General features: G+C 37.7%; 3 protein-coding genes and 2 long non-coding RNA genes across 5 annotated transcripts; 1 reads left to right on the top strand and 4 right to left on the bottom strand.

Moving 5' to 3' along the window:
- Nucleotides 1-14,791: 14,791 nt before the first annotated feature.
- On the bottom strand, nt 14,792-19,040 carry hoxb13a (homeobox B13a). Its single transcript, XM_088008018.1, has 2 exons — nt 16,562-19,040; nt 14,792-15,437 (listed from the first exon to the last, which is right to left on the bottom strand). Exons 1-2 carry the CDS (start codon nt 17,295-17,297, stop codon nt 15,193-15,195), a joined length of 981 nt encoding a protein of 326 aa, XP_087864144.1. The 5' UTR covers nt 17,298-19,040; the 3' UTR covers nt 14,792-15,192.
- Nucleotides 19,041-25,924: 6,884 nt separating this feature from the next.
- eve1 (even-skipped-like1) lies at nt 25,925-30,373 on the bottom strand. The gene is made up of 3 exons (XM_088007954.1): nt 30,364-30,373; nt 29,896-30,113; nt 25,925-26,967 (listed from the first exon to the last, which is right to left on the bottom strand). Exons 1-3 carry the CDS (start codon nt 30,371-30,373, stop codon nt 26,491-26,493), a joined length of 705 nt encoding a protein of 234 aa, XP_087864080.1. The 3' UTR covers nt 25,925-26,490.
- Nucleotides 30,374-45,128: 14,755 nt separating this feature from the next.
- On the bottom strand, nt 45,129-45,936 carry LOC106913630 (uncharacterized). Its single transcript, XR_001417361.2, has 3 exons — nt 45,766-45,936; nt 45,608-45,694; nt 45,129-45,541 (listed from the first exon to the last, which is right to left on the bottom strand). It is a non-coding gene; the product is annotated as an uncharacterized LOC106913630 (long non-coding RNA).
- Nucleotides 45,937-48,551: 2,615 nt separating this feature from the next.
- On the bottom strand, nt 48,552-50,024 carry LOC148157882 (uncharacterized). Its single transcript, XR_015764053.1, has 2 exons — nt 49,775-50,024; nt 48,552-48,732 (listed from the first exon to the last, which is right to left on the bottom strand). It is a non-coding gene; the product is annotated as an uncharacterized LOC148157882 (long non-coding RNA).
- A 239-nt stretch (nt 50,025-50,263) lies between these two features.
- On the top strand, nt 50,264-64,502 carry ube2z (ubiquitin-conjugating enzyme E2Z). Its single transcript, XM_014974745.2, has 7 exons — nt 50,264-51,114; nt 52,986-53,058; nt 54,191-54,378; nt 54,943-55,054; nt 55,621-55,733; nt 55,824-55,914; nt 63,132-64,502. The coding sequence occupies exons 1-7, from the start codon at nt 50,657-50,659 to the stop codon at nt 63,312-63,314; spliced, it is 1,218 nt and encodes a 405-aa protein (XP_014830231.1). The 5' UTR covers nt 50,264-50,656; the 3' UTR covers nt 63,315-64,502.
- Nucleotides 64,503-72,089: the final 7,587 nt, after the last annotated feature.

Raw genomic sequence — 72,089 nt, 5'->3', positions numbered from 1 at the left:
CAACTCACACTTTAAGTCCTAAACCCAAACCCTATATTCCTAAAATAGCACTTTTTCTTTTGGGTCTTCACAACGTATTTACTGGAAAAATTGGCCTTACAAGGTGAGAAATACCAAAAAAACACACATACACATTATCATCTACAAAGTGTTTGCTGGTACTGAGACAAGAAATCTTCGCAAACACTTTTTGTCCTCCAGGTGGCACTGTGGCATCATGAAGAGACTGAACAAAACACTCCACCCTAAAACAACTGGGCCCCACCCCCTGACTTTTAGTGACACGTCTTCCTCTTGAAGCTCCAAATCGTGAGGCTCTTACATACATGGTCAAACGAACAGCGGCCTTTTCCCCTTTTAGGTGCAACACTGAAATTTGAAGGTATCTAGAATTTAAGACTCATTTGTTTTTACGAAATATCCTCTCCCACCGGCATTATTACAACTTTTGGTTTGTAAAATCATCGCTGGTGTAAACATAAAAAATGTTATATTTAAAGTTTCTCAAAAGAATATGCACCAACGCACTCAGACATTAGTGGCTATGTCTTGCACCTTAATGGCCGTGTATTTCCACAGTGAGAGACAGCTGGGACAATAAAGGCGATACAACATTAGAGCTAAAGGAAAATGTAAATTTTCATGACATCAGCACATATAATATAAACACACTCTCTCATATGATCACATTATATCACTTTAGAAATTTTCACTAACATGATATTCTAAACATATAAACTAAGGAAATAAAATTATGCACCTAAAAGCCTGTATTCTACCAAGTCTGTTATATTTCCCGCATTCAATCAACCTGCTTCCGCTCTTACTTTGATCGGAGTCACTTTAATAGAATAGAATAGAATAGAATAGAATAGAATAGAATAGAATTTATTAAAAAATTGTGACTCAAATAAAATAAATTAAAATAAAGAAAACTGAAAAGGTGCAAGCTGCTATGCTACTATAATGGAATTATGTTAATGCATAAACAGACGCGTCTTTTGCATAGAAATGTAAAATAGCAACTTTCGTTTAGCACATGTTTAACATATTTGTTTTAATTGTTTTAAATAAACTTATATTCTTCTTTATGACGTTAAGTTTGGGATGCTGTACACTTTTATGAAGAGAGCATACTTTCAATGTAATCACTTAAAAAAAGCAGGGTGGAGGACCACAATGAGACGTCGGTGATCTTAGTAACTCCTTTCTTTTCCGTGTTTGTCCTGAATTCCTGCTGCTGGAATTAATCTTTGACGGTGGAATAAAATCTTTTCGAGGACAAATTGGGAAAAATATATCTTTGTTCGAGGAAACTATGGAATAATACAAAAGACTGTGGCTGAAGCGCACAGTCTTCCATGGTATTTTCCTCTTTCAGCGACCGACTCACCAGTAGTGATAGCTATGCTGCACCCTCCCATCTGGAAGCGCACAGTCCACCCAACCTGCCGTCCCAGAACCCGTGGAGTTTTAGCGCTTCCTCGTGTGTATATAACTTTCACGCCACGTTCATTTTTATACATCCCGACTTGTGTGTAAAATATGGCGCCGTGTGCGTACGAGCTGTTTATGCACGAGGCCCCGGTTTAGTAATTCTGCCTTTAATGTTCAATAATATCAGTAGTCTCGCTTAGGCAGGCTTGGACAGCTGAGCAACACTTTAGTTTGAACTTTTCTTGTGAACACCTCCTTAAAGTCTCTCTTTTATTCCTACCTAGCAGGCTTTCTTCCAGCTGTAATACATTTTGCACTCCCAAGTAAAGGACTGTGAAGAGAAGATTATTTAAAACATGAGCTTATATTGTCTGTCTTTCTCTTCCAAAAATACAGCCACATATTGCCACAATTTGTGCATTTCCCTCCCTTGTGCTTTTCTGCTGCTGTAAAGCTCATATAACTGGTCACCATGACAACCAGGTCCCACGTTTCAATAAATGCTATAATGTTTTATAGATGAGCAACAACCCATACCTCTCTCTCTGTGTGTGTGTGTGTGTGTGTGTGTGTGTGTGCGTCGTGTGTGTGTCTGTGCATTATTATTATTATTATTATTATTATTATTATTATTATTATTATTATTATTATTATTATTATTATTATTATTAAATATACAATAAAAATATATATTATTTAATTTAATGTATTTAAAAACCAGGCGCTGGTTTTTACGAGGTTAGGCCGCTGGTCTTTTCATTAAACTTTCACCAGTTCTCCCCTCCATGTTTCTGCTCAACATGCTCAGCGCTCATGTATGCAGTAATAACAATTAACTGGCGTTTGGTCTGCTAATTCTTCATCAAGAAATCATCCTGCAGATCTGCATCCTTTCTTTTTTCATTCCTCACGTGTGTAGGTTATTTCATTAGCTACTATGTTATTATTATTATTATTGTTGTTGTTGTTGTTGTTGTTGTTGTTGTTGTTGGTGGTGGTGGTGGTGGTGGTGTTGTTAGTTGCTGGTTTTCATCTATCAGCTTCACGTCCACTCTCAGCAATTAGCCGTCATCAACGTCATCATCTGGGGCCTCATGCATAAAGGAGTGCGCAGTTTTAACACTTAAACTTGGCGTACGGAAAACTTTAGAAAAGTGCGGCGCACAAAAATGCATAAAGCCGTGCTCACGCATGTGGCCGCGCATCTTTCCTTTATAAATTCTAATTTGAGGGAAATATAGCGCAGCTGCTGGCCCGCCCTGTCGCCACCTACAAATACATATGTAAATTAATATAAATGCCCGGAAGGTTGCCACCACTTGAAGCAATAGCCAAGGCCACGTCCTTGTTTGTAGCAGTATAATAATAATAATAATAATAATAATAATAATAATAATAATAATAATAATAATAATAATAATAATATATTTTGTTTAAACGATGTTTTGAGAGCACATAATGTCACCTCACAAAAATAAGAATACATTTTAAAGAAAAAAATTAAGATCGCGCAAATACCTATTTGAACAGTAGCGGGTTCAGTCGGGATTTAAAGACAGACAGCGTGTCAGAGAGTCCTTTGAGTGGGGGATGGGGATGTTTATTCTAAATAGTAGAATCCTATGCATGAGTTGTACATTTACAAAATCAAGATGCTTTATGTCAATAAGGCGCATTCACCAAACGGGCATGGATTGAACGAAGGGTGACTGCAGCTGGACCGGTATCGGTACCGCACAGCTCCTTCTTTAAGTTTTGGTCAGAGATCCAGGATGATCAGTCTGGGTTAATCTAAGTGCTCATAAACCATTTTCAACATATCCCAGCAGATCAATATGATCTCTGACCAATCCCTCCCTCTGAGTCCATTAGCGATGTTCTCCATCAGAGCCAAAACGCTCCACAATTACGCGGCTCTCCTTTGCGTGTGATTGCACACATACCTTGATCACCTTGAAAATAATCAAACCTGTTGATTATTTTTAATCAGGAGGTTTGAGTTAATCTTCTGATCCAACCATGTTTTCTTCTTTTAGTGAGAATGAACTTACCCCGTAGGTGCGTTACATGCGCTTCGGCACACGGACCATTCGGCACACGGCATTACATTTTTATGAGACAAAAACTGAGGAAAAGTACTATTTAGATTTGAGCGAGGTTTTCACATACTTTTATTTTTATTTTCTTAATTTTGTGTGCGTGTTAGCTTATTGTCTGAAGATAAATGCGGTTCAGTTTCAACGTTTACGTTCAAACAATAAAATATTAAAATCATGAAAAACATCGGGTTTAGAGCTTCTTAGTCTAAATAACATTGAATGTAGTCAGACTTCAGTGTATTTAGGTGAGTTTTGACGCTTTGTAGTTTGATATTATCCAAAGAAAAAGTTTGCGTGGCGGCCGTACATTTTCACGCCAGCGAAAAAGTGTGCATATATTTACGCAAACTTTGACGCAAAGTTAATTTCTTTACGTGACGACTTGTGCGTAAAATATGGCGCCGCACATTTTTTGTGCGCACGCATGCTTTATACATGAGGCCCCTGGACTGCAGCCAGTCCACACAGTTTTACCTTGGCTTGTGTTTAAATTACAGATTTCTCTTGCCTCGTCCGTCCTGACCTGTCCTCTCCTAAGTGAAATTAAAGCTGCAGTATATAACTTTGATTGAGTTTTTTCACAGATTATCTGCGACAGATAACCATTATAACATGGTCACCATGTTATGACAGTGATCATGTTATGTCACTGTCATGACATGGTGACAGCTTTAACAAATATGGAGAAAACATTTTTTTTTCATTGAAGTAATATACTGCAGCTAGAATAAAATGCAAATACATAGCATTTTTTGAGACGTCTGGATGGTTTTATGTATAGTTTGAAAGTTGGCTGTGACTGTTGCAAATGGAGAAAGACATTTCAATGAGATAAAACTAATAATAATAAAAAATTCAAGCAACCTTTTTGCTGTATTGAATTCACGAGCTGTAAATACTGTGCTAGTATCAGTATTGGACCAAAGAAACCAAGTTGCAAGCCTTTAAAATTCTGGCACTTCATATAGGTCAGATAGACTCAAGAAACTGTAATAGTAGGTGCGCAGGGGAGGCCAAATATCATTTTTTGTCATGGGTCCCAAGACAGTGGCGCAACTACACATTATTCAGGTGGATGCGAAAACATAAATCGCCCCCCCGCCCCCGGGAAGGAACGTCAGGGTGAAGGAGCGATGCTCACCACTGGAAGATACTTTCAGAAAAGAATGATAAAGAAATCCTTAAAATTTGCTTGGCAACTTCTCTATCAACTATAAGTTTGATAGAGAATGAATATTCAACATTCATTAGCATAGTTAATTTTGACTGACATGACTTAAGCAAATGAAAATTTTATTTTAAAAACACTGAGAATTGTATGGAAGCAACTGATGCACATCCAAAAGGATTTGCAATGTGTTTATAGGGAATGAGCAGTTGTTACTATGATGTGCACAAATGACTACAAATACTGTGTAGGTTGATGTAACAGTTATGTGATCAGAGAAAAGGGCCAAAACAATTGAAAATAAAAAGCAAAAGTAAAAAGCTCTAGTGGAAAACAGTGCTCTTTAAATGGCCAGATGCATCCAGCAGATGGTACCCTGGCATCACTGAAAGATGCCAGCAGTGACGTCTTAAACAGATAAGATGTCGTTGTTGTTTATGTTGTTCTGACACTTTTAACACATTATTCAGAACTTTCATGTGAAACTTCCAATTTTGAATTTGTTTTATTCTGATTGTTATTCATATTTATGTAAAGTATCTAAACTGTATATTTTTCAGAAAAATATAATTGATATATGTTTAAAATTGTTGTCATCATAATCATGTATTGTTACAAAAAAAAGTGAAATCAACTGATTTCATGAAAAGTCACTGAAAATTTACATGTGTATGGCTCTTTGTGAGTCATCAAACTCAGAGGTTTACTTCACTTCATTCTCCCAGGATGCACTGTGTTCCAGCCTGCAGTTCTTTTACGGTTCTTTATATCACAGTCTGTTTTATTGGCACCATCAGACATTACAGTCTGCTGAACACACACTTGCTGCCCATCAGCAGTCTACATCACCATAAAAGGTGACTCCTCATGAAAATTGAGTGACCATACCATCGTAGTGAGGGAGAGCCAAAGCAGATAGAGAAGCCATAACAGTCACAATTTTATTCTGAGCTCCATAAAACTGGGTACACCACCATATCCCACCCAATCTCATTTGACCTTGAGACTAAGCCAAAATGGAGCTCCCTTTCTTTGCTTTTACTTTGTGTTGCCATAAATACATGATACTCCAGGCTTTCTTCTAAACAGAAAAGACTTGATTATGTAGATACTATTAGATATAATCTTGTGACTATACACAATAAAAATAGCTTCTTGTTTGAATCATTTGGGTCAACTGACACTGAGCAAAACAGCACCTTTTTCATTGCAGGAATACATATTTTAGTGAGTGGTGACTAGATCAGCTGGAGGACTCAAACACAGGAGCAGAGAAGCAGGCAGGCTGGGTGCACAATATAAAAATATTAATAAAAAGTTAAACTTCCAAAACCAAAACTATCAAAGCTACAAACAAATATCACAAATTGAGGAGATGCAGGCAAAACCCAGGACCACATGCAAACTGGAAAAGTCTTTGAGGAAATCAGAAAAACTCATTAATGTGATTTCAAACTTAAGTACTCAGTATTTACAGATACAGATGTCTGAGGTGTATTATTGCTGAATAATTATATTCTGACTTCTATGTAGTATAATATAAAGGTATTTTGTGAGCAACCATGAGACTATAACGCATACAGTGTAAATTCTGTGCTGGAGCCACCTTGGCCTACTGAAATGCAGTTTGATATAATGAACACTAGATGGAGAAGAAGGGCAAATCAAGAAATGCTTCCTTCTAACCCATCATAATTTGGAGTTCACAGCCTAAAGACTGAACATACTGTATGGTGCCTTGTTTTACAGCAGTCTTCAGTATCACTCAGATTTATGACAGAGTAGTCCATCTGGTTTTTCATTTAATTACATTAAATCTAATGATGGAGCTCTACAGAGGTTGATTTTGAACTGGGGCAAATATAAAAGACCCCTTCCACCCTCACCACAGTTTGTTCTCCCTGCTGCCTTCTGGGAAAAGTTTCAGCAGCTTCAAATGCAGAACCACCAGATTCCTCAACAGCTTCATCCCTCATGCCATAAGGCTACAAAACTCCCATTATTTTTATTTTATTGTATATACAGATCCTTCTCAAAGAATTAGCATATTGTGATAAAGTTCATTATTTTCCATAATGTAATGATAAAAATTAAACTGTCATATATTTTAGATTCATTGCACACCAACTGAAATATTTCTGGTCATTTATTGTTTTAATACTGATGATTTTGGCATACAGCTCATGAAAACCCAAAATGCCCGTCTCAAAAAATTAGCATATTTCATCTGACCAATAAAAGAAATGTATTTTAATACCAAAAAAGTTAACCTTCAAATAATTATGTTAAGTTATGCATTTAATACTTGGTCAGGAATCCTTTTGGAGCCTTCAATGCGGCATGGCATGGAGGCAATCAGCCTGTGGCACTGCTGAAGTGTTATGGAGGCCCAGGATGCTCTGATAGCGGCTTTAAGCTTATCCAGAGTGTTGGGTCTTGCATCTCTCAACTTTCTCTTCACAATACCCCACAGATTCTCTATGGGGTTCAGGTCAAGAGAGTTGGCAGGCCAATTGAGCACAGTAATACCATGGTCAGTAATACCAGTGGTTTTGGCACTGTGAGCAGGTTCCAGGTTGTGCTGAAAAATGAAATCTTCATCTCCATAAAGTTTTTCAGCAGATGGAAGCATGAAGTGCTCCAAAATCTCCTGATAGCTGCTGCATTGACCCTGCCCTTGATAAAACACAGTGGACCAACACCAGCAGCTGACATGGCTCCCCAGACCATCACTGACTGTGGGTACTTGACACTGGACTTCTGGCATTTTGGCATTTCCTTCTCCCCAGTCTTCCTCCAGACTCTGGTACCTTGATTTCCGAATGACATGCAAAATTTTTCTTTCATCCAAAAAAAGTACTTTGGACCACTGAGCAACAGTCCAGTGCTGCTTCTCTGTAGCCCAGGTCAGGCGCTTCTGCCGCTGTTTCTGGTTCAAAAGTGGCTTGACCTGGGGAATGAGGGACCTGTAGCCCCTTTCCTACACATACCTGTGCACAGTGGCTATGGATGTTTCTACTCCAGACTCAGTCCACTGCTTCCGCAGGTCCCCCAAGGTCTGGAATCGGCCTTTCTCCACAATCTTCCTCAGGGTCCGGTCACCTCTTCTCGTTGTGCAATGTTTTCTGCCACACTTTTTCCTTCCCACAGACTTCCCACTGAGGTGCCTTGATACAGCACTCTGGGAACAGCTTATTCGTTCAGAAATTTCTGTCTGTGTCTTACCCTCTTGCTTGAGGGTGTCAATGATGGCCTTCTGGACAGCAGTCAGGTCAGCAGTCTTACCCATGATTGCAGTTTTGAGTAATGAACCAGGCTGGGAGTTTTTAAAAGCCTCAGGAATCTTTTTCAGGTGTTTAGAGTTACTTTGTTGATTCAGATGATGAGGTTAATTGCTCATTCAGAGAACCTTTTCATGATATGCTAATTTTTTGAGACAGGGATTTTGGGTTTTCATGAGCAAATTTGAACATTTTTAAATGTATGGTTGAATGACAATAAACTCTGTCTATGTCTATCTTTGAGTTTTTGTCTAATGCTATTAGACAAAAACAGTATTTACTTATTTGAGACAAATAAGTAAATCAAAGTGGGCTTAGAAGTTTTCCTATCATTTTATGACATGTTGTGTTTCATTGTGTTTTTTAATAAACCCTTTGGGAGTACTTCTTTTGCTTGGTTGTGTGTTGGGTTCTGTCTCTATCATAAATGTTAGTTTCTCTTGGTACTGCTGGGGCATTCGTCCTTTAATCTTTGAAATGTTCTTGATTTGATAGAGGTTGACTTTGTAAGTGTCTTTATCTCTGAAGGTTCAGGTCTGGGTCCATCTCTACAGACAGGTTTCAGGCCTGATCAGTAGTTTCCATCAGAACTGAAGCCATGTGTCTCTTGATAACTCCCATTTAGGACCAAAGATAATTTTAGTTTTGTTTCTGTTTACCTGAAGAAAGTTATTCCACATCCACACTGATTTATTACAAGAATTTGTTCAGTGCATGTATACTCTCATAGTCACCTAGTAACATTGCAATGTAAAGCTCTGTATCATCTGAATACATATGCTAAACTTGTTAGTAGCTATATTTTGTGTTATGTAAAAATCAAGATTGGTTCCAGGAATTAACATTGGGGTGCACTGTATCTGTCTGCTCTGGTGAGAAATGACCTTGACACAAAGTCCCCCTTCTTTAGGTTAAGACTGTAAAAGTATTGTAGTTTGAGTCAGCTCTCCAGTCGCTTTAATCTTATGGTCAACATTGTCAAATGCTGCACTGAGGCTCAACAGTACCAGCACTATTGTAATGATTCAAACTATATAGAGAAGCAGATACAAGCTAACTGTTGCCACAGATTCCATTATTATTTTATTTAATTCTATTATGCAGAACTGTGATGTAACACACGTTCTCAGGTGTTCTCAGGTGTGTTTTTCCAATTCAGTGCCTCCAGAGCAGGGGCCAAACAGCCAGCTATCCACAAACCCCAGCTTGGAGAATATTTGCTGTGTTATATAGTTTTCAGTTTTAGGTATCAAACCATAAATATGGTTGTAGAATTTAGTCATTCAGTCCTTTTTCAGAAACTGTTACATCTAAAAAACACTCAGTTTGGTGTTTTGTTGGGTCCTGTCTGATGCTGTTATATTATGAACTGTGAGTGACAGGTTACTGTCCCTTTAAGGGTTACAGTTGTGTTCTACAGAAGCTCTGATAAATGTGCCATTGATGGAAGCTTAGTCAAGGTTATTTCAATAAAGCTACACAGTATGGTTTCCGAGTCCTTCACAAACACTACACTAACCTTTTGAGGTTTGGACTTGCTGTGCAGTTTGCTGGGTTATTTTGTCTTTTAAAACTATGCTCTCAGTTCATTTTATTTCAGATTCATGAACAAATTCAAATTTTATTTTGTTCATTCAGTTCCTGAAGGTTTAATTTATTTGAAACCTGCAATGTTTTCTTTCAGTTTTACTTTTTTTGTTATATTTTACAGGATCTGGTTTGTACTCTGGTCATACAAAAGAGACTGAAATAGAAAAAGAATTGTTCCCCCTCAAAGGAGAGGTGACTTTTCTGGTCACAGGCTAAGATTAAATTTCAGAAAGCCTCCTACAAAGATAATGTTTTATTCTGAAATCATCAGAATAAAAGATTTTCTCAGTTTCATTTAATTTAATGCTTATTTTAAGCTCCCTAACATGAGAGTCTATGAGCCATTTGTGCAGATGCTTGAATGTTGTTCTTAAATAATGAATGTGAAGTGTTTTTTTTTTTCTAGTTTAGTACAAGCGATGCAAAACTTTAAATTGAATAAGACAATGTGTGTGAAATTTGGAGGCCGTCTTCCTATTATCTTCCTATTTTATCAAAGAATAGCAGACCTATCTTGAATTATCTTATAAATATTTGAGACATTACCCTTCATCTCTGATATTAGTCTAAAATGGTACTTAAAATGTTTCCCTTTGGTGTATTAGTAAAGGAGTCATTTGTTTTGGCAAAACCAGTTGGAGGTATCGCAAAACAAAATAGTCCTGGTGAATTTCTTTTTCTGCTGGAGATTTCAAATGATGTGAAGGTGTCATCTATGAATAGATTATTTAAAAGACCAAGACACAATTATGCCACACCTGAAATGCTGCATCGATTTAGGAGGGACAAAAGACATGATTGTGTGGCATATTAATGTGTTTTTATATTTATTCACAAATACAAACCCAATTTCATCTTCTTATGTTTTCATCATTAGTGGTATCATTTTTTGTTTTATTTCGAAAGTTCCCATCATTTTTTCCAAAACATTTTTAAATACTTTATATGGGAATGCAATGCACTCATGCCAGTGTGCATCCAGTGAATCAGAATGCTTCTTTCCTAAGGCCTTTTGCACCTCTCAAGTCCTTGTAGAGCAGACAGAGGCCAGACTGCTAAATATTTACAAGCTGTCTGTCAAAAAAAGCAGACCAGAAAGCAGACAGAGGAGGAGTGGGATGGGTGGAGAAAGAGGTAGTAAAACCTGGAGGGGAAGTGTGTGTGTAGGTGTTTATATGCGTGTGTGTGCGTATAAGTAAAGGAGAGAGGTCTTTGGACATGAACTTGAGACAGAAAATGAGACCATGACCTGCATTCCTTCTCCTAAACGTAAACTGCGCCATGGGTAGATGTGCATGTGTGTATGTGTGTCATGGGTTCTCAAGTGCACTCCTGCTATTACACCAAATGTCATAGAATAGAATAGAATAGAATAGAATAGAATAGAATAGAATAGAATAGAATAGAATAGAATAGAAATATTTTTTGCTCTTAGAACAAAAATTGTATTTTTTGTTAAAAATATATTAGTTTTTTCTAAATATTTTTCTAACAAATTCTTTCTATGTTTTTGGAGTAGCAAAGGTGGATAAGAAAGAATATTTTTCTATTTCAGATATTTTAGAAATGTGACAAATAAATCAAAAACGGATTTTTTTTTACAGGTGGCCCAAAATTATTAGTCACATATTATTTATCTTTATTTTCATGCCCAGTATTTGAAGAAATTATCTTTCATTATGTTTTTTCTTTAATTAAATATGAAAATTTCCCTGAATCAGTTTGCAGAATTTGAATTCTTTATTGTGACTGATAACATTCATACTTTTTTTTAACACTGGCATGAATATGAATCATCAAAATGATGCAGTAGAAGGTGATTGAAATACAAACTTTCCAATAAAACATTTACTTCAGTTAGAAAACCCTGCATGCTGCAACCTTTAATGCATCATCAGAGCAGGTTTCTTGAAGAAAGAGGAAGTTTCCAGCCTGCAGTGAATAAAAATAGTTCAGATTGCTCATTTCAAGGCATTAAAGGTTTAAAGAATAAAATCTAAACATTTTGAGTAATTGGATAAAACCCAGAGTAAAATACTTAAATTAATAATGATAACTTATGATTAAACCAATAATTAATATTGGTTTAACCAGTGGTTGATGTTGGTTTGATTATAAGAATATTTACACTTACTCTTAAACTTATGGAAGTACTTACAGGTGAAACAAGTAACTGTAACATGGTATCAAATAATTAGAATAATGGATTATTCTTGGTTTCTTTTCAGAAATGTCTGTAATAACTCACATTATGATTATAAGAGTAACTAACACGTAATGGTTATTATAAAATTACAAAGGAATGCTAAATCAGAGAAACTAAAAGGTTATAAATGTGATTTTGACATTGAACTTGAAATGGTATAAAATGTGTAACTGTAACTAAAGGTCACTGATGTTGTGTTGGAGGTAGATGGTAGGTGATAGGTCAGGTGAAAAGAGGAACCGAAAGGAGAGCAGAGGTGACCAAGACATTAGGTCATCAGAACAGACATCATGTCTCCAAGATGGTGATGGATATGAGATCATCTGTCCAAGCAGAAACAGGAAGTGAGATTTTTGAGATGCATAAAGGAAACAGGTGCAGAGGGCAAACAGAGAACTTCAGAAAGTTCAGTTCTAAAAAACAAGGGAGTTCATCTGAAGGTTGAGGCCAACCAAAAGGCAGTTGACGTCAAGGAAAAGCGTACGTGAGGAAAGAAAGTGTGTGGCTGCTGATAAGACTAAAAAGACACCAGACAGAAGGATCGGGGTTCTTTGTTCCGCGGCGTTCGAGTCGAGCACACGGAGATGCAGAATCAACGGAGGGCTGCGTGGTGATACCCCGGGACGACTGCTCGCTGCACAAGGAAGGAACAAGATCCATTTACCCACAACCCGGGATTCTGATTCGACTGCGGCCCCACACTCAACCCAAAAGATTACAACGATGCTGCAGTGGACATGGGGAATAGACAAAGATCGTATTTGGATAAAGAACTGAGTTTGTTGAGGATTCTCACCAGTTCAACTTTGGATCTATTCTAAAAGGATTCTGCCAAGACAAAGACAGGACTCCATCCATGGACGTTAAAGTTTTTTGCTGCATCTGGGTTCGAGTAAAATTGCCTCCCCCAAAGCCTCTGTTTAGAGTAAGACACAGTGTAGGGTTTAGAATTAGGTGAAATGTCTAAATTTTCTTAAATCTATTGATTACTTAATCCTTTGTTAATTGCTGTATGTCTTTTCTCCCCTGCTAAAGCTTGCTAATAAAAATACTAAAGTCTAATTGACGTTGTGGACAGTAAAATTAATTGAGTCAACTAGATTTAATTCTTCTGATTAATGTGAAATCAATGTTAATGGTCTTAGTAAATTAGGGTGGCTTCGTACGTTCTTTAGTTCAGATAAATAATGACCCTGGGACTTATTCCTAGTCTCTAAAATTATCTAAGTTATAACAAGTGCACGTTAATATCAGGGAAAGAGCTACCGTGAACAGACGTGGTTTATGAGCTCGGACACCGGCGGGGCTGCTCCGATGTCTGAATCATAGACTGAAGCGGGTCATAACGTCTTGGATGAAGGTAGTTAGAGCTTAGACGAATCTTTCTCGCTCCCAGCTTAAACAAAAAGTTCTCTACATTCTTAATTGCGGTAATACCCAGGAATTAGATGCTTTTCGGACCCGTGAGACGGAGAGCTGGTCAGTAGTCAGTCCGCTGGAGTTTGTGAGGAGTAAAGGGCGTGGCTGAGTACTGTGGATTAACAATATATATTTCGATGGTTGTTTTTCTCAGCTATATATATAGCTGAGAAAAAAATAAATAAATAAATAAAATAAAAAAAATTATATATATATATATATATATATATATATATATATATATATATATATATATATATATATATATATATATAATTTATTTATTTATTTATTTATTTATTTATCAGCAATTGTAGAATCAATCAATTAAGCCCATCTCATAATTATATAAAGAGTTTAATTTCATTTTAAGTAGCCTTGTTTGACGGTAGTTGGCTAAATTACAGCCCATGTTCAGCAAACATTATAAATGCTACTACACGTGGTTGTGGTAACTGACAAAAGGGGAGTGAGCTAAAGTATAAGATGAAGAAACCCGACTTGACACAGTTTGATTCAGTCCACATGAAAACAGAAAACTGAGCTGATCTCGCGAGTGTGATGTGGTGGGACCACAGCACCCTCCTGCTCACTCCACCTCCTCCACGTCCTCCTCCAGTTATTTAGAGCAAAGGGGACAGGGAGCTTTATGAGAGGAATAGGAGCTTTCAAAGAGGACAGAGACGGAGCAGTAAACATAGTCAACACACCAGCTGAATAGACCACCGTTTGTCATGTTCATTGTTAATGTAAAGCACACACACACACACACACACACACACACACACACGAACGAACGACGCATGCATCTACACACATACATACAGAGAGACAGAGAGACAAAGTGATTTGAAGTTATTTCTTAACTTCAAATTTGAACCTTCCTCAGCTTATACTGCAGCTTCAGACTAAGTTCCCTTGATGGATGTTTCTGTTCTGGTTAAACCTGAAGCTCCCAGCGTTGCTTTCCAAATTAATTTGCAAACTTTTGTTTTACTATATACCAAATCATAGTATTCAAAAAGCTGTTGGAAGCTTTGCGTCATTGTCAATTATTCTGATTTTTTAGACCAAAATAGCAAGAAAATTTTTTTCAATCAACCTGAAAAATATACTCCCAGTTTTACTTCTTAGGGTTCGGGTTAGACATGAAAACATACATAAAAGGCATAGAAACCAGGCCTTTATCGGGATACAATTTTTTTTTTAACATAAAATGATTTATCTTTTTATGTTACACTACTAACACTAATAATAAAGACTAATTTACGGGTTTTATATATATATATATATATATATATATATATATATATATATATATATATATATATATATATATATATATATATATATATATATATATATATATATATATATATATATATATATATATATACATACTGGGTAAGACATTTTCATTAATCTAGACCAGTCGTATTCATCGCAACTTTCAGAATTTGAACGGATCCTGACTCGGCTGTATTTCTCTCAGGGTTCTCTTGGTTTGAATGTATCTTAATTCAAATGCACGAATAACACTAAAAGTTCAGACTGATGACTTTATCTAGATAGACCTGAGTGATGACACATTGGGGTTACAGGAATTTATTAGGTGTTAAAGCATGTTGCGATAATTGCTTTCCTGTATTAACAATGTACAAAGCATACTACTACTGTCATACACTGAGCTACATCTGAGCACCGACCACACAAACAGCTGAGAAAAAGAAACATCGACAGTGAGTCACTTGAAAGCAGGCAGAAAGCGTAAGTATTTACAAAGTGCCTCCAAGAAGGTTCATCTGAAGGTTTTGATTACATTTTTTGAGCTTTTTCATTTTCATTTGAGTACCGTTCCGGTAGCCAAGTTCCGTCATTTTATTCTCATGTTTTCACTTGTGTATTTCAGGTTCACCCCACTTCTCTTTGTTCTATAATATGGTAAACACTGAAGTCTGCAATAAAATCCACAGAGCTGAAAACTGTGTGCTACTACGCGCTGCTTTTCACTTTGGCAACGAACTTCTTCTCCTTCACTCGCCTGTTCTGGAACCAGATGGTTATCTGGCGCTCAGAAAGGTTAGTCACAGCCGAGATCTTCCTCCGCTTGTCCTTCGTGATGAACTTGTTGGCTGCATATTCCTTCTCCAGTTCTTTGAGCTGGACCTTTGTGTACGGTATCCGCTTCTTTCTCCCCCGGCGGAAAGGCGAGCCTTCGTGTTGGTGCGCCACCACATCTGGTAAAAAGCATAAGAGAGACAGGGCTCAAGATTTAAGGACGACGTTCCACAGATCAGGATATTTCCGGGAGTGTGAAATACACAAGATTATAAATAATATAAATGCTGGATAAATGCTGGAAATGTACGGTGTTCATTCATGAGGATTATACAAATCTGCATCAAACTGGTTTGTATCCGTCTGGTACTCAGACGGGAACGATGTTCCACTTAACTGCGGCCTCGCTAAGAGGAAACATCGAAGCTGTATTTAACATATATATGAACATATACATGATTTTATATGCAACTTTTATCACAACAAATAAGAAAATTATATAACATATCTTATTTCCTTAACATCTACATATCTTATATATGTACATTATATAAGATATGTTATATAATATCTTATATTATATAACATATCTTAACATAAGAAAATATAATTTTCTTATTTGTTGTGATAAAAGTTGCACTGAAGAGATAACATTTATTTAAAATAATACAAAGACATGTTTGATGACACTTAATATCCGAGTTAAAATAATCATCATAAAAACATGATCAGGAACTTGGATCTAAATGAAAGTTATTTAATAATATCTTTTTGAGAAAAATGAGGCAGAAAAAGTATTTTTTTTGTATTCAACAGCTGAAGTCTAGAAATCCAGATAGATAGATTAGATAGATAGATAGATAGATAGATAGATAGATAGATAGATAGATAGATAGATAGATAGATAGATAGATAGATAGATAGATAGATAGATAGATAGATAGATAGATAGATAGATAGATAGATAGATAGATAGATAGATAGATAGATAGATAGATAGATAGATAGGTAGATCTTAAAACAATAAGAAGTTTAGTAAAGTAAGTTTAATGACCACAACAACAACAACAACAATAATAATAATAATAATAATAATAATAATAATAATAATAATAATAATAATAATAATAATAATAATAATAATAATAATAATTCAAGACTTGTATTTTCATTTTATGAATATGTTAGAATTAAATAAACAGCAGCATTGATTATATTCTGTGTCGCTGTTCTAAAGATTATAATTCCTCTGCTGAACGCTGTGGACTGCTAGGCTAGTCAACAGTAACTGAAGAATAAAAGCCCCAGAAATTACCAGCAAGAGCGGTCTTCCAGAGGTGTCCAGCCTGAGCCTGGTCCTTGGAGCAGTACATCTGCCCTCCCCAACCGTTGGTCAGAGCCCATGGCTGGTAGCTGTCCATGGGGAGAAGGGTTTCATGGCGTGGATCTCCGCTGCCAAGAGTTTGGACAACTGATACGTCCAGATAGCTGGCCATGGACTGGTAGGGGTTGGCATAGCCGTGGTAAAATGTGAATTCCTTGGCCCGGTGGTTTGGGTACTCGTCAGGGTTCACTGTAGTGTCCATGTACTGCGAGCTGAGCGCAGCTCCAGTCGCCTGGGTGCATGATTTAATAGAGCTTCTCCCCATCCTGCAGGGATAGTAACTGTTACCAAAGTAGCTGTATGGTAACGCCGTTGCAGCTGATGAACTCTGGTGCGGCACGGCAGCTGCGGGGCAGGGTCCGGCCCCGCATTGTTTTCCTGATGCAGTAGTTTCACTGGAGCTTGAGGTGGAAACGTCCACTGTCGAGTAACCAGCTGAGGAATGCACCAGGTTAGAGGCGTGTCCTCCGAAAGCGGCCGCAGCTGCAGAATGGGCCATGAGGTTGCGGCACTGACTCGCCGCAGTGGCTGCAGCAAAGTTTCCGCTGCCCACCACACCCTCCATGTTCTTGTTGAGGTCTTCTAGGTTGCTGTCATACACAAACATCACAGTCTCCGCTGGCCAGCGAGAATTTAGGACCAGGGAGGTTTTCATATGCGCGTCTTTCCACACTATGGCGTCTGATTTCACAGTCTCCTTTCAAACTCTAACTGCTCCTGCACTGCTACAACATTTAGAAAATGAAGGGGGACTCATCGAACGGCTGTCGCTCTCCCGAACACGCAGATTTAATAAATTCACGTGATGAACGCGTCCATAGTCTTTCAGAAAGTGTGGTCGCTCAAAGACAGAGACTCCCTGTACCCGACCAGAACTCTGGTTTCATCTCTGCAGAAGCCTTGACGCAACAAACCCCCTGGACCTTGAAATGGACGTCCATTGGCTGAGAGCTACTGGTCACATGATTGAAGAGGAGAGAAGAGAGCCGAGCCGAATTGTTTGGAGCTCAATCACAGGAAAATATTTTAACAAGACTGAGGTCTGGTACGAGCGGGACTTAATCAGATGCATAGCGCTTTCTGAGCGCTCGATGCCATCATGTCAGACAGTCTCTCGTGTCCTCTGGTTCTCGCAAACATCAGTTTTAGTCTCTGTGGTTCTCAATTCAAGCATGTCCGAGAAAGAAAGAAAGAAAGAAAGAAAGAAAGAAAGAAAGAAAGAAAGAAAGAAAGAAAGAAAGAAAGAAAGAAAGAAAGAAAGAAAGAAAGAAAGAAACAAAGAAAGAAAGAAACAAAGAAACAAAGAAACAAAGAAACAAAGAAACAAAGAAAGTTCCTAATCTAAACAATTTAGAAGAGAATTTATGTCTTAGCACTATGATAGGTTAATGCTAGTCTCCTTTCTTCTACTTCTTGAATGCAAGCAGATTAAGGGTTTAGGTTTTTAAATAATGTGAACAGAACATTTACGGCGTTGAAAAGGTCCTGGGTTGAAACACGTATCCCAGCTTCTCCCAACATTCCATATATCTTCACACACACACACACACACACACACACACACACACACACACACACACACACACACACACACACACACACACACACACACACACACACACACACACACACACACACACACACACACTTATTTATTTATTTATTTCATTAGTTCTCGTGATGAACTAAATAAATACATGAATAAATTTAGGACACTGGTTGATTTCCAGCAGTCCCAGCAGTTACGTACGGATCCTGTACGTATTTTCTGCCTGAGGCTTTCAGACTTTTTAATTAATAAGTTTTGAGTTTTAAATGAACATATTTTTTAGCAGTCTCTTAAGGAATGTGTGTGTGTGTGTGTCTTTAAGACTATTACTGCTCATTGGTATTTATTGTCTAGCGCTTTTTATTGTTTTTATTTTATTTTTTGCTGATTTGTTTATCGCTGGGACAAAGAAATGCCTTCGTCTTGGATCAATTTCTAAAACATGTTTGTGTTTTTTGCTTCATATTGCTGTCTGCATAGATTCTCTTTGAAGTTGATATACAATCTCTCTCATCATTATTCCAATAAGCTCTAAAACGTGTCAGACACGAAAGCCATGAAATCCTCTCAGAATCGGTTAAATACTGAATCAGTGTTGGCGTGACCTTTTTGCTCTTTTTTTCCTTTAGTGAATAAATTACCATAAAACACTCTATGCTGCTCAAAATGGTCTGACATTTTTTTTCACCGTATATGTGCAGAATTGCTTGTGGCCTAAAGAACTTTATCAAACGAAAGAGTAAACTATTAATTTTGGACATAAATTTCAAGACTGTTCCACTTTCTTATGAATTAATTAACCTCATCGGGTATTTGGATGCCAGCTGCCTTCATGTAAAACAAGGGAGATAATTAATCTTACCCACAGCCTTGATAAACGGTGTGGTAATCTATTTCATGTTGAATTGATGGGTTACGGAAAATGGCAATCCACGTCTGAATTTCTGCTTTAACCGAAAGTAGTCGAGCTGTTTTAATGGCCTGATGTCGGGTTGTCTGAGGGTGGGCGACCTTTGCGCGCGCTTATTCAAACCACCCAGACAGCCCGTCTCTGCGCTGTGGGGTGATCTGGCTTTCCCCGGGGTCAAGGTCAGGTTTAATGCTAAGAGACAACCAGGGAGGGGGAGCTGCAGACTAAGGGACACGCAGATGCCAACTGAGCTCAAGTTCAAGGCCGCCGCACACCTGGGAACAGCTTTAGAGCTTCAGAGCTGAGTGTTGTAGCAGTAGCTGGTGCCGCTCTAATGAACATGCAGTGTCACTAACAACTGGCCATATAACTGCTAAAATCATTACGGCCTGCGTAAAATCATTACGCAGGCCGTAATGATTATGGTGCCTTATTATGATAAGCCACCACAGGAATGTATCCCAAGATAACTCATCTAAAGAGTCAACGGCCATAAAATATATTGTTCTTTAAATAATAAGAAAAAAAAAAACATTTTATTGTAATTTCTCAACTTTATAAGCTCACTTCCCAGTCCAGCATGTTTTTAATTAAAATGAGTGGTTCAGATCGATCAGACACTTTGAGTCTCAGAGAGAACTTTAACCAGATTAAACTGAGTAAAACAGCGTTTCTCAGATGAACAAGGTAAATGTTTCTAAAACGGTTCCGAGTCCGTTGCAAAAAAGCAAAAATATATTTGTAATATCTTCATGGATGCGTTCCTTTTATTTTATTTATTTATTTATTTATTTATTTATTTATTTGTTTGTTTGTTTGTTTGTTTGTTTATTTATTTATTTATTCATTCATTCTTTTTGTGCTTGTATTTTTTTTATTACTATTCTTTCGGTGTTTTTCTTTTTTACTCAGACACTGTGTCGGAGAAAGGGCAGCTCAGAAATCCGTGTGGTTTTTAAAGTCAACTAGTAAATATGGGACATCTCGTTACTAGCGTAACAAGAGATAATCACTTTCTCCTGGCCTCGATAGCCTGAACATGAAGAACAATTAAAAATGAGTGGTTCTGGGGTTTTTGTTTGTTTGTTTGTTTGTTTGTTTGTTTGTTTGTTTTCTCTAAATAAAGAGGAACTTTTTCTATCAGGCCTTAAACCTCCAGACACAGAAGATTTACGTTTTCTTCACTAAAGCACACAGACGCTCATTTATCAAAACCTCCGTCTTTGTTAATCTCTCTGTATATGGTGACCATTCATTCATTCATTCATTCATTCATTCAAATTATTTTACATAAGGCCAACGGTATTTCCATAAATTTTGAGTCTTTTTTTGTGTGTGTACAGTGTGAATTGTTTTGGGTTAAGTGTGAAATTCCCAAAAATAGTCTGTATAAGAGTAAAGGAGAATTGTAAACCCCACAGCATGGCTTAAATCAGCTGCTAATGTATCATTTCGTTGTAGAATTATTTGGCTCTGATACATTTTGTTCCGTTTCTTACAGTTATTCAAATCAAACATGAAGTGTACAAAACAATTCAATTCAGTTCATTTTAAGTAGAGCCATTTCACAAGTCTCGTCAAATCATTCATGAACGCATTCCAACTGATCCGAGTTTCACAACACAAATTCCAGCATTGGATTCAACATCAGGTTAATATGGAAGAGTTTCGAAAAGTTAACATTTACATATAAGATATCTTGCGTATTCTTAAGACAAATATAGTAAAGATATTTTGTGACTTTTAGGCTTTGTCTGCTCTTCAAGCTACATCTCTTGCCCAGACAACGTCACTCAGTCAGTTTTTGCTGTTCTGGATGGTTTTGGTGTTTTTTACCCTCACTTTTTTTGCTAGTTTGTATTTTGTTGCTCTTTTTCATATAAAATAGCTACACAGTTTACCTGAAACAAGTGAATTCAAATTTAGACCCAAAGGAATTTGTTAAAAAAAAAAAATCCCTACAGGCTAAGTATCTTTGTTTTTCTCTGCTTTTAAAATGCTTTTATTTCCAAAACCTAGACATTAACATGTTTTAAATTCTAAATGAAATGCCTCTTCTTTCTGTTAAAAAAATAGTGGACAATTAGAGAAACAGAAGCGAAGTAAATGCTGGAGAGGAGAGACGTTCAGGGTCTCTGACAGCTCTGCATTAAGACCGATCGAACTTCTCCTGTGTAATTACACCATTTTGACCAACTGAGATAGTTGACCGGCATTTCCTAACCGGAATCAGCTCCCTGGCATTTGGGGAGCGGCCAGAACCCCCACTGCTCTGCTGCCCGCGTTTTCAATCGCAAACCTGCAAGATGTTTACATGATTTATACAACATGTTTTTGCTGTATAGATTGATGATGGAGCCCAGGTACACTTGCAAAAGATCTTGTGCATCCTGGAATTTGGGAATCGTGATGACAGGGTTTAGTGACAAAGGAGATACTAAAATTTGGATTTACAGGCAAAACAAGAGCGGCGGAACAAAGACACGTCAAAAACAAAAACAAAAAAGAAAAAAAAGAGAAAGAAAGAAAGAAAGAAAGAAAGAAAGAAAGAAAGAAAGAAAGAAAGAAAGAAAGAAAGAAAGAAAGAAAGAAAGAAAGAAAGAAAGAAAGAAAGAAAGAAATCATGACCCGGCTCAAAGGTGTGGATGTGGCTTAACGGTTGTTAATGTTGAATAAGGAGCCACACCAAGTTTGAGTTTGAACATCTTTGTTCAAGTCCGTTTGGACTGGACACACTGGCTAAAACCTGGACATTCAGTCTGAGAAGAAGAAAACAAGAATATTTGTATGTTGGAGATTTCGGGTCATTTAGTAGCTTCCTACTTCCATTTCGTACATTTTGTGTAAAACCAAAATATCTTCGAATTGATCTCTTGCTGATATTTATTGGAGGTGTGTCACCACATTTAGAGTGGATTATATGAAGTTGTTTCTTACTGGTTCATGAGAAATAGCCCAGAAAAGATGGCTTAATTCCCTACTGAAAAAGTTAAATACTAAATGAATCACAGAATGGTAAATGACAAATTACACAGCGCTGGATGACTTTGAAGCAGCAGATTTTAAAATCGCGGGGGTTTATGAGTGTAGATTCCCACAGCGTTCAGACATATCAGCGTCAATAATGTCAGAATTGTTAGCTTATTTTGTGGAATTGTAGTTTGTTACAGTACCTGGCTACAATAGCTATCGTGGATGTAAACTCATTATTACACAAATCGAACAAGGAACCAATAATTTACATTTTGTTTTGTGAAGATCTTTTTATCTGCAATGCGATAAAAAGAAATCGTAAAATGTTGCATCATGGAGCAACGCATTCTGACGTTCGTAAAATATATAAAGACTTAAAACAAATCTTTCACGGCTGTAATATAAACTTATAACTGCATAAAAAATACGACCTGTATTTGTTTTAACAAAAATCATCTGGGCTGTGACACCATAATCTTAATACGCGAGACTGAAAATCAAGTAAGGCTTGAATTTTTATTACATATACCATTTGTGTTTTAGAATTTTTTAAAGCACTTTAGTAAGTATTTTGTTCAGTAATGTTCTTAGCATAAATTTGCACAGAAGATGTTTGAATTACATAACGAATATTGGAATATTTCATAATTAGCATGTAGCCTTTTGTTCCCGGTCCATCACAACAGCTTCTCATTTAAGTGCCACTAAAAATATTCATACTCTTGGACGTTTTAAAAATTGGCATTTTTGACACAAAAAAACTCTTCATCATCACAAAATAGAAAGAATATGGCACTTGTGTCCTCACAAACTGACAGTGCAACAAGGAAGAGACCATTGAATGAAGCATCGAGAGCTGCAGCTCTGCTGAAGGAGATGAGAGAACTCTGTTTACAAACAGGTTGGTTATTCCCAACCTCGACATCTGTCTCCCAGCTTCCTGACTATACTAGAAGATAGAGGAGACCACCGTCTGCTGTTGCAGACAGTGCAATAGCAGAGGATATCATTAGTTCAGTTGTTGCTAACCACACAATGCATTTGTGGCAATGTCTAGTGATTTTAAAAATTCCTCACTCTCTGCTACACTTGCAATGTTTCAGCAGTTTGCCAGCTGCTGTGAATGGTTTTCATATAGAAAAAACAAGATGCTGAATCTGTTTAACACAGAAGTTTTTTTCATTTCTTTTTTGATATACTGTAAGGAAACATTCAATAGAAATGAATTATATTTGAATGGCCAAATGAAAGTTTGGACTTTTTTTTGGCAGATTATGTGTGATGTGCTTTTCCTTACATGACACATAAGAGGAGGCTTGTACAACAGTCCACATCTTGGGCAAATGCATAACACATTCAAACTGCCCTGATAGAGTCTTCTGACTGATTTTTGCTGTGCAGCCTCAAAATCTGAAACCCCAAAAGTGGTAGTCACAAATCTTTTGCCATATTAAAAACAAAATAAACAAATAAACATAATACAGTTTGTAAAGTAGATATTTACATAAGTTTTGATCATGACTTTTAATTTATGTAATATATTTTTTCTCACGAGATATTATATTCAAAAGTTTTTACACCAGTATTACAAGCTTTGTACCACTTTTTTTAATCTAGGTTTTGACCTAGATATTAAAACAAGCAGTTGATGAAAACATTATATGTTTTCAGTAATTCCTTGTATCTATGTTGCATGACTTTGTGTTTTTATGAATGTAAAGCACTTTGAAATGCCTTGTTACTGAAATGTGATATTCAAATAAAATTTGATTGATTGATTGTATATAATGCAAATATGGCTGTGTTAATTAAACTAGTTATTTGTGGTGTATAACTGTTAAACTGTTAAAATTACTTTACTAAAATTTAACCAATGCTTTATGAAATACTTCATCCTATTTTATGAATTGTTATTAATATCGTCACGTTCTACAAACAAGCAAGGAAATTAGTCCAGTTTTTGTTGTTTATTCAAAGTTTCAAAATGACAGCGGGTGCAGAGTGCCACAGGAAAGAGAAAATAACGCTGATAAGCTGGTGTAAACAACTTTAAATTCTGATTTTCCTCGCTCTCTGTGTCAGCTTTATTCTACACACAGACAACCAAGACAATATCTTCGCTAACTCCCTAAGGATAGAGTAATATATTGACCAGAATGCCCAGCACTATAGTTAGCTTCCTGTTTTCAGAGCAGTCTTCAGTTCGCTTGCATTCACACTGCATTCAAACAGCACTAGAGTTCACTTCAACTGAACCGAGACCTAGGTTTTTAGGTGAACAAGAGTTCACTTTTTAATTTTGATCAAGTTTAACAGTCAGGTGTGAATGCACTCTATCTAATTTGGGACTGAATAGCTTTGTTCACTTTCTCTGTTGCTGTTTCTAAAACTACAGGTAGACTACAATTCTAATTTGTTCACAACTTTCGCTATTGTTTCCTGAGTGGTACGGGCGATATTGAACTAGAGGCAATCCTTGTAAATGGGAGAAAGTGAGATTTATAATCAAGCAGAACAGCACAAGAAGGCAATAGCCAGATGGTATAAGTTGTGAATTGGTGATATAGAAATAAACTGAACTGAAACTGAGTTGAAAATAATTTAATTGAAGACAAAATATTTTTAGATATGAATTCTGGCCAAAGTAAAGCCTGATTTTCTTCCTAAGGATATTAAAAGATTGATCTCTGGTTTTATATTAACTTGCCTAGATTATTACAATTTGATTTATGGGGGGTTATATCAGACATCTCTTCATTGCTAATAGCTTGTACAAAATGCTGCTGTTAACAAGAAATAAAAAATGGGAACCTGTTCAATTCTGGCTTCACTCTACTGGGTTCCTGTATGTTAAAGGATTGATTTTAGATTTTTGCAACTGGCTTTGAAGGGTCTTAATGATCTTGCCTCATCACACTTATGGGTTCTTCTAAAACAGCATGCATCCACTACAGAACCCATAACCAGGTGCCATGTTACAGAGTCAGAATCGGAGATCTAGATGTGATTGTGTCTAATTTTAAATCTGAGAAGTAGCTTAAATTATATTCTGAACTTTTTCTGAGATAACTCTTGGACTGGATGAGAATTATAAAAGAAACCAGCTGAGTCCTCTCTTTTCTGCTGATTAGAGGCCAACAGAATATTCCACCATAAATACCATACACTGATTTAATCCACCTGCACAGGTGTTCGCAACACCAGCCATTGCTATGCTTGGTTAAACCAGGAGCTGCTCTACATGTGCTCTGTGTAATCATGCCAGACAATACACAGTGAGGTTAAATACAGGTATACACATCTGAACAGAGCTTAGCATGGCAGGACACAGAACAGCTATGATAATAATGTGCTTTAATCATGTGGAGCCATAAATGGAGGAGACAGACTGGCATGTCTGCAGTGCAGCAACAAGAAACAGAAGAGTAAATCAACGGTGCTAGTAGGAAAATAACAGCCTTTTAGTAATATTGGGAATCCATGAATAATTATGGGGGACTAAAACTGGCATAATTAAAAATAAATGAAGAGATATAAATATTTTTGCTTAGTCTGTTCCTCACACAAGTGTTTGTTCTTTTTATATTTCCTTGTCTCCTTTTTATTTTTTACTTTTGTTTACGCATTTTTGCCTCATTATGGAAATGAGGAGGGAGGTGTTTCAAGGCATCATCTTTTGCCCATTGGTTGGTTAGCAACCAATAGACCAACATGTTGGGTGATTAGCAGCAATTCTGCTTATGGCTTCAGCATTGCTAAAGCCACTAGCAATTCTGATGGCTTCAAAGATGCTGAAGCCATCAACAAAGATGGCAACCAGCTTATCAGTGAGCTGGAGCTTAGCAAATGTATTAGAAAATAATGCTATCATATATAAATATATATAATACATAGAAATAATGCTTTCATAGTTTGGATGAAACATCTGCTGAAATTGGCTTCTGCTTGAAGCAACTCTAATGAAGTTTAGCAACTTCAGCTCACTGAAGCTTAGCAAAGATGGCAGTCAATGACTGCCATCTTTGCTGAAGTCAGTCGTGCGTAATGCTAAATAACCAATAGGCAGAAGTTGAACCCCTAAGACACCGTATTCCTCTGCCTCCATAAGGAAAAGTAAAAAGAGGAGAAGAGGAAATGTAAAAAGAACAATCTTAGTAACCTTCTGAATCTGAAGAAAGGTACAATTATTTTCAAAAAATCAATCATTATTCTGTCATCTAACAAATATAAAAAAAATTGTAATCATAACTACCATAAACAAGATGTCAAAAATTGAGGGGGGAAAAAATGTCCTTAAATAAAATGTTGTTAAGTATCTGGTTTTAACTGTGATTGTTTTAGATTCTAATGTCAACACTTCTTCTGCCTTGCTTCTTCTCTTTCGGTTATTGCAGTTGTAGTTTTTCTTAGATGCATTCACACCTTTTCTTCCCTCTGCTGCAGAGAACCAGTCTGTTTTTCGGCTGCAGAGGTGTTGGCATGGCTCAGTCCTTTCATTTCCCACTGGACCTTATGAAGATGTTGTTGTCTCCATTGAGGGCAAAAGGAGCAATGACATGAGACATGATGGTGCATAACACCAGGAGAGGGATAAACAAGTACTGTTGGTGGAGGCCCCTCCTCTGGTTTGTTGTGTTGTTGGGAGAGGGAGAAACGCTCTTGCTGCTTCATTAGTGCACTGTGTGGGCCATGTATCATACCAGAAAAAGTCAGTGGAGAATAGTGCTGAAAAGGTAGGTGGAGTAGTTGGGATGTAGAAAATGGGTAAATCAGGTTAGAAGATGGAGAAGCATGACCCATCAGCAATGTGCCCAGTGGGTTGATGAGTGGGTGAGACCAAGGTAGGGAGTGCCTCTGACGTTTGTCCTTCATACGCCTATTCTGGAACCACACCTACAAAAGCAGAAAAAAAAATATATATATATATATATATATATAACTACAGTAATAATATTACAGCAGGCAATACAAACGTTTACACAGGGCTTCGCTCATTTGGAAAAAATGTAGACACTAATAAAAATAATAATAATAATAATAATAATAATAATAACAAATATTAATAGTAACTGCAGTAGAGACATTGAACTATCTGTTTGCATGAGGCCATATTATTTAGGTTGGGAGTTTTTATATGTTTTTATTTGTTATTGTGATAACTGTGTATGTGCCCTCCTCAACTAATGCTGCGGCAGCCTGCTGTGTCCACACAGGCAGACTCCAAGCACAGACCCACAGGTCCTCTTTCTGATCTCCCAGGATTGGAGTCATGTCTCTCTGTCCTTCACTCTCCCCACCTTCACTCAGTATGTCATCAATAAAACACTGGGCTTATGTACACCAACACCAAGATATAGACAAGGTATGGACATATCACCTCTCCACCCATGGGGTGTTCATATCACAACCTAGTTCATCAGCAGCCTGTGTACACAGAGAACCAGCTGTGACATGCACGGTGAAGACATGGTTCAAGAACCCTGAAGACGCTCTGAGGGACTGTTTATGTCCCACTGTGTGTAAAGAGCTCTGAGCTCTTCAAGAAGAGGATGATAGCATTGTAGTTCACCCATTCTCCCTTCTGTGCAACACCCAGGTCTGTTTACCAATTACAGGACCAAACCAAAACCCCTCAGTGTCATTACCTTGAGAAATAATGAGTTTCTGTTAATTATAAACAGGCTTTAATGTTGAAAATGATCAAATGTTACAAGCCATAAAAATGGAACAGATGCAAGGTGAATTTCACCATCCAGTGCTGGGCTCCACTCACCTTAAGGGCGACAGCAAGACTGCACCAAAGATTGTAGCGCGAGTTCTGCTTTTACCTTCTCCTCATTCTGCTCCCTCTCTGAGGCTGTTGGTCTGCTTAATCAGGTTTTGTTTATGCAACAGAGTCAAGGTTTCTTTTTCAATGGTGGAATAATTCAGTTGGTTTTGTGAAACCAGAACCCTGTAATAAGAGTACTGTTTGTGGTGACAAATTGCCTGATCCTTGTTTTGAACCATTCATTTTTTGATGGTCTCACTGACAATGATAACTAATCGCTCTTTAAAGTAAGCACGTATCCTAAGAGACACTGGAGGTTCTGAGTCAGTCATTCTCTGAATGTCTTACCTTTCTCACATGAGAGTGGATGTGATTTCAACTCTGATCTGAGAGGGATAGAAGATGATCAGTCCACAGAGTTTACATAAAATCAAAACTGAAGCCAGTAGACAGCAACAAGATTTTTTCCTGTTGCTGTCTACCCAGATTTACCCATAGATGGTTTGGCTATATTAATTGGAAATGACATTTCTAGAAATTTAGTACTTCAAAATCTGGAGATTTTAGATAATCCTTTAAATCAGTGACTGACGCCAGTCTTATATACTTCTGTCAGACTGCTCCAGAGCAGCTGTAGCTGCTGTCCAGTAGTTTGCCTCCATCAGCATGTCAGTGTGTGAATGGGTGAATGATTGTGAAGCGCTTTGGGGTCCTCTGGAGTTGATAAATTGCGATAGAAGAACAAAGCCATTTACCATATGTTATGGTTACGTAAGCATGCAGCACTGTGCATGTGAGCAGATAAAAGAGATAGAGGAAAGACACAGAATCACATGTATACATAACAGCATCATGGACTGAACTAACTTCTTTGAGGACAACACTGTGTCCATTAGTAAGGCACATTGTTTCTCCAAAACAAGCCCTGGATAAATCCTGAAATAAAGGCATTAGAAGATGGCATTTAGATCAGGAAACAAAGAAGAGCTGAGAGCTGTGCTGAAAAAAACCTAAAAAACAAAGAGAGATAGGTCTACAGGAAAAATTATGGAGGTTCATTTGCAGCAGAAAAGCATCTTTGGGGTTTGGAAGAGCCACAAACTGCCAGCTGCAGGAAACTTGGGTGGGAGAACAACCTAAGACATTACGTCTGCAGGTTTGACTAGTCATCCCTCACTTTGTGCACTGATACCAGATGACCACATCTTCATCGAGATGAGCTATACTGGACTCTAAAAGAATACCTGGGTATTCACCTGAACAATAGACTGAACTACACTCACTTATGTTCTTTAGGCAGGTGAGATCATTTGCAATGCAGGTTGAGATTCTGAATACCTGTTTTCACTCAGTAGTGGAGTGAGCTGATTACTTAAAGCAATGAATTGGATCTGTTTTGTCAGTGCCTTGGTAAGATGTGTGCTATAAAATAAATTGAATTGAATTAACCTGGCAAATGTGATGAAGCAAAATTTGTCATATTATGTAATCCAGCATGTAGCAGAAAACAGATTTCTTATTAGATATGAATATAAAACTTTGTATATGAATACAAGTTTGATACTATCAACAGATGTTAAATCAAAGAACAAGAATCGGAAATGTTCTGGATGTTCTGAATCATGTATAGTTTTCTTTCTTCTGTTTGTGTTGGTCTTACATATTAAATTCCAGTTTAATATATTTATGCTTGTTGTAATGTGGCAAAATATAGAAAGGTTCAAGGGGTATGAATACTTTTTGCAATCAACTGTATTTACTTTGGAACTAAACATTTAGTTTTGAACCAAAAATTTTGTTTGAAAACTAAATATTTAAGGGCTGCCCAGTGGCCCAGTTGGTAGCACTGTTGCCTTGCAGCAAGAAGGTTCTGGGTTCAAGTCCTGGCCCAGGGTCTTTCTGTATGGAGTTTGCTTTATGACATGCTAGATAAATCAAAAATATTTCTGTTAATTTTTAACTGTAACTTTACAAATGGCACCTCATAATCCCGCACTAAGCAACAATGAACGGTTTATTCTCTACTGAAAGTCTTAGAAAACAGTAAATACCTTTATCGTAGTTTCTGGAAGATTGAGTACTGCGGCCAGTTCGCACCGCCGAGCCCGGGACACATAACTCTCATTGCGGTACTCCTGCTCCAGTCGGGACACCTGGTTCCGTGTGAAGGCCGTCCGGTGCCGCCTACTGGGGTCCAGCGAGCCCTGCTGCTGCTCCGGGCTGCTGTCCGGGGTGACCACAGCAGCCCGGACTGCTGTCTGTTTATCTTCTAAAACGACAAAAGCTCAATGATAACCACTGTCTGCTGGAACAGAAGAAAACTATCCTTCACAATCATACCATCAATACATTTTAGAGTGTTTTTTTTTTCTTTTTCTGTTGAGTATGTTTCAATAAGAGCTAGCTGCAAAATAAAATTGTTTAGTAAGAGACTAATAACGTAGCAATAAACTACATCCAAGTACAAACAAGGTAATTGCATCAGGTAACCTATCAGGTTTACTTCTCGGTCTGCTCACTCAGGCTCATCTAGCCTACACAAAAAGTGTAAATCAAAAATTCCATTGGTTTCTCCTCCCAGCTTCATATCGCTCTTATGACAATAGTTTCATTTACTCTGGATAAATTTAAATAGAAATGCGTTCTGTATTTAATCTACTTACGCATAAATTAGTTTTGTGCTCAAAAATAAATCAGAGCACCTATCGCTTTTTCTGTTTATCGCTGTGTGCCTTTCAGGTTAATTTTGTCCCTAATTCAATCTGCGCTTCTAACCCAGTGGAGTGGGAAAACATGCAGACATATTTATCTACATACCCTACACCAAATCTCTCCACCCCCCACCGATCACACACAGACCTCTCCTGTCCCGCTCCTGTCTCTCGTCCTGCAGCCAGCATGCTTTTCAAGGTGGAGTAGGATCGGCGCCGCGGCTCTGAGAAGTGTTTAAGGTGTTCAGCGATAAAACCTTTGGTCGCCTTCTCAGTCTTTGTACTTTTGTTGTGGAGAATTAAAGACTTCATTGTTGACTCGTTGTTCAGACCGCAAACAGACACTTATTGTTTTCATCTGTTTGATGTGTATGAGTTTGGGAGCGAATTATCACTGGTTTACTGTCTCCAAAGAGACCGGCAGATCACGGGGGAGAGGAGTTAGTAATTTAGATAATTTTAAGGCTGCTAGTTTGTAGCTACCTTTTGTTGTCAGGCTACTTCTATTCTTTCATATTCTTTGCAAATAACATAATTTGGACAAATATTGAAACCTTTTTCGAGTTTCATTCATTCACAAACTTTATTTATCGTTTGTAAATCCCACTGAGACATTAGGCCTTAAGCTTTTGAAGATTTTTTTAAGCTTCATAGGAGTAAATTAATGCTTATTCTTGATGGTACCAAATTTTACTCTATTTTATGAAATCTTTGAAAAGATGACGTGTGATCAGTTGACTATGTCCCCTAACAACTGTGAACACTGACTCCATTACTGTTCAGAACTGACCTCCAGTAGAAAGCTACATAGAATACACCACAACTGCAGATCTCTGATGATTTTTTTTTTATTTTTAATGGGATTATATAGAATAGAATAGAATTTATTGATCCCCAATGTCATGTGGTGGTGAGTTTGTAATGGTGAGAATGAACACTGAGACCCAGATGATGCTGATGATTTAATAAAGAGAGTGCTCAAAACAGTCCAGTTCAGGCCCCACGGCAGAACATTTAGCAACAGCTAAATACCGGTAGCAACTGAAAATACAAGACTGGAAACGAGAGCAGAGTCGACACAGGACTTAACAGTTCTACTGTGAGCGACACGCAACACACAAACACACAAGGATCTGACAAAGAACAGAGACAACAGGTGGGCTTAAATACACAGGTAGTAATCAGGGGGACTAGACACACCTGGGAAACAATTGGGGAGCAGACAGGACAACACAGAAACTCACAGGATCACAATAAACACAGAAAAAACCCAAAAATAAACACAGAAAACTCAAATCCTAACACCCAAGAGAAAATCAATTTTATTACATTTGATCAATTTTCAAACTAATATTACTAAACCTTTAGCAGATTTTTGGAAATGACACATTAAAATAAAACTGGAAATAAATATTAAAAGATTCAGTTATTCAACAAATGTTCTTTTCATAATTTCAGTCTAAAGACAAACAGTACAGGTGTGGAAGCCTAACCTACAGGCAGAGATGGAAAATGTCAAAGTTTACTGTGTAGCACTAAATGTTGTGGATTTTATTAGAATATGTTTATTTCAGTTGTTTGAGATTTAGCCTGACCTACTCCTCAAATTCTTGAGACTTCACCTGGACATCCCTGGTACATGTGGGTCTCCCAGTGATTTATGCATTCTAATCTAGTTCTGAAACATACATAAAGTTACCACTGGAATGGATGTTCATATGTGATGTCTGTGTGCGTCAGAGATGTTCAGCTTTTTCCAAGTCAAGCCCAGTCGTAAGACTGTAAGAAGATCAGTCACTGTGTTGAATGAGTGTCAAACGTCTCATTGAACGGAACAGGATGTGCTTTTGATATCTAGAGGAGGTTAGGGGTGTAAGTTACTTTTATTTGTTCTGAAATTATCCAGTCATTAGTTACACAGCATTCACTTTAGGAGACATACATGGTCATTACTAATAAGATAAAAACTGTGACTAAGACTTGAATTTTAGACTAATACTGTATTTACTCTATACAGTAAAATTTGTATTTATATGTTAAAGTTCTGACAACCACAGCTGCTGGCATTTACCATAAATTAGAGACTTTAGAGACTTTTTTTCCACAGGACTCCAAGTGAAGTCTCTTGTCTTTGGGGCAAAAGTCAAAGTAGAGTCTAATGTCTTTTACAAATTAAGTACGACTTGAGGCTGAGTCTCAAACTTACTCTGAAGTGCATGGGATGGAATGTCGTCACAGACCAGTGACGATATTCCCCTCATTCAACACCCTATTTAAAGGAATGGTTCATTAGCAGGTATCTGCTATGTGTGACATGCTGAGAGGGTTATTCAGTCATTTTAGCTAAATGAGTTGGAAGAAGGGCATACTTAGGTATGGCTGGTGTGTTGCAGATTTTAGAATCTGCAACACACCAGCCATTAAGGACTTTTAACCAAACTTCACAGTAATAATAGTTAAGCAGCCACTCAAATTTTCAGAATCAGAATTTATAAACCTCCAGTTGGCTTAAGTCAGATGCAGTACACCCTGTTTTTGTCTTTTAGTAAATTCACAACTGCTTTGCTTCACCATGCCAAAATGATTTTTACAATTTGAACATGAACGTTTATCAATGAGCTCTGAAAATCTTTTAGGTCATGGAAAAAATCTTGGGAAGTTGTTGCTTATAGTTTTGTTCTCTGTAAGTGATCACACAGTCTCACTCTACTTCATTAAATCCATGTTTGTAGAATGATGAACATGTTGCATCACTTTTCAATTCATATGTGAAACACATTGAATGTATGTAACTATGCAACATGTGTTGCTAAGAAGTTCTGAGAATACTGGAAAAAAGTGTTTGATGTCCCTGTGAGATGCACGCAATGCCTTTTAGAAATAAATATGTCCCAAGCCTTGCCTGACTCCCTATATTTTAATGTATCATGGTGATTTCCACCAAAACCTGTATGGAGTGCTGCTAGGATGCACTGGAGAATTTCTCCAGTGCTAAGAAATTAGACTCAGAGGTAAAAATGTAAAAAAAATTGAGTCTCAGAGGTGAAAACACAACTACTACTACTACTACTACTAATAATAATAATAATAAAAACTTTGCTTAGTCTGTGGATTCATCGTGTGCTCTGCAGTACAGGGTTCTTCTCTGTGCTGCTGTGAAAAGCGCCATGTGCAATTAAGCTATTGTTCTGATGATGCTATACAGAAAGAAACTAGGGACAATATTTATTTGCATAAATACCTATTAGACTTAAGTGACAGGATTACATTTGATGAAATTGTTGTTAGTTATTAGCTATTAGTTGTTTTAAAATATCTTATTTAAATACAATAAAACCTGCCTATGTTCACCTTAAAAACTTAATTTTAAATACACTGCCTGGCCAAAACAAAAAAATTCACACGCTCTAATATTTGCTTGGACCGTCTTTAGCTTTGCCACATCCACTGTGGCATTGTTTCGATAAGCTTCTGCAATGCAACAAGATTTATTTCTATCCAGTGTTGCATTAATTTTTCACCAAGATCTTGCATTGATGATGGTAGAGTCTGACCGCTACACAAAACCTTCTCCAGCACATCCCAAAGACTGTTAATGGGTCTGGACTCTGTTGTGGCCAATCTATGTGAAAATTATGTCTCATGCTCCCTGAACTATTCTTTCACAATTCGACCCCCATAAATCCTGGCATTACTTTCTTGAAATATGCCCCTCCCATCAGGGGTGATAGAATAATCTGGTCATTCAGTACATTCAGGTAGTCAGCTGACCTCCTTCTGCAAGGACATGCTGTTGCTGAACCTGGACCTGACCAACTGCAGTAACCCCAGATCGTATTGGCTCCAGTTAGCTTCATGATCAATGGTTTTCTTAAAGCTATAGACCTGTTCAGTCCCAGTCCCTTGACTTCCCTTCACATTCTGCCTGTGTAAATGTTTTTACTTTCACTATCAAACATAGGCCGGAGTTCTACAGTTGATTTTCTTCAAATTGATTTCACCAAACATTTAAGTGATCGCCAATCCTGAATGACAATCATTCAGGATTTTTTTTCCAGCCACATTTCTTCCTTGAAGACAATTGGTCCCTTACAGTTTTTAATAATGCGTTGGACAGTTCTTAACCCAGTTTCAGTAGTTTCAGAAATCTCCTTAGATGTTTTCTCTGCTTGATGCATACCAATGATTTGACCCTTCTCAAACAGACTTACAGCTCTTCCATATCTTTAGACATGGTTGTTTAAGAAATGAGAAGCAACTGATTGCACCAGTTGTGTCATGTTGGATTTCAGTTTCTTGACCCACATGCAAGTTCACACAAGACCAGAGAACACTGTTCAGTGAAAGTTTAATGTATTTCAAAGGTATGATCAAACTGTGCTCCAGAAGGTAGGCAGGTCAGCTCGGGTTTGTCATTCGGATGGAGGTTGCGTGGAGGGAACGGCCAGGATCTGGGAGCAATTCCGAGGACCAATGATGGAGAGGGAAGGAGAGCGGCAGGCGGAGGTCTTCAGTCTTGGCAGGAGCGATCTTAAAAGTCAGGCGTGGTTCCTGGGTTGATGACAGCTCGTCGTTTTCTGAAAGAAGACACAAAATTACTTGGAGTCTCATAAAACATCCGTAGCATGATTTCAGGTTAGACTCTGACTAACAAGTGGGACCATCGAGCGATGAGTGACTGCTCCTCTGCTTCTTAAAAGTCCACCAGTCAATCACTCGGAATCAGCTGCCGGTGCGCCAGCCTGTCAGAACTCTCCTCCGAAGATCCTCTATAGGAAAGAGCACTCACACCAACCCGAATCCTAACAAGTTGGGCTTAAATAACTTGTTGCCAGCTGAAACATAATCACCCATGGAGTAATTATCCAATAGCAGGCTCATACTTATTTGCTTTGTTAAATCCAGGTGGCGCCAGGCAATGTAGTCATTTCGGTAACACTTTATTTGACGGATTGTGAATAAGACTGTCATGACACCTGTCATGAACATGAGTAATATAATATATAAGTCTTAATGAATATTTATGACTGTTGTCATAAAGTGTCAGTCGGTAAATCATGACACTTTTAATACACAGTTGACATTATTCAAAATGTCTTTGTTATGACAACTTGTCATTAACCAAGAAATCATGATCTGACAAATTCGTTATAAAAGTATTACTGATTACACTTACTTTTATAACAAATTTATGTCAGATCATGATTTCTTAATGACAAGTTGTCATAACAAAGACATTTTGAATAATGTCAACTGTGTAAAAAGATTTACCAAATGACACTTTATGACAACAGTCAAATATTCATGAAGACTTACTCAAGTTCATGACAGGTGTTATGTCATGTTTATGACAGTGTCGTGACAGTCTTATTCACAACACGTCAAATAAAGTGTTACCATAATTTCACTATAAAACAGTCACATAAAATAAGCATAATCAGAATTTCATTTAAAGTTCATGGTTCCAATCCCATATCTCCATATAAGGCCAGTTTTTGAGTGTTTCTGAGCAGCCCTAAGAAGTAGCACAGCTCTGTGCATTGAACTTTCTCACTACATGGTTGTTGACTGTACGCCACACACATGATCTGTAGAGTTCAGTGTATGATTTATGAATCAGGTCATGATTAAGTTTAACTTTATTTATAACACCACATAATGTTCCACCAGCTGAATCTGATTGAACTTTTATCTTCTTTAAATGGAAGATTTTCATCCACAATAAATCCTAAATATATATTTTTAGGAATAGACAAAATAATAGGCTCAAAGCAATGTTGTCAGTTTGTGACTAAGCATTTGAAAATTAATAACTTCAGTTTTATCACAATTTATCTTTAACCTCATTTTGTTACACCAAAAATAAACCACACTTAATTTCTGAATATCTCAGTAATAAGCACCATAACATCAGCATACAGGCTTTTATATCACCTTCTGTCACTCCCACATCTATCTCCTTAACTGCCATTGCCACATCATCTATATATAAGGCAAAGAGAGTAGGAGACAGGACATTACCTTGTTTAACACCAGATGGTGTTGGAAGCCAACCTGTTCTGTGGTCATTCACCTGAACACAAGATTGTGAATTATGATAAATAGCTTTTACAGAGTTATTAAATTCCCCATCAATTCCTGCTTTTAATAACTATTTAAAAGACTAGTGTGTTATGACCAAACAAATAAACTATGATTTTCAGTCTCTTGTTCCTATATACAAGATAATACTTAAAAAAGGCAATTTAGGAAATTTAGAGGGCACCTTGTTTTTCCATGGCACAGACTTGATCACCTCCAGCTGGTACTTTTGTGCTCAGTTCAGCAGTCATATACAAATACCAAATTCAATACCAGTTAAGAGGGACAGTGACTGGATAAAGTGGCAAGTGCTTTGTTGTGTGAGAGATGTGAACCTTATTAGAAACACATTTCTTGCAAAAGAGGATAACTTCAAATAAATTATTGAACAGTCTTTTTTTTCTTAGTGGGATGAATTGAATTATTTGTGACCATGCATGTCAATGAGGTTTTTGTTATTGTCTTTGATTTTATCCTTAGCACAGAGATATTAAGAAATATAATGATTTACATTGTTTGCTGTCACATTCTGCCAAACACTCTGTCCCATAGGGTTTGTAGTTTTGATCAAGTGATCAGAGTACAGTTGTATCTGTAAAACACATGGGCATTGAACCCCTGCCCTGTTGCATTTTTCCCAACTCTGCTGGTGCCGAGTCTGCAGTTTGGTGATCATGTACAAATCTGTTCATAGTTTGGTCATAGTGTCTTTTTATAATGCTGTATGAGTTTCCACAGTACATCACAACATTGCTGACTTTTCTTAGCATTTAATAGTCAAACTAATTATGAAAATCCCTATGTACCTGAAATTGCAACTAAAGTATTTCAAAAGCCAACTTGAATTCTCAGTAATGAAAATCTTTACATATTTTTTTCTTTTTTCTTTGGACATCAAACAATAAACAAGAACTCTCCTGGTTTGAAATATCTTTGTTATTAAACAATGCAGTAAAGTTCACAACTGTTCTTCAGCAGATTTCCACAGAGAATAGATTTATCGAAGATCAAGTGATGATGGCTGTTCACAGCACTCATACATGTGCTGAACTTCAGGAGTTGATGTAACTGAAACATAAGCTATTCTGGGGCCTAAACCCAAGAGCTGCTCCATGCAGGATCAGGTTGGGGAGACAATACGTGACTATCAGTCTTCACCAGTGGTGGAGAAAGTACTCAAAAAATGTACTTAAGTAAAAGTACAAATACACAGTCAAAAATGTACTCAAGTAAAAGTCAAAGTACCACATTAACATTTTACTTAAGTAAAAGTAAAAAAGTACTGGCTTTTAAAAATACTGAAGTATTAAAAGTAAAAGTACTTGCTGAATACATAACCTAATCGCTAATATCATTAAGTGAACTGATCGTATTTAATTTGAATACATCATAAATGTGCCATTTTAATGAACAATGCCACAGATTAAACATGTTCTTCTTGTGTTTATTCTCTGTAAGAGTTTAGACTTAGATATGTGATTCTATGCATCATAATTTCAGGGATGGAAACATCTTGTCTCCTGTCCTAACATAGTATGAACTTCATTAGTGACATTTATTTAGAAAGAAATCCAACTGAAAGGGGATGGAAAGAAGGTGGGTGAGGGAGAACATGCAACCAAGGAGCCACGTAGCAGAGTTGTAGTCAAGACCACCGAACCCGAGACCAAGACCAGTGCCCTGCACTACATGACACAATAAAACTAAGTATACCTATCAAAATTGGTTCTCAGATTGATCTGAAAGATCCACATTCCCATAAAAACACCTAGATGTTAAATACTTAGAGCTGAAATTTATTTAACCAGTATCAATTAAAACTCATTTCATTCTGTTTTGCTTTCATCGCTGTGCTACAATCCGCAGAGGTCTCCTGCTACCCTAGAAAAATAACACCCTGGACGGTTGCCCATATTGCCCATGTCAGAAACCACAACTGAAACATCGCAATTAACGGTAAATAACGTTCAACTATGAACAATGTCCACCTGCGCAACAAGCAGAAGGAGCACCGTGACTGTTCTCACCCTCCCTCCCACTGCATGTTTACCACCATGACAGGAGACGAAATCATCAATGAGGATGCTCTGTGTTCGTTCAACTTTTACTTATTCGGCGATTAAATAAACGTGTGTATGTGTTAGCTACTGCAGTGTACACAAGAACAAAGAACGGCTCTCAGTGAGGCTTCAGTCCTTAGGACTTAGTAAAGATCCGTCCAGAAGAATCGGATCGTTCCTGAATGTCATGTTACTATATTGCACTTTGGTCACAGCGTTGTCCCATATATGCGACACCTCAGTCAACACACAATGGCATGAGTGACAACTTTTTTTCATCGCAGATGCAACATGTGTCTCAGTCAGTACAACTAGCTTTGCTTAGCATCACGTCCACAGATCTTACCTTTATTTAAGTTTTCCTTCCAAGTGATGCTAAAAGTTTGAGAAGTCCCCACCGTCTGTGAAAGCGAAGCGCTGCTGATTTTACACGTCACCATATCTTATGGTTTATGCAGCGCTATTATATTACTGACGATTAGATCCACTACTGCGCATGTCTGGAGCTCGCGTGCAAGTAAAGGTGGAGGCGATGGGTGACAACAGATACTAAGTCACGTTATTGCTTGGATTTTACGGCGCCACCTTAAGACCCTGAACTTCACATTTTAACGGAAAAAAAGCTCAATGCGACGTGGATGTAACGAGTAACGCGACGGTTTTGTAGAAATGTAGTGAAGTAGAAAGTACAGATACTTACTGTAAAATGTAGTGGAGTAAAAGTAGAAAGTACCCATTATTAAATCTACTTAAGTAAAGTACAGATACGCGAAAACTGTACTTAAGTACAGTAACGAAGTACTTGTACTTCGTTACTTCCCACCACTGGTCTTCACAGCTTCTGAGAGTTCACAACAGTTTCTAAAACTGACAGATCTGGGATCGCACACATTAACAACTGCACCTGCACTTTGTGCCATTTTTTTTTTATTATTTAGAAAGTGTATTACACTAAAAGTTAATTATTTCTGTATTGATAATGTTGAGATGTTTTACCAAGGTCGAGAAAGAGTCACATGCTGTTAGACAAAGGGCCCATAGTAAAGAGTTACATTTTTGATTCTGTTAGACACCAAGGTCCATTTCTCACGAGAAACAGAAACTTATCAGGCCACAGAGACATGGTGTGATTTCAGGGAGCGTTTTCAGTCCATATAATCAGCTACCCTCCTTCTCCTCAGACGCTGCACAGACTTTTTTTAGAAACTCTTCTCGGATGTAATGGTAAAGCGTCTCCTTTCAGCGCTGAAAGTTAATAAAATAAGTAAAGTCTGAAAGCTTTTCTTGGCTGATTTTATGCTCCGTGTGTCAATACAAATTATGATTCATCGATTGAGATTCTCATTCTCAACAATAACTTCATAACTAAATTATTAGAAATTGTTTCAGGCTGCGGCACAGGGGAAAGCAATCAAAAGTATTCTAAGAGAAAACTAAAGAGACTAAAGAGAAAAATATTGGCGGCATAGCCAAGAGAAAAGTTTACATATGGCCAAGAAAAAAAATGCATCCAACTCAGCATGTGCACAATCATTGCATTTAGAAGGCAATTTTATCAAGATTTTTCATCAATATTAAAGTAATAAAGGGCTGAAACTAAACTTCTCCAGAGAAAAATCTAATAGCCTTAACTGACTCCATCAAAAGCCTTTTCATCATCAACAGAAATTACGCGTTCTGCCTGTTAGAGGTGTAGATGATGGTCGAGATTCTCCAGCTTTTCCTCAGTGTTGCTGTTTATTTAAATGCTTTTTCACACAGTACATTTATTTATAATTTCATTTTCTCTATAATATTGCTTTGGGATGTTTGCTGTTATGGGTGCACACATTTAGTAAACACCTTTCTGGGTTTATGCACCCAACTTTGGGTGCATAAACATTAACCAGTGTCACAATCTTATACACCAAATTTGCCTGATATGATAATGAATCATCCACTTTTATCTGTAATAATGTTAGAAGCAACAAAGGGGCTGTTTTGAATAATTAGAATAGCAGCACCCTTTGCAGACAAAAACTCTAAAAGATAAAAAAAAAAGCCTTCAGCAATATCATTTATTCTGCTGCCTTTCTCCATGGGTCAAAAAGACATGTTAATTACAACTTTTATTAGCAGTCTCACACTGAGCACTAACTTCATACATTCAGAACCAGCTCTGAACAGACTTTTTGAATACTCAGCTCCTTCCCTTGGAGCATTATGTGCTTGCCAATGCATTCATCAATAGAAATGTGAAAAATCTTCATTTTTGCTCCATCTGACTCTCATAAAGAATGTGATGGTGACCATATGTGAAGTACTTTCACTTCCAGAATGTATATTTTGACTTGTGTCAACAATAAGTGAAGGCAGCTGCTGCTATGAAATGAGTTGTAGTTGCAACAGGAAAATAATCACAGCTAATTGAAATCGGCTGAACAGGCTTTGCTAAGTTGGTGAAAGATCTCTGTTAAGCTTCGTATGGCAATAAGCTAATTTTTACCCCTGTCCTAACCCAACAACTGATACAACAAAATAGCAAATTTGCATTACACACGATCTCTAAGACTACTTTTGATAATGCATATGACAAATTTCATCCTAATATCATATGCTAACATCTGTTATAAAGCTTCACATTTCAAAGGAGTGAGTGTCAATCATTTTTCTGAAAAATTGTGTTTAAGCTGTTTCTTTTAACTGAATCTTTGCTGCAGTTAAAGGAAGCAAAAATTGGCAAAGTAAACAAGACAAACTGAAGCATGTTTTCACATAAAGTCTAAAAAGCTGTAAAATAATCATTTGAATGATATTTGTAAACATGAAGAGTAAGCAGCATATATATGCACACGATGTATATGTATGTACATAATCTGTCTTCCTCTCCCTTTCTCCTCACAATTGTCACTCCACATCCAGCATGACAGCTTTCTCATTAATTAAGCCAGATAGAAGCCAATACCAAGGGAGCCATTTCAAATAACTCATGTTACTTACTGGATTAGGTTCTGTGTATTTGTACCTGCACTTGTGTGTGTGTGTGTGTCTCTTTTCTTTGCTGTGGTTGTCGTAAAAGTAGGTCTGAACCACACGAACAGTAAAGAGATTGCTTGTAAAAAAAAAAAAAAAAACACCACAGCCACAAACAGACCATGCATGAAGAGAGGCTGTTTTATCTGCATTACATGAAAGACGATTGGTACCCACAAACAACAAAGAACTGTTGTTTTGACAAAAGTACAGAAGCATGGACTTTCATTTATTTTCTGTGCAAAGGCAGAATAAAAATGCTGTCTTTTTAAAATTTTGACACTGAAAACTATAGGAGTTCAGTCTGATGACTGCATCCATTCTTGAGTTTCATGACTCATTTCATTACTGAAAGAATGATACTGCTAATATCAAATGACATTTGACTGTTCTAGAAGATAAGGGTGAGGAGCTTAGATCTTTTAAGAAAATCAAAGTAAAGCCATAATTTTTATTTCTGTCAGTCAGTCACCCCATGACCCACAGGCAGGGGTGAAAGTTTTAAATTCTTGGGGATACTATGACAAAAAGAAATTAAAAAAAAAAAAATATATATATATATATATATATATAAAAAATTAAAAAAAATTCCCTTCTCACCTTCCGCGGGTGGTCTCTTTCATCCTCTGAGCTCGGGTCCTCTACCAGAGGCCTGGGAGCTTGAAGGTTCTGTGCAGTATCTTGGCTGTGCCTAGAACTGCACATTTCTGGACTGAGATGTTTGATGTTGTTCCTGGGATCTGTTTTAGCCACTGCTCCAGTTTGGGGGTGACTGCGCCGAGGGCCCTGATGACCACAGGCACCACTGTGGTCTTCACCTTCCAGGTCTTTTCCAGTTCCTCTCCGAGGCCCTGGCATTTCTCCAGTTTCTCATGCTCCTTTTTCCTGATGTTGTAGTCTCTTGGTATTGCTACATTCACCACAACGGCTTTCCTCTGTTCTTTATCCACCACCACAATGTCCGGTTGGTTCGCCATTACCATTTTGTCTGTCTGGATCAGGAAGTCCCACAGGATCTTAGCTCGGTCATTCTCCACCACCTTTGGGGGTGTTTCCCACTTTGATCTTGGGGCTTCCAGTCCATATTCTGCACAGATATATATATATATATATATATATATATATATATATATATATATATATATATATATATATATATATATATATATATATATATATATATATATAAATAAAAAAATCAGTGACGTGCGGTCAGGGGAGGCAGGTGAGTGAGGCAGAGCCTCACCTGTCATCATGGAAAAATAATATATAATAAAACTATTTATATTTTCACCCTGTGGTTTGTACTATAAAGTATCTATTTTTTACTTGGCTTAACCAATTCTGATTTTTTTTTTTTCTTCAAAATTGCTGGATTATCACATTTTCCCACTCAAATGCTTGGAAGCGAAGCCGGTGAGGCAGCAGCGAGCTGAGCCTCACCTAGGATTGCGCAACCTCTCGCGAACTGCACTGGCTGCCATTCTATGGGAGCATGTTCGTCCTGATTGTACGCCGGCAATAAAATGATTAAGAAACATTTAATATATGGACTGATTTTCCATAATTTTGCTTATGTATATAATGTACAGTGTTTTTTTTGTCACCAACTGTGTTTGTATTGTGTTTTGTGTCCGGAAGAGCGATCAGAAACGGCAGAGAACAGACTCGAGGTGAGGCAGGCAGTTCTCTTGCCTCATGGCCGGGGGCGCTCATGATCCCAGATATTGTGACTGCACAACTGTAGAGTAAGACACAGTGAGATAGCCATGGAGCTAGCCATACAGTAAATAAGTAAAGTACAGAAATTTATTTTCTCCTCTCTTCCGACGTAAACATGAAAGAATTCATTTCTACACTTAAACAGTTTTCTAAAGTGGATTTTCAATTGAAGCAGGAGATAATAACTAAAGGAAAGTTTGATGATTCTCAAACGGAGTAGAAAAGACATGCCGAGAATAGACTTAGCTTTGGATGAACGGATATTTTTGTGCAGAATTAGCGGTGCATGGATTTCATTGATACATAAAGGTAAGACAGCAATAAGATGTTTTTAATGAAGTGTGCGTTTTGTGGGCAGTTTGTATGTCTAAATAATTCAGTAAAGTAGAAGTGGTAGCTAATCTACCACAGCAATTATTTATTAATTAAACATTAAGCCTAAAACATACTACAACAACACTAAATGTTCTGTGTGCAAAATAAATTCTTTAATGTTTTTGGTGTTAAATCCTAAAACATGAAGTGGCATTGTTGTCAGTTGCTATGGCAACGAGTCTGCGTAGCTTGGCGAATACAGATCACTTTGCTGTGAATCATAGCACGAAATCAATACCTACATTTCTAAATTTCACTGAGTTAACGCAGCTATGGATAACATGTAAAAGGTTAGTCTTTTTGCGCTCCAGCATTGTATGCATGCGTGAAATTTCCATAGGTCCAATAACATGCATGGTGTCTAAGTCATAAGTCAGTGCCTCACCAGCAATGAACCTCACCGCACGTCACTGCTGGGAACACTGGCCACAGGCAGGGCTTCCGTCTGCTGTTCACACTGGGAGAACTCCAGTGACTTCTGAGATGTCCTGGTTCACAGGCTAAAGCCAAGGTTAAAAGAGAAATTATCCAAAAGTGTAATAGAAAATATGTTTCAGAAAAAGACATTTTCAGCATGTTGGGCTCTGACTCGTAGCATCTTTATAGCTAAATACCGACATGGTGAAGCTGAGCTGGGAAACAAACTGAAGAACAGCAGCTCCAGCTCTGATCCTGACTGATCTTTCCTCACTAAATCCCCTGGTTTTTAATGAACTTCTCTAACAGCGGTTTTTCATCACCTCTCTCTCATTAGAAAACACAGTGTGAAAACGTTAGCTGCTACGCTAACAATCAGCGGTTATTTCGGGCCAATTAAGCTACATAGGAAATATTTCTCGGTTGTTTAGAAGCGAATTTCTAGCTGCAAAGTCAAGTAATTATGATCTTTCATCCTTACCTGTGAAAGGTAATGGCAATTAATCCAGTTTGTTTCGTAAAACAGTTGAAACAAGTTCACACAGCACAGGACTTAAGGAGCTCCGATCGCTCTACTGCCACATAGAAGACGGCGGACGCTGTTACGACTCAGCGCTCCATGAGGCGTCTACGCATAGACATCAATACGTAGACGTGGCCCCAGGACTATTCAACTTCTAATATCTACAAAATATCTACAAAAAGGCCACGCCAGGTCGGGACAACAAAGAGAGGTGGATCATAATGTTGAAAAAAGAGAATTTAATAATTAATTTTTTCCAAAAGTTTAAAATAGGCCTACAACAATAGAGTATGTGTTAAAGACAGTTTACAAACTTCACAAAATACATACTGCACATCAGCTCTTCAGCGGCAAGTTGTTTTCAAACCCAATTAACAAAAAGATAGAAAACAAAAAAAAAAACAACACTGCAACCCAACCAAAGAAAACATGCAAAGCAAATAAACGAAAAGCAAGACAAGCAAAACACTGAACAAACTAAATAAACCAAATCATGCAAGCAATTGACAAATTAAACAAAGAAAAGAAGAAAAAAATACAAATTGTAAATAAACGTACTGAAAAATAGGGGGACTCACCATAAACGGTTGAACCCTGGCCAAAATAAAGAATAAATCAATTGGGTAAATGACACCCAGCATGAAGCAAAAGTAAAGACAAAACAACGGCGTTAGCGTGGCCGTGCTCCCCTTGCGCCACGGACAATTAGGCCAGGTGCGCGCACCAGTAAGCGGCAGGAGGAGGGAGGGGGAAAACCACACAACAGTCCACCGCCAAGTCCCGAACACCTCAGGATCTAAAAAATAAAATTTAAGGTGAACTATGGCACCGAGCTCAACAAGCTGTCAATGAACCCACCTACCTCGGTTAAGAGCTCCACGCACATGACGCGTGCCTGATCACACGCACTCCCAGAGAGCAAAACGGGAGCACCAGCACAATCTCAATCCTGAGCCCAAAGGAAGCACAATCACCACAAACTAATCTAAAATCCAACAGAAGGAAAATCACAAAACTAACCTGAAGACCATTACTTGATGCTTGAGGAAAGATAGGATCACACAAGCTCACAACGCCATCTCCACAGCTCAAAACAATTGTGAGTGCGCACCCCACACACCTGGCTTTAAAGGGTACGTTGGTGCCGCCCACCACTCACCTTAAAGGTGAATCCGCACCAACATACCACACAACGAAAAGCTAAAATTGCTATTGTCAATTCAACATGAAAGTGGCGCATTTTCAAACATCTTTTTTCGTTTTCTCTATTTGCTATTGTTTTATTAAACTTTCAAATTGTTACGCAAGTCAGGGACGTTTTGACTATACATAATACTAATTCAAGATATCAGTAATGTCATTCTGACTAGTCGGAATGACATCTTAAATAGAAGAGCTGTGTAATTCAAGATATCTCAAATTCATTTCGAGATATCTTAAAATGAATTTTGACTAGTCAAAATTACAATTCAAGATATCTTTAATTTAGTTTTGTCTAGTCATTATTTGCTTTTAAGATATCTATAATTTAGTTTTCACTAGTCAAAACTACATATCTCCTGTCCAAAAATACATTTAAGATGTCTTGAATTATGTAGTCATTAGAGATATCTTTAATTACAATTATGACTAGTCAAAACCAAAATCAAGATATCTTCAATTTACTATATGACTAGTCATAATTTAGTTGTAGATATCTGTAATGTGTATTTTAGATAGTCAGTAATTCATTTTAGATTTCTTGAATAGAAGTCTCCATATAAGTCAATGGTAAACCTGACGTAATTTCATCTAGTCAGAATGAAATTACAGATATCTCAAATAGTTATTTTGTCTAGTCTAAAAGGGCGTAGGTTCGGTCTAAGTTTTGGTGGGGACCTTGACCCCCCCCCCCCCGGCAGCACAGTGAAATGCCCAAGAGCACCGAACATTTTTGAGAAGGTGGGGGAAACCACATTGGCTTAATAACCCCCTCCCCCCAACCATAACCATATCATACATCTTGTGTATACAACCAGATACAGTCATACTCAGCAGATCAGTTCAAGAACACTTTACTTTTTCCTTTACAAAATTCAGCAAACGTTACAAGTAAGATCAAAAGAAATATCCTCTGGATACAGCAAACGCAATTGCAGATAAGAAGAAATCAATAATAAAAGAAAAAAGAAAAAATATTACATAATTAACAGACCTATTCTACCTCACATTCAGTGCTGACCTTACTAAACACCGGACTTTACAACAAATGCGTTGCGTGATAGATATCTAACTTATGGGTCCACTCACTGTACTTACAGCCGACGTAGCGAAATAACTTCTGTCTGTCCTTTTCTTTTTTGGTGGCGACATGGTCTCGGAGACTCAGAAGGAGACCCGTGTACCCAGCTAGCCGCCGCCTTTTGCAGCTAATCAAAGAACGTCCGACGATTCAACTGACTCCCCCTCCCCCCACCCCCCCCCCGACAGCACCGTTCCGACACGGTCTCGGAGGCTCATAATAAATGTCAAACTAAGAAGCTTCCGTTCCGCGCACCGCCTGTTGCTGCTAATCAAAGATCGTAGATCCACGTTCTTTGAGCCAATATGGCAAAAATTGGTCGGGACTTTTTCATATCCCTTGAATATTGGTCGGGACATGTCCCTACCATCCCTACCCAAACCTACGCCCATGCTTAAAACGCTAAAACGTCTAGTCACAAAACAATTTGAGATATCTGGAATGTAAGAGCAGTAAAACCGAATTTATGTTAAAACGGCTTACCCCGCCTCTCAACACGCGGATTGACATTCCAGATATCTAAAAATGCATTTTGACTATCCGGAATGGTAATTTAAGATATCTGTATTTACATTTTGACTAGTAAGAATAATAATTCAAGATATCTTAAATTACATTTTGACTAGTCAAAATTCCTTTCAAGATATCTCAAATGACGTCACTGGATCTGTCATTTGACGGGACACATATCCGTGCTTCGTTACATGCGACCTAACGCGAGTTGTTGTTTTTCTGATACAAAAGAAGAGAAAGCTGAGCTATTTTTTTATAGCCTGATTGCGATTTTTCTGAGGCTAAAAGAAAATGTGACAGTGGGAGGAATGCTGCGATGTGGTGAGGAGGAGCTGATCTCCGTCTTGCAGCGGCAGGAAAGCAGGTGGCTCAGACGGTTCAGGTAAGCTAACGATGATTTTTGTATTAAACTACGATAAAACTTGTAATAGTGCCGAATATACATGAGCTAATGTCAGTCAGGGTGTTGCAAATAACTTACAAATATCAGAATTAATTCATAATATATTTCAATGTGTTTTCATGTTGGTAAACTGCCGCCGCAGACCATCGTGGTTCTTCGTGCAGCCTTTGGGTTGTAGGATGTCTCATCAGTGTCCATCTTCTTGACTGCTGGTCGGTGTTTACCTTCAGGATGTCCAGAGACCTTCAACTTTCTGGAGCAGGAATCACATGAGCTCAATATGCTAATGAAACATTTCTGATAAAAAAATGTGTCTGTTGTTTTTAACTTCTCAATACGTTTAATTATGATTCACCTGATGTCCAAGGTATACTGAGAACAAATAAAACCATATTCCTTCCAATCTGACTGGTTCTAGTTCCATGTTTTCACATTTTGGACACTAAGAATTTAAAGTTTAAACTCAGTCTTATTTATCACTAATTAAGGTTACAGGTTTTGGATACTCTGGCTAAAGCTCCTCACATTTTGGGAGGATTGTATTAGGAGTTTGATGCCATATAAACTACAGTATATACAATAATGTGTGGAGTGAGCAGAAATAGAGACTTTGTTCACTGAGACACAACAACTTTTATTTTTCTGTTTGTCTCAATTCTCCATGGAGCTCTGCCATATCTGCTGGTAGCTGCTTCCTCCTGAAGGAGACCCTGTTGTTCTGATGGTTCTCCTCATCAGAGGAGAACCAACTGACTCCATCATGTCAGCCATGTTGCTCTCCTTCTGCTCCCTGGGAAAAGTAATTAGATGCTTAGCTTATAGCACATAAATGTGGATAAATAACAGTTACTAATGTGGAAGTTACATACACATAAGGAATTATTTAAAACAAACATGTTACTTTATATATACATGCAAACACTTTTTTTTTACCATCCAACCATACAGAATTATAAATAACTGGAATAGTGTAAATTAAAGACAAAATGTAATTACTTGTAAGTTTTAGACCTATGCATGCTACAGCCATGGATAAAATACCACTCGTTTTCTTCAGGTTTATTGCTCATTCTACAATTACTAATTCATAATTTGATTAGAGAACTGATATCTAGCCATTTTACAATAATAGGATGTCATATAATATGTTTTATTATCTCGCAACGGGGGAAACTCGGATGAAACAGCAAAATGAGAAACAATCGAAGCACGTAGATTCACGCAAAGATAAGAAACAAGAGAAGGTAAAATGCTGTACAATATTGAGCTATTTATAACTGTAGTGTGCAACCGAGTGTCTTCAGAAAATGCGCATGTTGTGTTTGAGCAATACAAATACAGCAGACATTGTGTTTTAAATGTCTTCCATGACTGTATGTATGCAACCTTAAATGTAGTACAAACCAGACAGATATATCTACACATTTGCACCACTACTGACAAAAACGACTCATTCCTCACGGCTCCATCGAGCTGCCGCTGAATATTGAAATCCGAAGCAAAGAAAAAAGCCGGCATCTTTTTTTAGTTAACGGCTTGTTTGTATCTTCCATCACTACCGTGTTGCAGCGAGTTTCAAACGTTGCGCCTTCATTTTTCTTCTCTCTCTGCTGCTCCGTCTTGTCCACGCCCTCAGCCAATCAGTGAACAGCAGCGTAGCTTGCGTCACCTACCAAACCAGGGCCGGTGTTACGTCAATCCGCGTTTCCCCATCAGATACGGTTTTACACCAAGCACTGTAGCTAATATTAGCTGGTATCTCGCCGGTGGACATAAATACAGTAAAGTAATATTCTAATCACAAAATATACACAATAATATGTCCATCTTACTTGTGAAATATTGTCTGTGGAGCCCTCACATCAATAATCCATAGATCCGAACAACAATATCCCTCAGTGCTGAGGCATCTTCTGCTGTTTTGATTGAGCAAAGTAGGAGGATATACCGCTCCAAGATGGCCGCCGTATTTCCTGCGCCGGAACAGCCAATGCGGGGTCTACTCTTATATTATGTCTATTATTACCGCCACATGCTGGATCAGTTTCGTCCATGCACTATTTCAGAATAATGCACCTGTGCAAATTAACCTTTTTAGTACAGTCTTAAAAGTAGACATAGCGTGTGTAAAGTGATGCAACCATTTGTTTTCATTCTTACTGAATTTGTCCGAAGAAATTATGCTACTTATTAAACTATTGCAGCTCCGGCTTTATGATAAGAAATTATTGTCATGGTTTTGAAGCGGTCATTGAAAAAAAAATGTCCCAAACAGGAATTTTACTTTGAAAATCCTCACCGGATATTTCAAGTTTCCTCATTTCCAGTAGAGCTGACGGGGATATGTTCCTGAAGTTGTGATAGTGATTTGGTCATTTTAAAGCATTTTTTTCTCAACACAAACACATATAATTACATCGATAACATTTAGCGGAAGAACAGACGTCAGTTGCGAGAAGACAGTTTGAATTCAGATTAAAAAGGAACACTTTATTGAGGGTTGGTAAAACTATATATTTAAGCTACGAAGAACAGCCACCATGTCGTGGGAAGAATTCCCTTATTCGCTGGACTCGCCTCAAGCCGCCTTGTTCTGTGATTGAGCTGGTAAATAGAAAGTAAAGGGAACTTCTTGCCCAAGAGTCAATGAGGCTTACAAGTTTCAATACAAGTTAGTGCACACCAGATTTCTCTAGCTTGCTAGCTCGTAAGCTATGGCGGACAGCTTTGGAGAAGAGCACAGCGGCAGTTCCCATGACTTAGGCGTTCCCGGACAAGGTAGCGGTGCCTTCCCGCTGCCCACTTTAGCCAACTCTTTGCCGGGAGAACATCCTGCAGCGAGCGGTGCGCACCCTAGCCCGAACTCGGCCTCTCCTTCTCCGACTACAGCGGCGCTGGGTGGCCTGACCGCTGTAGTGTCCCCTATGTCTGCTGTTACCTCTTCTGCCACCGGATTTGGGAACACATTTACCTCCGGCTCTTCGATACCTGTCGTGGCCGTGTCCCCGATCGTACACACGTCCTCACCCCTGCCCGGTGTCGGCCTGGGGGTGGCTGGATTGGCAGGAGGGGGCCTCTTGTCCCAAATCCACGCCACTTCCTGGGACCCGACTCTTAGTGCAGACTGGGACAACGAGAAGGCATCCCAGCAGTGCATTTTGAGGATAAAGAGGTAAATAAAGAGTAATTGGAGACTGTTTCTATTATTTGTATGTGTTGTTATTACTAAACTCTTAATTAAAATTGCATTCGAGGACGTTATACCAAGTAATTCATGATTATTTTACAGCTTGGTTTAATGCATTGAATATGTACGTAGTCCCCTCTCTGTAGCCTAATAAACAATGCTCCAACTATAACTGACGCTCACACATTTCTAATAAGTTGACATTTAATTTCTTCTACCGTTTCAACACTTTGTTTTAAAATGAACGGTAAGCTGACTTCCTAGTTATTGAAAGCAGCGAAAAACCAGCAGCACTGTTCCAGCTTCAGCAGAAAGTGAAAACAAAACCTAAGCTTTGCCCCCACCAAACGAAAACGAGAAAAGAAAGTCGATTAAAAGGAAGAAATGAATTTTACGCCATATTACTGTAATTAATTTCACCTCATCTGTTCCATATACATTTATAAAATGTCTACTTAGAATTATTTCCTTATTGTGATATTTAATTGGATGTTCAAGATTTTATAACATGCATATTATGAGGAGGAGGAATACCAGGGGACTATACAATTCCATTTAATAGACACATTATAGACACATTCGTTTTGTTTTCAAGCTAGTCTTTCTAGCTACCTCCATATACATACAGAAAACCCACACCATTTTCAATGTGAGTGATCCAGGCATTAGACCCAGGAGAAACAGAATGACATAGTAGGAAAATAAATTATCAGACTTTTGTTTCAGGACTTGAAGATGACTGTTCTTTTAAATATTTGCTAAAATCATGCACCATTAATAGCTTAGAGTACAACTAAAATTTATTTTATAAAGATGGATGTAGATTTGTATATTTGTATAGCAATGCAATTATTGTTTAACATCTATTCATAATTAAGCTATAAATTGTCCATCTGAGGTTATTTCTGATGCTCAATATCAGGAGGGATTTCACCGTCTACACCTGGCAGTGGAAGCCACAGAAGTTATCGGTGTTATGTTATGTGGTCACGCTTTTGCTTACCAATGAGAAGAATGGCTGCTGCACTGCACTAGTTGCAGTCAGATGATGTATTAATTTCTGGTGAACCACATGGATTAATCCAGCCATGATGGTACAAGGGCCTTGATCCTTCTCCAGATCACTGAGAAGGAGCTAGTCTTTAATTTTGACTGTAAATTTGATAAGAAAACCTGCTAACTTATCAAATTTAAAATCTTTGTCAGACTTTACACTGAAGTTCTTGACAGATGAGTGGAGAAAAGTGGAATAACCACCTGAGAGACCAGAGCAATCTTATGTATGCTTATGCTGGAATAATAGCAGTTCAAAGAACTTAAGCAGTGTTTAAAACAGGGGTCCCCAAACTTTTTCCTGCGAGGGCCACATAGCTGTTCCCTTCTCTGGTCGGGGGCCGGTCTTAGTTTTTGGAGAAAGAAACCTTAGAAAATTCTTGCCTTGGGGGGGGAGGCTGCTCTGTCTTCGAAACTGTCGAGGGGGGGGGGATGGGGGCGGACACATTCGCGCTTTTAGATAGATTTTTACCCAGAATGCAAATGGAAAAAACCGTGAGTGAAACGGTGACTGGGACTGACGAGTATATATTCCATTGAGGGAAAGTTAGTTTCACATCTACTCAAGAGCCCCCCTGGTGGTTGAAGAAAAATCCACATATAAACTGGAAAATACAATATATGAAAAAAAACACTGAATGCTCTCTGGTATGAGGAGGAGGGCCGGATCCGGCATTGTTCAGGGGGCCGGACCAAATGACGTAGTTTGGGGACCCCTGGTTTAAAAGATCAATGATAGAACCGGCAGTGTTCATTAATTTGTATGATAAATGTATTTTAGTTTGTATGTCCTTTCATTGCAGGGATATTATGTCCATATACAAGGAACCCCCCCCTGGGATGTTTGTTGTTCCGGATCCTCAAGACATGACCAAGGTAATGAACACAGACTAGTTACCATGTGGGAAATGTTCCCCACATTAACCAGATCCCCTCCTTTCCTTCTTTTAGCGTTCTCCTCATACTCCTGTTTTCATTCTGGAAGATTTTAATAGCGGCACTCTGTGGTTATTCCTGACTCATTTTTATCAAGATGTCATTTTACCTGCTGGCTTCAATCAGACATTTAATTTCTGCTATCAATCCTTTCAAGCTGCAGTAGGTAACTTTTACAAAAAAAAATATGTTTACATATTTTTACATATTTGTTAAAACTGTCACCATTGCCGTGACAGTGTTATGAGACAGATAATTTACAAAAAAGATCTAGGTCCTCCACCTGATGAAAAACAGAAAAACAGAGCCATATGAACAAATGCACAGTTCACTCAGAAACAACCAGTCAGTCAGGAGGACCTACATACATACACATACAACCTAGTGTATGTGTTGCTCAACTCCTAACCATTTCTCTCTGCTGCTCTACAGCTGGTTTTCCCACAACAGAGCCTACCATGACAGGTCAGGCTAGTTATCATAGTCACCAATGACAGGGGACAAACTGTTTTCTTGAAACTGTAAATTGTTTTTCTGCCATTAGCACATTTAGCAGCCCAAACATGAGGGTGATTGACAGACCCTCCTCCTAAGTGACTGGTTGTTTCTGAGCGAACTGTGTATTTGTTCTTATGACGGCAGGACTATAGGAAGAAGACAAAGGAATTATTTTTTCATTTTAATTTTTGCGGAAAAATAAACTGGGTGTACGTTTGTAAACCCCTGGATGTTTACTCAGTTTACAAAAAAGCACTGGGTTACAAAAAAATAGTTTTTGGAAGTAGTTTTTTTTTTTTTCAACTGAATTAGGACTAATTTGCACAGCTGAATGCAAAAATGACCATCATGTTAGATTTTTATAATAATTTAATTTAGAGAAATCGGATCTTCTGACTAAATTGATGACATTTTTGTGACATCATCAGTTCATTTTCTTTCTTAAAGAAAGCTGTAGTTACTACTTAGATAGCGCATGGACAAGTAAATTTGACAGATTTGGATGTATTTTTCTTACATTTTACCAGTCGATTAAAATCGTTCCTGTGCTTCATAATTATCTTCCACATTTTAGATCCACGCTCTGATCACAGGACCGTTTGACACACCGTATGAGGGCGGCTTCTTCCTTTTCTTGTTCCGCTGTCCCCCCGATTATCCCATCCATCCACCCCGGGTGAAGCTCATCACAACCGGACAAAACACAGTGCGTTTTAACCCCAACTTCTACCGCAACGGCAAGGTGTGCCTCAGCATCCTGGGGTAAGTCTGCCTCTCTGGCTTTGTGTGCTTTTTCATTGTTTTAGAATCCTGAAATTTAAGTCCATTTGTTATGTTGCTACATGCACCTGTGATAAAGAAAAAATTCTGGGAAATTTTTCTGCTTAACTTTGTAGTCTCCGATCATACTAGATACTTAAAAGCATGGAGTCATATTTTTAAGTAATCTACATTCACACAGGAAGAATAACAAACACATTTTGCCCTGGTAACATGAATTACCTTTAAAAAGTTATGTTGAGGTTGTACATACCTCAGAATAACAGACATGATAAAGAAAAGCTCATTCCCTTTAGATTTCAGTGATCTGAATTTTTATTTTATGTGTTTGGGGCATTTTTGTGATGTACTTTTTATTTGTTTAGTAAATATTGATGTGGCTGGAGATTACTTAAGTCTTAAAATGAAATAATAATAAAAAAATCTGGTAAATACCGTCATGTTTATTTTTTTGGCTATAAATAGAAAGTATTCCAGTAATGACTGTATGTGAATTAGTTGTGCTGTTGTGTGCGTGCGTGCGTGCGTGCGTGCGTGTGTGTGTAGGACATGGACTGGCCCAGCATGGAGTCCAGCACAGAGCATATCATCTGTCCTCATCTCCATTCAGTCCCTGATGACGGAGAACCCCTATCACAATGAGCCCGGCTTCGAGCAGGTAGCGCCTCCTAGCAGGGCTGCTAACACCATGCAGCTGTGACACAGCAGCAACACAAATTGATCGTTTCCATTACAAATGTGTGCAACTCTTTGTCTATATTCTGCTAGTGTTTCGCAGTTGCAGTGTTTCCATTAAATAAGAAATGAAAGTAAAATCAAACATGAGTAAGCTTGTTCATGCATTAGCTTGTTCACATCATTAAAAATCTTGGCAACAATGGATTTAAACAGTTCAGGGTTTCCCCCAAGAAAACTTGCTAAGCCCAGATGTTGGGGCACTGATTCAATCCACCGCGTTTTTGTATTAAAAGATGTTAAGCTGATAGGAAATGTAAAAATGTTACTGGGTAATTATGTTACTGCAAGCAATAATGCCGAAATGTGAAAATTATTTGAAAACAGAGCAAGCCAAAAGCAGTTTGTCATGGTGAAGTGAATGTTTGCATTAACCATATGTGCTAATAGAGCAAACATCTCAGGACTGCATCATGTCAGTTCCTGTTAGTTTTATCATTCCATTAAACATAAGCTCCACAGAATACTTTTGAACTGTGTGTCCTAAAGGAGCGCCACCCAGGGGACAGTAAGAATTACAATGAGTGTATCCGCCATGAGACAATGAGGGTGGCTGTATGTGACATGCTGGAAGGCAAAGTTCCTTGTCCTGACGCTCTGAGGTGAGAAAACACACTCTCACTAAGGATCATGTATTTTCTTCTTATCTTTCTGTCTGACGTAACAGGGAATATTTTGCATGTGATTTTTAGCAGCGTGATGGAGAAGTCCTTCCTAGAATACTACGACTTCTATGAGGGAGTCTGCAAAGAGAGGCTGCATCTGCAGGGTCAGAACATGCAGGTAAATCTATTTTATTTTGAACTATTTTTTAAAATCGTTATATCTGAAACATCGAAACGATGACAAGAGCTTGATTATCACCTCAAGGTCATACACTCAAAGAAATAACTCTTTGGATTAACATAAAAAAAATCATGGAAAGGATTTCCACCTGATTACTTTGCTTTGTTTCAGCACTATGTAATTCTGTTACTCCAATCTAAAGCAAATGTTTTGGTTCAACTTAATTTATTAAGGTAATTCCAATTTAAAGCAAATGAGGTTGATTCAACTCATTTACTTCAGTTGGACTGTAAAGTAGGTTAGGCTCAAGGATCAGAGGTGAGCAGAAAATCAGGTCCAGGCACTGCTTCAGTTTCTTCCAGTTATATTTTTTTTATTCAGTCATTTCTCAGACTTCCCCCCCAGCATTCAAAAACTCACTGTTTTTATACAAACTTGGCACCACACCTGTGTTTGATTGGACACAGCCACCAAGGAACAGGTAAAACAAACAAAATCTAAACAAAGAAACACCAAAACTACAAATCAATTTACAAACTCCTACATAATAAAATTATCTGCAAAATAAGTTACATAATCCCAGATAACTAAAAAGATTATTTTTAAAGAAAAACAAACAAAGCAATACACAAAAGAAAAACCCTCTAATTGGTAGAACCCAATAAGGTAATCACTGACATCATCCAGCCACTTAATCAGGAAGTACTGGGTCGGCCCCTCCCATACTCCTGCAGATCTACAAGGACAAATGATGGTGAGTACAAAGAAAAAATAAATACACCTTGAAACAAATTCAACCCACAATCCAGAAATAATAACCAACCTAAACATAGATAGATCCTGCAACATAATGCTAACACAAACAAACCCGGGATAGTAAGTAAAGAAAAATTGCAATGTTTACATTAATTATTATAACCAACTATAAAAATAAGTGAATGAGAAAATATAAGGGACAAGTGGTGAACATAAACTGAACCACTTTGTCACATGAACCCAATGTAATTTAATAGAGCCAGCCCAATTCATTTGCAATGTTTTGGACCAAATAATTGACTTTACTTGAATGCGAATTTAGTTGAAACCAACTTATTTTACAGTGGTACCTTCACACTACTTAATTAAGTTGATCCAACTCATGAAAATTAAGTTAGTTCAACAAACATGCTTCATGCTGAAAGACAGCTATTTAATTGTGTGGAAATCCTTTCCATGATTGACCGCACTGGGTGACAGGGTAGAAAGAACACTCAACAATTAGAAAAGGTATAACAGAACTGTATTTTCAAAATTGTTATCCATTTTCTTTACCATGTGCAGTGCAGGCCCTTTACTACAAAAAGTATAAACTCTTGCCCATTTGAACATTCATTTAAGCTAGTTTCAATTAATAGTTTAAACAAAACCTTTAATGTCAATGTCAATTAGTAACAAGAAACTTCAAAATAGTTCAGCTTACCACAGGCACAGATTTTAAATTTACAAGATTCAATGTTTTATTTTAACAAAATGATATACTTAGCATAACATAACAGTCAATTACCCCACAGGAACCTGGATGAAGTCTGCCATGGCATCTGAATCCTGTGGATAATAAGAAAAGTACAAATTAAAAAAAGAATGAGGTGAAAGTTTTGATTTTCTTGTGCACAACCTCTGACAAACAGAATTATAATACATACAAGAGACATTGTACAACTCTCCTCCATCGTTGTCGAGGAAAACTGAGAGACATCCCAGAGTAGAGGTCCTTATGGCAACAGCATCTTTGGTCTACAAGTAGGAAAAACAATAAAATATTCTGAAGAAAACTAAATCACCATCCATCCATCCATTTTCTGTACACCCTTGTCCCTTAATGGGGTCGGGAGGTGCTATTGCCTTTCTCCAGCTAACGTTCTGGGTGAGAGGCGAGGTACACCCTGGACAGTTGCCAGTCTGTCGCAGGGTAACACAGAGATAGACAAACAACCATGCACACATACACTCACACCTAGGGCCAATTTAGAGAGGCTATTAACCTGACAGTCATGTTTTTGGACTGTGGGAGGAACCGGAGAACCCACCATGCACAGGGAGAACATGCAAACTCCATGCAGAAAGAACCCAGGCCAAACTAAATCACATTTTTTCAAAATAAGTGGCCTAGAATAATTGTTCACCCTTATTTGTTGTCTGACTAAGACAGGTTAGAATGTTGATGGTTGTACAATTAAAGGAGCAACTGTAATTTTCCAACCTGCTACCAAAACACAACTGGTTTTGTCGAGCATGAAGTTTATTGTACAGGTGTGAAGAAGATTAATGTGCATGTGTGCACAACAAGATATAGATAAAAACTTTGCAGAATTTCCTTCCTTAAACAAAATCACGACATAATGCTCACCTTTCTTTCAAACTGGACCAGAATCTTGGGAAATGCATCGTCAATCACTCCTCTTCAGCCTTGAAAGCAACACGAGAGATCCCACTTTCTACTCTGGCAAACTCTGCAAAAACAGTAACAATCGCACCTAGCTCTGGAGGAATTTTGCTGATAGACCTGTCTATCAGTAAAATTACAACCTCCACTGATTTTGGGGGGGTGTACAATTGGGCATTTTATTCAACATAAATACATAAACAAGCGCATAACTTTCAAATAAAATACCCATTTTGTTAATATAAAAATCATCTAAGTACTGACATGAAGAAAATGCTGAGCAATCATGCTCAGATTTGCAAAAACATCTGCTCATATGTTGCAGAAGTCTAAGAATCTAATGTTTCCAATCAATGAAGTCTATTTCTTAATGCAAAGTCAATCTACTCAAGTATATGTAGCATTACCTATTAGGTTATTAGGTACTATTATTGATTATTGCTTCTATTAATAAAAGTAAAAAACAGTACAGTGCCCCCCAAAAATGTTACTCAAGTAAATGTAACCACTACTACCCAGCTCGGAAGATGGATAACAAAACTAGTAGCCTATTCTTGTTAACTAGCTTAGTGTTAAATTTAGAGGTGTGCCGATCGATCGGCCACCAATCATAATCTGCCAATTTCTGTGAAAAAGTGTGTTATCGGTGATCGCTGATCGCAGTCTCTTGCTGCCGATCACACAAACTGATCACCTGCATCTCATTTCAAATCCACCTGTACCCATACTGTATATGCGAGTAGTAAAGGCATACATGTCACATAAAAACATACTGAAGACGAATAACTCACCTTTAGCGAAGCTCTGTTTCTTCAAGTATTTAAGTCCACAAACATTCTAGACGCTTCCCGCACTTTACTGCGCATGCGCACTGCTGAGCTGACGCATTCACTCCAGTAACGAAAATATTCAAATCCAGTTTACTCAAAATAACTTAGTCTTGTACCTTTCTTAGCACAAACATGTAAATTACTCACATTACTTGAGTTGACTAAACAGTTTAGTGAGACGCAAGTAAAGCATACAAACATAATTTAAGAATAGGTATTGCCTTTTACAGTGCACGTTTCTAGATTTGTACAAACATCTGTTGTTTAATGTAATCTCGCTAGCATCTCGCGTGATCTCCTGATCTCGCAAGGCCCTCTTCTGCGGGAGATCACTCGGATTAAATTGAGTCACGTTGTCTCAACTTGAATTCATTTTATTAATGCTAGGTTGTTAAATTTTATGTTTATCTGACATGATTTTATCACGTTTGCCTTTGAAACATAAAATTATTTTGTTAAAACAACATGTTTTTTTGTAAATGCAATGACCACCTCAATTCAGTTTTTTGACACAAGCATGGAACAAATAGAAAATTGTGCAAATGATAGAGAAAGGCTGATAATTTCCAGCTAACCTTCACTTCACGTGATGTTAGCACATGTTAGCCACTGACTTGAGTACATAAATTACATAGAAACGTGACCAAACATAGCAGCATTGTGCACATATATATATATATATATATATATATAATATCTCGAAAGCAAAAGCTGCACAAACGACAGTTTTAACTGCACAAACCTGCACAAACGGAGCACTAACGAACTAGCCCACTTTGGTTTGTTTTGGCGCAAGATGGGGTGACGGTGACGTCATCGGCCAAAATTATAACTTTTAATACCTCGAAAACGAAAGCTGCACAAATGAAAATTTCAACGGCACAAACCTGCACAAACGGAGCACTAACGAACTAGCCCACTTTGGTTTGTTTTGGAGCGATATGGGGGGATGGTGAACTCTAGATGACCTAAAAAATAATTTTTAATATCTCAGAAACCAAAACTGCACAAACAAAAATTTTAACGGCACAAACCTGCACAAACGGAGCACTAACCATTCAGACTATTTGCTGAATTTTTTGACGTGGGTGGGGTGTCAGCTTCACATTTTATTGCCGGCGTACAGACAGGACGAACATGCTCTCATAGAATGGCAGCCAGTGCATTTAGCGAGAGGTTGCACAATCCCAGGTGAGGCTCAGCTTCCTGCTGCCTCACCGGCTTCGCTTCTGAGCATTTGAATGGGAAAATGCGAAAATCCAGCGATTTTGAAGAAAAAATCATCAGAATTGGTTAAGCTAAGTAAAAAATAGATACTTTATAGTACAAACCACAGGGTGAAAATAGCAATATAAATGGTTTTATTATTATATATTATTTTTCCATGATGACAGGTGAGGCTCTGCCTCACCTGCCTCCCCTGACCGAAAATGTAGTCTTCTCATAACTGCCGCTGGAGTTTTCCCGGATCGAGTGGTCTCGTGTGATTTCCCATGATCTTGCTAGTCGTCTTCAGCACAAGATCAGTCTGACTAAAATGTTATCTCAACATGATTAAATTTCATAAAAGTAAAGTTGTTGAATTTCTTGTTTATCCAACATGATTTTATCACATTTTTGTTTGACATGAAATTATTGTGTTAAAAGTACATGATATACTTTTGTTAATGTAATAACCCCCTAAGTTAATTTTTTTTGAGTGCAGGTCCAGTCTATGATTGGTTACAAAATTCCTTCTCTTCAACATTTCCATTTACAAAAAAAAGGGGGGAAAAAACAGATCTAGAACACAAAGCAGTAACAAAAGGCCACTATTCTTAAAAGATATTACTTTTTGTACATAACCATAAGGAGATTCAGGGAGGAGGCAGCGTCTGGTGACAGTTTTTTTATTTATTTGATACAAATACTTTACATTGTCAGTAGAAATACTGTTCTACCCAGAATAAAGGTGGTGAATTTGAAAGGTATGCTTATTTTTAAAATATTTTCAATATGTTTGTGTATTTCTACATAATATTCTCTTATTTACTGTACAGCCTAAAATATGCCAGTGGTTGGGTTCTGTTTCCACATTGTCTCCAGCACTTAGGCTCTCCCCAGTACAAGGAATTTTCAGTTTGTTATAAAAACTCTTAGCAAGCATTTCCAATTACACTTTATCCATGAATATGAGTTTGTACATTTCCACACTGTCATGCAATAACTGTGTCTCTCTTCTGTGATTTTCATTTTACTTTTCTTTTCCCATTTTGAATGTTAATAAACTTGAATACGTTTTTTTTACATCACAAGTCCATCTTAAAGCCACTGCTTTAAGATGGACTTGTGATTAGGTCACTACCTAATACACTTTTGGATTTTGCCTGATGTGCCATTAATATTTCATTAATCAGTAGTTCCTGCTCATCATGTCTCATAACTTCCCGTTTGGGATATTGACATACCTATAGATATCTATAGAAATCATTTTTCTATAAGTTATAACTTGCTGTAAGTGTTTGAAAATCTTTTATTTTCCCATAATCCATTATTGAGAAATGTGTTGTGTACTTTTAAACGACCAGTTTGGGAATCTAGTATTTGTTTGATTGGGGTTAAAATCAGGGTCATAGACACACCATCTTATAATCCTCAGGTTATCGTGTGGTTTTTGTTCTTATTTAACTTCTGACCAGGTTTTTAATTAAAATTTTATTCAAGGACTTTCAGTTTTGAATTTAATCTGTTCTAAATATTTATTTCCCACCATTACCTGCAGAAGAGGATTCTGCATAAGAGCTAATTCAATGTCCTTCCATCGAACGTAGTTATAGTTTTTATTACATAGATTTATCAGAGGTTTTATTTGTGAATAGGACTATCTTTAAATGTGGTATGTTCACTTCCCCTAATTCTTTTGAGTTGTAGAGTTTTAAATCTAATTATCAGCTTTTTCTTAGCCATATAAATCTGGAGAGCATTGTATCTGTCTTTATAAATTGCTTTTTTGTAATTTTTACCAGTGGGGTTTGGAACAAGAGGATAAATATTGGTAATAGGTTCATTTTCACAGATTTAATTTGTTGAGTTAAGCTCATGAAAAGGATGACACGAGCTCAACCCATTGCTGTATATCCAATATATTTTAGTCAGGAGATCCTCATGATTACACTTGGCTATAGTGGTTGCATCTTTGGGCATTAGAACACCAAGGTATTTCAATACAGTCTGGTCCCATTTAGGTTTTAGTTCAGCACACAAAAATTTTGAGATTTATAATCAAATGTCAATGTCTGCCTTTTATTCGCATCCAATTTATGTCCTGTATTGTCACCAAAGTTGCTCAAGCTCAGAAATAACATAGGCAGTGATGTGTTTGATTCACTTACATATACCAGCACATCGTCTACATTTAGCGCCACCTTGTGTACATCACCAGAAATGTTTCTACCTTTGATGCTGTCAGTTTGCCTTATTAGTTGGCACTAAGAGGTTCCACTGTATGCATAATTGTGAATTGGAAAAAGTGTCCACTTTCCCTGTGAATAGTGGAAAGTATACACTGGAGTTGGGGAAACTATTGTTAACTTCAAACATGTAGGTGTAACAGTCAAACCTAACAGCAGAGCTAAAGAGAACAGTGGCTGATTTTTACATATTTGCCGAGGAAGATAAGATCAGTGGATAAGATCAGCTTCACATTTAATTATCGGTCAATCACCAATCTCCAAAAATGAAGGAAATCGATGCTGGCTGGTTGATAAATCAGTGCACCTCTAGTTCAGGCACCTCAGTCATAAAAGACAGTGTTAAATACTGAACACAAGAAGATGCAAATATCAAATATAAAAGACAAAGAAATGCAACTTTTTTCTGGTGATGTGATGAGGAATTACTTGGGTTTTCTTCCCCGTTTAACAAAATGTTCCTGTTGAGGCTTGCCACAGATGAATTGATGTGATGATGTGACCTTTCCACAGGACCCGTTTGGTGAGAAGCGTGGCTGTTTCGATTACCACAGCCTGCTGGCTCGCCTCGGCACCACTCACAGAAGAATACGGGAAAAAAGCCTGGCAGACGATAACCGGAACGACAACAACTCAGATTCAGACACCAGTTCTTCCGAAACGGACCTGGACAGCCAGGGCAGCTCCCAGCCCTGAGTCTATGGCTGATTTTGAACTGAACTTTGGTTCTTATTTTGCCTCTTTTTCTTTTTAACTTGCTGATTTGTGTGGAGGAACATGACGTATTATGATGGGTTGTCATTGTCTATGGCTTCACCAGCCAATTTGAATCCAGGGCTTATAGCTAAATGATTCTGCCACTGTGTGCTGAGGGAACGGTTCCATGGTCCTGTTGTTACCAGGTTTGTTTGTTCAATCTTTGCAGCTAATCAGTTAACTTTACTTTGTTTTACTTGGATGAAAAAAAACAACAAAAAAACAATAAAAACAGTAAAACCCAACTTCAAATTATTTCTCCAAGCAAGAGAGTCCATTATTGCTTGAATAAGCTGGAGCAGAAGTGAGGCACTCTTTCATGGGAGCCTTGGTTTGTTTTTGTTTTTGTTTGTTTTGTTTTGTTTTTTTGTTTTTTTTTTGTGAAGAAAGATCTTAACAGAGGAAGACACAGAGTAAGTGATGTGCCTTGTCTCCTCTGGGTGAATCGAAGTCAGTCTGGACAACAAGGTTGTATTTGTTCCAACACGTCTTCTAGTCTATTATAAAAATTTTCAAATTCCTTTAAGATTTTTGGGATTGACTGTTGACAATAAATCAGAAATGAATTTGCTATCAGATATATAATGAAACTATTTGAAACTTAATGGACTCATTTCCATCATTTGGTATGACTTGTTTCCTCAGTGCTGTACAAAAATAACTGGCGAGTACAGTGAGTTAGTTGTTCTTGTCTAGTTTTTTTTTTTTTTTTTTTTTTGCAACTGGGATACAAACCAACAGTTCAGTTCTTTAGCTTCATCCATCGATGGTAAAGTCAACAAGAAGATCCGAAAATGAAAAGGAACACTCAAGTAACACTTCAGTTCTGTTTAAGGCAGTGTAACACAATAATAGTGATTTTCGTTTAATCTCCTAACATTCTTAAAAATGTCAAAACAATAATTAAAAAAGATAAATCTTCAGCATTTCCTCACAGCAAATGCTGTTTTTATTTAAAAATAAAAACAGCATTTGCATTTCAGTACAATCATGCATGTCTGACTACTCTCAGTTGATATTTGCTGAAAATGCACTGTCATCATTGGGCTTGAAAGGAAAGATGTTCACTTCCCTTTTCCACTTCAGCAAAATGTTTTGGCCAATAAAATTATTGTTTTAATCCCAAAAGTCTAGAGGAGCATTGTGTGTTTTTGTTCTCAGATAATAACAGGATTCTTTATCTGACTTGGAAAAGAAACTAAAGAAAATATTTCAAAATAATTTTTGCCTGGCCTTTTATCTTTTATCTTTCGCTGAGATAGTAGTCATACTACTGTGTAATGACTATTGGAAATGAATACATTACTCTGGAAGTTTTTTACATGCAGCACAAGATTTCTGGGCCTGAATGTGTTTTAAAGAAACTTATGTTTTTAATACTTAAACAGGTTATGACAAACTGTTTTGTTTCAATCAAACAACCAATCAGTATCTATAAATCACCCTTCATGTTGGAGGCAGGTCGCTGGAAAAAATAAATAGTATTTCTGAACTGGATTGGAATATTTCAAGATTACAGTCTGCAGGAAACATAAGATTTAGACCTGGTTCCAATTTCAAACAGCCAGAAGTGCTTCTTCTCAATATTTCTGATCTGTGCCACATCGACGTAATAATGGTGAAATTTGAATGTAGAGTTGCGAATTCACAGATTGTCAATTTTTCTCGTCGTTCGCCTGAGATAAAGCGTTTTTGGCTTCTGGCTTGCAGATCATAAGCAGGTCAACTAATTTCAGTTTAATACAGCCAGATCTAGTTCTGCTCAGCATTTCGGAGCTGTCCAACAACTAACAAGGCTGAAAATTGAATGTAAAACTGCAAATTCGCAGATAGTCCATTTTTGACTTCTTTCGCTGAGAGAAATCGTTTTTGGCTTCTGGCTTGCTGATCATAAGGAAGATGAGCAGATCAACTAATTTCAGTTTAATACAGCCATATCTAGTGCTCCAAAGCATTTAGGAGCTGTCCAACAACTAACAAAGCTGAAAATTGAATGTAAAGCTGCAAATTCACAGATCGTCAATTTTTGACTTCTCTCGCTGAGATAAAGCGTTTTTGGCTTCTGGCTTGCTGATCATAAGCAGATCAACTAATTTCAGTTTAATACAGCCATATCTAGTGCTGCTCAGCATTTAGGAGCTGTCCAACAACTAACAAAGCTGAAAATTGAATGTAAAGCTACAAATTCACAGATAGTCCATTTTTAACTTTTCTCGCTGAGATAAAGCGTTTTTGGCTTCTGGCTTGCTGATCATAAGTAGATCAACTAATTTCAGTTTAATACAGCCAGATCTAGTGCTGCTCAGCATTTAGGAGCTGTCCAACAACTAACAAAGCTGAAAATTGAATGTAAAGCTATAAATTCACAGATAGTCCATTTTTAACTTTTCTCGCTGAGATAAAGCGTTTTTGGCTTCTGGCTTGCTGATCATAAGCAGATCAACTAATTTCAGTTTAATACAGCCAGATCTAGTGCTGCTCAGCATTTAGGAGCTGTCCAACAACTAACAAAGCTGAAACTTGAATGTAAACCTCGAAATTCACAGATAGTCCATTTTTGACTTCTTTCGCTGAGATAAAGCGTTTTTGGCTTCTGGCTTGCTGATCATAAGCAGATCAAGTAATTTCAGTTTAATACAGCCAGATCTAGTGCTCCTCAGCATTTCGGAGCTGTCCAACAACTAACAAAGCTGAAACTTGAACGTAAACCTCGAAATTCACAGATAGTCCATTTTTGACTTCTTTCGCTGAGATAAAGCGTTTTTGGCTTCTGGCTTGCTGATCATAAGGAACATAAGCAGATCAACTAATTTCAGTTTAATACAGCCAGATCTAGTCCTCCTCAGCATTTAGGAGCTGTCCAACAACTAACAAAGCTGAAAATTGAATGTAAAGCTACAAATTCACAGATAGTCCATTTTTAACTTTTCTCGCTGAGATAAAGCGTTTTTGGCTTCTGGCTTGCTGATCAAAAGCAGATCAAGTAATTTCAGTTTAATACTGCCCAGATCTAGTGCTGCTCAGCATTTCGTAGCTGGCCAGCAACTAATAAGGCTGAAAATTGAATGTAAAGCTGGAAATTCACAGATAGTCCATTTTTAACTTTTCTCGCTGAGATAAAGCGTTTTTGGATTCTGGCTTGCTGATCATAAGCAGATCAACTAATTTCAGTTTAATACAGCCAGATCTAGTGATGCTCAGCATTTCGGAGCTGTCCAACAACTAACAAGGCTGAAAATTGAATGTAAAGCTGCAAATTCACAGATAGTCCATTTTTGACTTCTTTCGCTGAGATAAAGCGTTTTTGGCTTCTGGCTTTCTGATCATTTGTAACTTAAGCAGATCAACTAATTTCAGCTTATTACAGCCAGATCTAGTGCTGCTCAGCATTTCGGAGCTGTCCAAACACTGACAAGGCTGAAAATTGAATGTAAAGCTGCAAATTCACAGATAGTCCATTTTTGACTTCTTTCGCTGAGATAAAGCGTTTTTGGCTTCTGGCTTTCTGATCATTTGTAACTTAAGCAGATCAACTAATTTCAGCTTATTACAGCTAGATCTAGTGCTGCTCAGCATTTCGGAGCTGTCCAACAACTGACAAGGTTGAAAATTGAATGTAAAGCTGCAAATTCACAGATAGTCCATTTTTGACTTCTTTCGCTGAGATAAAGCGTTTTTGGCTTCTGGCTTTCTGATCATTTGTAACTTAAGCAGATCAACTAATTTCAGCTTATTACAGCTAGATCTAGTGCTGCTCAGCATTTCGGAGCTGTCCAACAACTAACAAGGCTGAAAATTGAATGTAAAGCTGCAAATTCACAGATAGTCCATTTTTGACTTCTTTCGCTGAGATAAAGCGTTTTTGGCTTCTGGCTTTCTGATCATTTGTAACTTAAGCAGATCAACTAATTTCAGCTTATTACAGCTAGATCTACTGCTGCTCAGCATTTCGGAGCTGTCCAACAACTGACAAGGCTGAAAATTGAATGTAAAGCTGCAAATTCACAGATAGTCCATTTTTGACTTCTTTCGCTGAGATAAAGCGTTTTTGGCTTCTGGCTTTCTGATCATTTGTAACTTAAGCAGATCAACTAATTTCAGCTTATTACAGCCAGATCTAGTGCTGCTCAGCATTTCGGAGCTGTCCAACAACTAACAAGGCTGAAAATTGAATGTAAAGCTGCAAATTCACAGATAGTCCATTTTTGACTTCTTTCGCTGAGATAAAGCGTTTTTGGCTTCTGGCTTTCTGATCATTTGTAACTTAAGCAGATCAACTAATTTCATCTTATTACAGCTAGATCTAGTGCTGCTCAGCATTTCGGAGCTGTCCAACAACTAACAAGGCTGAAAATTGAATGTAAAGCTGCAAATTCACAGATAGTCCATTTTTGACTTCTTTCGCTGAGATAAAGCGTTTTTGGCTTCTGGCTTTCTGATCATTTGTAACTTAAGCAGATCAACTAATTTCAGCTTATTACAGCCAGATCTAGTGCTGCTCAGCATTTCGGAGCTGTCCAAACACTGACAAGGCTGAAAATTGAATGTAAAGCTGCAAATTCACAGATAGTCCATTTTTGACTTCTTTCGCTGAGATAAAGCGTTTTTGGCTTCTGGCTTTCTGATCATTTGTAACTTAAGCAGATCAACTAATTTCATCTTATTACAGCTAGATCTAGTGCTGCTCAGCATTTCGGAGCTGTCCAACAACTAACAAGGCTGAAAATTGAATGTAAAGCTGCAAATTCACAGATAGTCCATTTTTGACTTCTTTCGCTGAGATAAAGCGTTTTTGGCTTCTGGCTTTCTGATCATTTGTAACTTAAGCAGATCAACTAATTTCAGCTTATTACAGCTAGATCTACTGCTGCTCAGCATTTCGGAGCTGTCCAACAACTGACAAGGCTGAAAATTGAATGTAAAGCTGCAAATTCACAGATAGTCCATTTTTGACTTCTTTCGCTGAGATAAAGCGTTTTTGGCTTCTGGCTTTCTGATCATTTGTAACTTAAGCAGATCAACTAATTTCAGCTTATTACAGCCAGATCTAGTGCTGCTCAGCATTTCGGAGCTGTCCAAACACTGACAAGGCTGAAAATTGAATGTAAAGCTGCAAATTCACAGATAGTCCATTTTTGACTTCTTTCGCTGAGATAAAGCGTTTTTGGCTTCTGGCTTTCTGATCATTTGTAACTTAAGCAGATCAACTAATTTCAGCTTATTACAGCTAGATCTAGTGCTGCTCAGCATTTCGGAGCTGTCCAACAACTGACAAGGTTGAAAATTGAATGTAAAGCTGCAAATTCACAGATAGTCCATTTTTGACTTCTTTCGCTGAGATAAAGCGTTTTTGGCTTCTGGCTTTCTGATCATTTGTAACTTAAGCAGATCAACTAATTTCAGCTTATTACAGCTAGATCTAGTGCTGCTCAGCATTTCGGAGCTGTCCAACAACTAACAAGGCTGAAAATTGAATGTAAAGCTGCAAATTCACAGATAGTCCATTTTTGACTTCTTTCGCTGAGATAAAGCGTTTTTGGCTTCTGGCTTTCTGATCATTTGTAACTTAAGCAGATCAACTAATTTCAGCTTATTACAGCTAGATCTACTGCTGCTCAGCATTTCGGAGCTGTCCAACAACTGACAAGGCTGAAAATTGAATGTAAAGCTGCAAATTCACAGATAGTCCATTTTTGACTACTTTCGCTGAGATAAAGCGTTTTTGGCTTCTGGCTTTCTGATCATTTGTAAACTTAAGCAGATCAACTAATTTCAGCTTTATTACAGCCAGATCTAGTGCTGCTCAGCATTTCGGAGCTGTCCAACAACTAACAAGGCTGAAAATTGAATGTAAAGCTGCAAATTCACAGATAGTCCATTTTTGACTTCTTTCGCTGAGATAAAGCGTTTTTGGCTTCTGGCTTTCTGATCATTTGTAACTTAAGCAGATCAACTAATTTCATCTTATTACAGCTAGATCTAGTGCTGCTCAGCATTTCGGAGCTGTCCAACAACTAACAAGGCTGAAAATTGAATGTAAAGCTGCAAATTCACAGATAGTCCATTTTTGACTTCTTTCGCTGAGATAAAGCGTTTTTGGCTTCTGGCTTTCTGATCATTTGTAACTTAAGCAGATCAACTAATTTCAGCTTATTACAGCCAGATCTAGTGCTGCTCAGCATTTCGGAGCTGTCCAAACACTGACAAGGCTGAAAATTGAATGTAAAGCTGCAAATTCACAGATAGTCCATTTTTGACTTCTTTCGCTGAGATAAAGCGTTTTTGGCTTCTGGCTTTCTGATCATTTGTAACTTAAGCAGATCAACTAATTTCATCTTATTACAGCTAGATCTAGTGCTGCTCAGCATTTCGGAGCTGTCCAACAACTAACAAGGCTGAAAATTGAATGTAAAGCTGCAAATTCACAGATAGTCCATTTTTGACTTCTTTCGCTGAGATAAAGCGTTTTTTGGCTTCTGGCTTTCTGATCATTTGTAACTTAAGCAGATCAACTAATTTCAGCTTATTACAGCTAGATCTACTGCTGCTCAGCATTTCGGAGCTGTCCAACAACTGACAAGGCTGAAAATTGAATGTAAAGCTGCAAATTCACAGATAGTCCATTTTTGACTTCTTTCGCTGAGATAAAGCGTTTTTGGCTTCTGGCTTTCTGATCATTTGTAACTTAAGCAGATCAACTAATTTCAGCTTATTACAGCCAGATCTAGTGCTGCTCAGCATTTCGGAGCTGTCCAAACACTGACAAGGCTGAAAATTGAATGTAAAGCTGCAAATTCACAGATAGTCCATTTTTGACTTCTTTCGCTGAGATAAAGCGTTTTTGGCTTCTGGCTTTCTGATCATTTGTAACTTAAGCAGATCAACTAATTTCAGCTTATTACAGCTAGATCTACTGCTGCTCAGCATTTCGGAGCTGTCCAACAACTGACAAGGCTGAAAATTGAATGTAAAGCTGCAAATTCACAGATAGTCCATTTTTGACTTCTTTCGCTGAGATAAAGCGTTTTTGGCTTCTGGCTTTCTGATCATTTGTAACTTAAGCAGATCAACTAATTTCAGCTTATTACAGCCAGATCTAGTGCTGCTCAGCATTTCGGAGCTGTCCAACAACTAACAAGGCTGAAAATTGAATGTAAAGCTGCAAATTCACAGATAGTCCATTTTTGACTTCTTTCGCTGAGATAAAGCGTTTTTGGCTTCTGGCTTTCTGATCATTTGTAACTTAAGCAGATCAACTAATTTCATCTTATTACAGCTAGATCTAGTGCTGCTCAGCATTTCGGAGCTGTCCAACAACTAACAAGGCTGAAAATTGAATGTAAAGCTGCAAATTCACAGATAGTCCATTTTTGACTTCTTTCGCTGAGATAAAGCGTTTTTGGCTTCTGGCTTTCTGATCATTTGTAACTTAAGCAGATCAACTAATTTCAGCTTATTACAGCTAGATCTAGTGCTGCTCAGCATTTCGGAGCTGTCCAACAACTAACAAGGCTGAAAATTGAATGTAAAGCTGCAAATTCACAGATAGTCCATTTTTGACTTCTTTCGCTGAGATAAAGCGTTTTTGGCTTCTGGCTTTCTGATCATTTGTAACTTAAGCAGATCAACTAATTTGAGCTTATTACAGCTAGATCTACTGCTGCTCAGCATTTCGGAGCTGTCCAACAACTGACAAGGCTGAAAATTGAATGTAAGCTGCAAATTCACAGATAGTCCATTTTTGACTTCTTTCGCTGAGATAAAGCGTTTTTGGCTTCTGGCTTTCTGATCATTTGTAACTTAAGCAGATCAACTAATTTCAGCTTATTACAGCCAGATCTAGTGCTGCTCAGCATTTCGGAGCTGTCCAACAACTAACAAGGCTGAAAATTGAATGTAAAGCTGCAAATTCACAGATAGTCCATTTTTGACTTCTTTCGCTGAGATAAAGCGTTTTTGGCTTCTGGCTTTCTGATCATTTGTAACTTAAGCAGATCAACTAATTTCATCTTATTACAGCTAGATCTAGTGCTGCTCAGCATTTCGGAGCTGTCCAACAACTAACAAGGCTGAAAATTGAATGTAAAGCTGCAAATTCACAGATAGTCCATTTTTGACTTCTTTCGCTGAGATAAAGCGTTTTGGCTTCTGGCTTTCTGATCATTTGTAACTTAAGCAGATCAACTAATTTCAGCTTATTACAGCCAGATCTAGTGCTGCTCAGCATTTCGGAGCTGTCCAAACATTGACAAGGCTGAAAATTGAATGTAAAGCTGCAAATTCACAGATAGTCCATTTTTGACTTCTTTCGCTGAGATAAAGCGTTTTTGGCTTCTGGCTTTCTGATCATTTGTAACTTAAGCAGATCAACTAATTTCAGCTTATTACAGCCAGATCTAGTGCTGCTCAGCATTTCGGAGCTGTCCAACAACTAACAAGGCTGAAAATTGAATGTAAAGCTGCAAATTCACAGATAGTCCATTTTTGACTTCTTTCGCTGAGATAAAGCGTTTTTGGCTTCTGGCTTTCTGATCATTTGTAACTTAAGCAGATCAACTAATTTCAGGTTATTACAGCCAGATCTAGTGCTGCTCAGCATTTCGGAGCTGTCCAAACACTGACAAGGCTGAAAATTGAATGTAAAGCTGCAAATTCACAGATAGTCCATTTTTGACTTCTTTCGCTGAGATAAAGCGTTTTTGGCTTCTGGCTTTC

Source organism: Poecilia mexicana, unplaced genomic scaffold, assembly GCF_051168715.1.
Source record: "Poecilia mexicana isolate PSO_F unplaced genomic scaffold, ASM5116871v1 scaffold_8, whole genome shotgun sequence".
In the NCBI taxonomy this organism is placed as follows: Eukaryota; Metazoa; Chordata; class Actinopteri; order Cyprinodontiformes; family Poeciliidae; genus Poecilia; species Poecilia mexicana.
Note: the sequence above shows the minus strand (reverse complement) of the source record. Positions and strands in the feature narration are given on the sequence as shown.

Excerpts from the sequence above, each read along its gene's own strand:
- hoxb13a (XM_088008018.1), bottom strand. The coding sequence starts at position 17,297 with ATGAAAACCTCCCTGGTCCTAAATTCTCGCTGGCCAGCGGAGACTGTG. Across the intron at positions 15,438-16,561 it reads TCTTGCTGGTAATTTCTGGG|ATGTGGTGGCGCACCAACAC; the intron begins GCTTTTATTCTT and ends GCTTTTTACCAG.
- eve1 (XM_088007954.1), bottom strand. Across the intron at positions 26,968-29,895 it reads TTCCAGAAACTACGATAAAG|GTGTGGTTCCAGAATAGGCG; the intron begins GTATTTACTGTT and ends CTGCTTTTGTAG.
- ube2z (XM_014974745.2), top strand. The coding sequence starts at position 50,657 with ATGGCGGACAGCTTTGGAGAAGAGCACAGCGGCAGTTCCCATGACTTA. Across the intron at positions 54,379-54,942 it reads GTGTGCCTCAGCATCCTGGG|GACATGGACTGGCCCAGCAT; the intron begins GTAAGTCTGCCT and ends GTGTGTGTGTAG. Across the intron at positions 55,734-55,823 it reads CCTTGTCCTGACGCTCTGAG|CAGCGTGATGGAGAAGTCCT; the intron begins GTGAGAAAACAC and ends TGTGATTTTTAG.